Source organism: Thermobia domestica, chromosome 5 (genome assembly GCF_964235325.1).
Source record: "Thermobia domestica chromosome 5, izTheDome1.hap1.1, whole genome shotgun sequence".
In the NCBI taxonomy this organism is placed as follows: Eukaryota; Metazoa; Arthropoda; class Insecta; order Zygentoma; family Lepismatidae; genus Thermobia; species Thermobia domestica.
The window spans coordinates 36,733,609-36,805,697 of NC_137458.1; the positions used below are offsets into that span (position 1 = coordinate 36,733,609).

At 37.6% G+C, this 72,089-nt stretch overlaps 1 protein-coding gene and 1 long non-coding RNA gene across 2 annotated transcripts; both read left to right on the forward strand.

Moving 5' to 3' along the window:
* Nucleotides 1-7,060: 7,060 nt before the first annotated feature.
* LOC145684630 (uncharacterized) lies at nt 7,061-21,724 on the forward strand. Its single transcript, XR_014131341.1, has 2 exons — nt 7,061-7,417; nt 21,392-21,724. It is a non-coding gene; the product is annotated as an uncharacterized LOC145684630 (long non-coding RNA).
* Nucleotides 21,725-37,159: 15,435 nt separating this feature from the next.
* On the forward strand, nt 37,160-40,083 carry LOC145684631 (endoplasmic reticulum lectin 1-like). The gene is made up of 2 exons (XM_081757021.1): nt 37,160-37,319; nt 39,616-40,083. Exons 1-2 carry the CDS (start codon nt 37,209-37,211, stop codon nt 40,066-40,068), a joined length of 564 nt encoding a protein of 187 aa, XP_081613147.1. The 5' UTR covers nt 37,160-37,208; the 3' UTR covers nt 40,069-40,083.
* Nucleotides 40,084-72,089: the final 32,006 nt, after the last annotated feature.

Sequence of the window (72,089 nt, forward strand, 5' to 3'; positions counted from 1 at the left end):
TATTTGAAGAAGACAGTTGCTTACTGACAAGGGAGTGGCTCCACTGAGATCCGAACGAGACAATTGCGTTCGCATTGGATATGTTATAACTAGACGAATCCCGAAGTTATACGTGTCACCGGGCGGGATATCGTGAGTTACAACATATTCAACGAACTTAAAAAGTTCGTTACTGAATTCTCTATGTCTGTGTGTCTATCTGTCCGTCTGTCTGTTATTTGCATTTTTTTCAATTTTGTACACTGCATTAGATAGAGCATCAACTATCAGACAAAATGATTAAATTTTTCGCGTCAATCTAACCGTTCGCAAGATAGTGGTCAAAAAATGACCGATTTACAGAAATTTAAGTAGCCATATATCGGGAACCGTAAGTCATAGAGAGATCATATTGGTGTTGATCAATATCTAAAAGGATGGTAAACATTTTGGTACCAAATAGGAACCGGTAGTCACTGTCCAACTGGCCAGTAGTTTGGCCAATGGCCAGTTGGCCAGTGGCCACCAATTAATATCAGGACAAAAATGTTTAACATTCTATTAGGGATTGATTACCACCAATATCATATCTCTATGGCTTACCGTTCCCGTGATATTGGCCAAAAACATGGCCAATTTCTAGATATTTAAAAAGCCATAGCTAGGAAATTACCTGCTGGAATATTTTGAACCGAGTCATTTATTCGGAAATGATTGGGTAAATGGAAAACTCGGTGAACATGTATCCCATCATTTTCAAGGCCAGACTTTTTTGGGGTAAAAACTTTTTACTAAAAAGTTTGCCCCAGGGTTCCCCGCAGGGCCCCAGACGGGATCCAACTAAAAATTTTCAAATGGCAAGGGGGGTTAAGTAGCACATCGTTTGAAATCTGTTGTAAGATGAAGGAAAATGGAGCAAGTCTCGACTCTCTACGACAACCCTATGCAAAATGGCGGCGGGTCAAAATGAAAACAAAAACTTAATTGAAAAGTCCACGCCACCCGTATAAATCGAAAATGGTGAGACAAATGTAAAAACAAGAAAGGACGTGTGGCATTACGAGATCGAGCTAAAGAGAATTTCACAGTAAAGATCAAGCTGAAGCTCGAATTAGTGAGAAACTTGACTAGTGTGATCCTCATTGAGATTAGCGAAAGCGAGCTCCATTGAGGATAAAGAGCATGAGCCCGAGTGAGTCACGGTTGCAAAATTACCAATTTTACTTCTTTCTTTCTTTCTTTCTTTTCTTTTCTTTTTTTTCCTACTCCAATGCGTAAGGTTTATGAACAGCAGAAGTGCTTGCTAGAAAGACCTTAATTAGCATTGCTTGAATTATCCATAGACTAGGAACTGCTTAGATATCTAATGCAACTTACGTTCGCATTTTAACAATTCAGGTTGTAATTAAAACCTTGAATACTGAGCAGATGAGCACGCAGAATGTTTTGTTTGGGTGTATTTCTAATACGCAATTAATTCTTCATAAACAAATACAACTCTATAGTATCTGAAGCGGCTTGAGTTGGATTGAATGAAAACGTGATCATGTATTCGAACTGCGCAATGTATTGTTAATTATCATGAACTGGAACAATTAGAAAAAAAATGGAAGCGCGACTGATGAGCACCAAACATCAAAATTTCAAAAGGCATGGTCAAAGCTCACACCTCAAAAGCGGCCCATACACGTAAACACATGCCTGAAGAAACAGCCCGACTTGTATGAAAAATGATAAAACCACAGGCAAGTTGATCGTGCATGGCCTCGTTCATTCATGTTGAAAGTTTTCAAAATCTTCTGAAAACATGTTTGATGTTTTTGCCGTTCTGCATGCATGTTTACCGTGTATGGGCTCGTTCATGCAAGGTGGCTGTTTTATATTTAGGTCCGCCAATCACGACAGCGGAAGAAATTACGTGAGTCTCTCCTCCGTCGCATGCCAAGGTCGTGCAGTTGCAGAAAGAAAAAGCACGCGTTTCCTCGTCCTCCACATTTCTCAAACTACTTTCAGTATGTTGGACAGCACGTTGGTACGTGTGTGGGCAAAAAATTCTTTCAAGATGCATGATGAAAGAAACCTTTCATACATGTTGGTAATGCAAGTGCGTGCGTCTATGGCGCGCTAAAGACCAGAAAAAAAAGATTGCCCCATCAACTAACCGTTGTCTTGTCCAAGTCAGTTGCTTCTTTTCATTGTGAAATTTCCTGCAAGTTAATCAGAATGTTGAAAATTTCCTACATTTTGAATTTATTTAGTATGTACTGATCAGTCAGAACATTATGACTACCAACCTACTATCGAGATAATTTCCGTCCAGGCGATATCTGTGTCACCTGCCGACGAATACCTGCTAGTCATTCACGCGTACGGTGCATGTAGTATCAGTGAGAGTGCTGACCGTGTGTAGAATGGGGAATGCGCGCGATCTGAGTTTGACCGAGGGCAGGTTGTAATGGCCCGCAGACTCGGCAGGAGAATTTCGGAAACTGCAGGACTTGTCGGATGTTCGAGGAGTGCTGTGGTGAGTGTCTTCAACAAGTCGCGAAACCAAGGGAAAACGACGTCCAAACGTCGAGGGGTTGGGCGCTCCCACCTCATTACAGATGTCGGACGTCATAGGCTGGGCAGACTGGTAAAACAAGACAGGCAGCAAACTGTGGCAGAGCTAACATCATACTTTATTACTAGGCAAAGTACAAGTGCGTTTGAACACACAGTGCACCGAACACCCCTAACGATGGGAATCCGAAGCCCATGTCCCATCTGTGTGCGAATGTTAACACCACGACATCGGCAACTACGACTGAAATGAACACATGACCATCGTCATTAAACCTTGGCACAATGGCAGAGCGTTGCATTGTCTGATGAATCCCGATACCTTCTTCATCATGACGATGGGAGGATGCGAATCCGTCGTGTTTCAAGAGAACAGTTCTTTGACACCTGTACTGCGGGACGGAGACAAGCTGGCGGTGGCTTAATTATGCTCCGGAAAACATTCACGTGAGTATCCATGTGTCTAGTGAAGCTCGAGCAAGGCACCATGACGGCCAAGGCGTATCACACACTGCTTGCAGACGACGACCATGTTTCCCAACGGGAGTGGCATTTTTCGAAAAGATAATGCACCATATCACAAGGCCAGGATTGTGATGGAGTGGTTCGAGGAACACAGAGGCAAATTCCAAGTGATGTGTTGGCCGCCCAACTGGCCTGATCTGACCTAATCGAACACAAATGGGATGTGATTGAACATGACTTCAGAGCGCATCGCCCTCCCCGGAATTTACGGGAATTAGATGACCTGTGTGCAAGAGCGCCGATCCTGGGGGGCCGAGGGGGCTCCCCCAAAGCTCATGTGAGCCCCCGCATTGTATTTATGAATATACAGTATTTGGCATAATTTGAATACAATTTGAATTAAAATCCTCATATACATGCCTTCTGCATCTGAATGCCCCCCCCCCACATTTACAGAAAAATCAGCGCCCTTGCCTATGTGTACCAATCAACTCTCTCCAGTGACCTTTCAAGGATCATTGCGTCCATGCCAAAACGCGTCGCCATTGTTATCCGTGCCAAAGTTGGACACACTGACAATAAGGTAGGTAGTCATAATATTCTGGCTGATGTGTGCGTATATTTTAACTCGTATATTTTGTCTCGACTCGAATTTCGAGACGTCTCGACTCGAATTCGAGTCGAGTCGAGACAGGGACTGTCGAGTCGAGACAGAAACATATTTTCGAGTCGAGACACGAGTCGAGACAACATTTTCTCGAGACGAGTCGAGACAGGCTTAAATCTCGACTCGACTCGACTCGAATGCATCCCTAGTACCAAGCCAATGAACTGTTTGGTGGAAATTGAATCATAAAACTACATTGTTTATTGCTTCACTTTACTATTTTAAGTGAAGTGAAGTGATTTTAAAAATAGCACAAATGATAAGATATTTCTAAATATATCACATTCACAAACTGCAATCCCCAGTGATTCTCAATCAAATTCCTATCACGACCCCCATTTTATCACATCCTCCTGCCAGCGACCCCCTTATAATTTCTGATTTGTAATAAGCTTGTGTGGTATTTTTTAATATACCCTATACCTATTACGGAGATCTCACGATATCCATCTATTTCTATAACAGTAGAATTCATTTCTTGTATATAGTGGATACAGTAAGAGTAATATATTCCCTACGATGAAAGTGCTGGTTAAAGATAGATAATAAACCTCTTCATTGAAGAGGTCAGGAAAGTAGCTGATCTAAGCCACAACTTCTTGACCAACTAATAGAATTATCGTGCGACAAGTCCTTGCAACTGGGTTTCTGTACGAAGACTTGGATAAGTTCTGTCTAAAGAGGAGAGAAGAATATCCTGGTCTGGTATGTGCTGCTTTAAATGTAATAATTCCGTACACCGTACCTGTGCGAAAATTTTTTTTTCTTCCATGGTAAGCATTAAATCGAAGATACGAAGTCGCTTATCAGTTGATGACTTGATAATGTGCGTCACGAAGACTGAACCAGATATTGCAGCACAAGTGAAATCACACCATGCTCAGTTATCTCATTAGCTTTCAATTTTAATTGTATATCAATATTCAGGTTTTGTTGCATTTGTATTCTTCTGGTATTTCAATATGCAATTTTTATTTGTTTCATACAGTACCTCTTTCATTTAAATTGGTTTTTTTTAGACAACTCTGCATCTGTTGAAAATGTTTAATAGACCTGTTTTTGTTGTTCTTAACAGTTTGTGTAAAACTGAAAAGATACCTATCAAAAAAAAATAATAATAATAATTTCTGGTATTAGATTCTAATTATATTTCTCCCTTCCGCTTATCTTCGCGACGCCCAGGCTGAGAAACCCTGCCTCAGACCAATATAGAATTTTATAACATTTCGTTATTTTTTATACATTCTGTGTATTTAATATGTATACTGTACGAAAATATGAAAAATAATATTTTATAAGGACTTAAGCATGCCTCGCGGCACTCCATAATAGAATTTATAAGGAGAGGCCGCGAGGCATGAAGTTAATACCTCATGTAGTCAGTGGCGGATTTAGCAATATACTGACTAAGCCTCGGATTTAGTCGGCGGCTCAAGGGGGATCGCCAACTCCAGGCTACATACGTGCTCCTTATCAGTGGCGTAACTAGCTTTACTGCAACCTGGATCCATCGATAATCGATTTACTCATGCCCATCCCTGCCCCACGCATTTCAGCTGCTGCGTTATATATATAAAATAGAACCTGTTAAAATAAAGCCTTAAATTGCGTTTCAAGTTTAAATATGGCTAAAAAGTTTCTAGGGGAGAACACCCGTAACCTCGAAACTTTTAAGAGTCATTACAATAAAGCCTAAAATTGCGTTTCTAATTTTCACATTGCCAGAAAATTTTCATGGAGAACTCTCGCACCCCCTCCGAAACCTGGCTACACCGCTCAGTTCAATGACAATTTATGCGTTAGGTTTCACGTTAGTTAAGCTGTTGCCCAAAGATTTGAGTTATGCCTTCCATTGGGCATGAGTACTTTTATTACGCCATTCTTTCATTATCGTTAATAATCGATTTTTCAGCTTTTGCTTCGATTCACAGAAAGTAATATCTAGAAGTGAAATGTAAAATGTTATTGTGCTATCATATGATTTTATACCCTTGTAACACGGAAGTAATTGCACCTGTCTCGCTACTGTTACTCAACTTTGCCTATTGTTGGTAAGACGTAGCTAGGAAGTTGGGAGCACTCAATCGAATCGTTCTGTAGTTCGCCGGCTCTGTCTCGTTGTATTTTGCCTTGCTTGCTTGCTTGCTGCTCTGTGTTGTCTTGCCCTCAGGCAATCAAGAAGGAGGTTTCGAATGTTGTGTTTACCACTACCGAGAAAAAAGAAACAGATATCAGTTATACGAAGGGAACAAAATAAAAAATAATATACTGTATATCCTTTAGAGTTAGTATTGAAGAGAGAGCTAGCACATGAAAAATCACACCAGGAGGTACAAATTGTTTTACCCCTACATCTGGTGCGGGTCGGCCGGGAATGTAAGAAAAACTAAGTCTTCCGCGTTAAACCGGGGCTTTTGGCTACAGTGAGCTCCTGAATTTTTGAAAAATTACCAAAATTTACGTCATAAGGAACAAGAAAAACTAACGGGTTTTGCTGTGGAAGGATGCCCAAAACTAAAAACCGATTCTTAAAACAAGATTTTCGGGGGCTTGAGTCCCATAAGACAAGATTCAAAGTTCGAAAAAGGACCAAAATTTGTCAATAGTTCCAAGAAAATTTCTTTCGCCGTCTTGTTCCTTTCCATGTGCCAATCAACAAAAAACTTCGTAAGACGAAAAACTTATGGGCCAAATCCCCTTAAGACAAGATTGTTTGAAAAATGAGAGAAAAATTACGTCATAAAGTACAAGAAAAAAACATCAAGTTGCAAAGTCATGTGGAAGGATTTCGTAATTTAAATAAAAACTGATGACAAGTTGCAAAGTCATATTTATAATTTCTAATTGTGTCTTCCATATTTCGCATGATCTCATGGGCACGTATACTTTGGCCCTATGTTTAAAATGTCAGTTTACTCTTGCTCTCACCAATAATACTGCCACCTTATCAGTAAGTCTCTCTTGATATCTTACAAAGAGAGTGTGTAGAGAGAAGTTTGCGATGATTTGACTGTATTTACTGTACAGTATGGTTGGAAGGACAAAACATATTGTACTTAAAAATGATATGACTACTACTTAAAAATATTACATGTAAAAAAGATACTTCCTCAGAAGCCTCGGACGAGGACTGATAACTTGGCACGACCTCAGTCGCAAAAAAAAAAAAAAGAAATCGATTTGGAACATCGCATATTATTAGAGGTCTTTACAGGGCAGGCGCGTTAAAATCCGTAACGAGTGAACTCGATAAATACAGCATGAATCTAGTAGGGGTTCAGGAAGTTGGGTGGGAAGCGGTGGCGTCGCCTTATGCAGTTCGCAAGAACACATGAACCACCAAGTATCGTATACGTTGTTGCTCATTAAGAAGAAGAAGAAGGAAAAGTTACAAGTAGCATACTGCTGGTGGCGGAGCCTCCTGTAATTTGAAAAGTAAACATAAAAATTCATTACATCGGACTGTAACCTGATCAAAATTTAATTTTAGATCAAACCTTAGTATTATCTGATTTAGTGTTAAAAACAGGAGGACTCCATCAAAATTTCGTAATAACCCGTTAGGTTGCCACCAAGGAAACGTTTCATATTTAACAGTCTGCCATATTGTGAAAACAGAAATCATGCAGTGACGGGAGTCCGGTTACAAAGAGACTCGACAGCTGAGCTTGTGAATCTCGGATGTGGAAGCTCTTTATATCCGAAATCTGGTACCTGTTTTTAAAAGAATTTGCTGCAATTCAGGTAACCTAATATACTATTTTTAGTCGTCCAAGATTGAAGCTGCCAATCTAAGATGGCGCCTCGTGGGCTACAATAGTAACATCACCATAGTGACGTACTATTATGAGCATTAACTGTGATGATAAAAACCAGCTCGATTAAATATGCAAAGGTTTTATATTACGATGTCTAACTAATTTAGTGTTGCGTCACGCATCTTACGCACTTTCTATACATTTCTCCACTTCTCTATTCTTGTCCTAAAGAATAAAATATAATAATACTTGGTAGTAATAACATGTCAACCTCAACTAAAATTTGTTTCGTTGTTCGTATTCTTATTAGCTATGATTACGGTGAATATTACCGTCACATCTTGGAGACAGTCTTCATCATGTAAACATCTAGAAAAATAGTAGCCTTGTGTGTTCAGCTTTGGTTTGCTGCTCTTCGTATAATAAGACTGACTCATCACTTTGATTAGGTTAATTAATGGTGCTGATCGAAGATATGAATATTTTGACTCTTAGATGTAGGTTGTGATAAACAATTCCTAAAATGCGTTCTCTTGTGATGTCAATATTTAGTCGCTTAGATTTTTTTGTAGTTGCATGTCATTTGTATATAGTCACAAATCGTTATCAAAAGTATTTGTAGTGTATTGTAGTGTATGGCTGGATTAGTATGTGCTACTACTTTGAGATTAATTTATAAAGATGGCAGTTTGTAACAGTGCGTACCGTCAATATACTTAATGCATACCTGATTAGTGGTTAGGTTCGATTGTAGTCATTCATTATTCTGAAACGCATATTACAATAATTGGATCGAATCAGCCCATATCAATTTCATGTCTTATATGTATGTGTAATGTGTTTAGTCAGTCTTAGTAATGTTCCGTAGATGGCTACCTGTTATATTATAACAAACAAAACTCCGATGTGAACGATCTAGCTAAAGGAATGAAAACAAAATATTGTAATGTTTCTAAATGTATTAATTTGTGGAATACAATCGAGTGATACATTCAAAATTTGAATATTATCAGAATTATCATGAAAGTATGGACATACACGAACTGAAATCTTCGATACAATCAGTTATTTCTGCTGAAGCTATTACCATTCTTCGTTGTATTTATGGCTTATAGCATTGATATTGTCTGGAACAATAAAAGTAACTTGTTTAAATTAACCTTATTTATCAAATAAGCGTGCTATTGCATTAATGCATATATATATATATATATATATATATATATATATATATATATATATATATATATATATATATATATATATATATATATATATATATATATATATCTTCACCTATGCGAATACAGAACTATAAAAACAAGATAAATAATTTCTTACAGATCTTACTGCTGGTATACAATTCTAGAAAGAACCTGTAATTAATATATAAATAAATCGCGTTCTGGGTTAAATAACTATCGATATAGATTTTTTCTTTTCTCTTCTATTTCCTTACGGGTTTCTTTAATACAAATTAAGTTGTAAATATTTAAACATTGAGTTTAAGTAACTGCACACAATAAGGTGTGTCATAAAAGTGGCTTAATTCAGCCGGAATAAAAAAAAAACGAATGTTATAAAAGTGGCGACTACATTCATTTTTTTTTTCAATAGCAGTCATTACAAAAGTGACGATCCAATCCAGGATTTGCCTGGTATGTTTTTTATTTTTTATGGCGTGAAAAGTAAGCGTTACAAAGTGGCTATACCAACTGGGATTTGTTCCTTCTGATATTTTGGTTCATTTTAAATAAATAAAGTGTCTTCTTTCTCCTGTTTGTAAGGAGGGAGAGGTACATTACAAACTACAGGGTGCGGCACGTAAAACCGGCCCGTAAAGTGAACACATAAAATGAAATGTAATGTATTGAATATGACTACTCACCTTCACAGCAGGTGATGAAAGTGTCCTCCGCCCACTTCAACACACATGTGAGCACGATTGAGGAGATTCATATATACCCTTGTCAGTTCTTGTGTTGTAATGCTATTGGTGACATCCTGGATCCTGGTCTTGAGTTCTTCAATTGTGTGTGGATTTGTTTCGTATACTCTTCCCTTTAACAGTCCCCATAAGTAAAAGTCACACGTGGATAAGTCTGGTGACCGAGGAGGCCACAAGCCTTTGCTTGATTGTCCTCTCTGGTGTAAACATCTCATGCACAAGGGACAATGATGCAGCTGATGTGTGGCATGTTGCACCGTCCTGCTGAAAGTAACATAATTGACGCTCCTCTTCGGTCAAGTGTGTATAAAACTCCTCCAGGATTCCCATATACACGTCACTGTTCACTGTCGTCTCAAAGAATATGGGCCCAATAACGCGCCTAATAACCAATCTCCTCATCATGCAAGGGTACCTGGTGGATTGCGTGTGGATTTTCTGTCGACCAATACCGGTTGTTTTGAGAATTTACGTACCCAGACAGGTGGAACCACGCCTCGTCACTCATGATGAGCATTAGTGGATCCAAGAAACCACTGGCAACATTGCTCAACAGCCATGAACAGAAATGCACCCTCTTCTGCAGGTCAGGCTCCTTCAGTTCTTGCACAACATTTGTCCGGTACGGTTTTAACTTCTGTCCCCTTAAAACACGTCTGCAACTTCTCTCACTCGCATGAACCTGTTGACTCAATCTCCTGGCTGACTTTCGAGGACTTCTTGTCATTATCTCCTCCACCTGGATCTTTAATTCAGGTGTGCAGACAGATGGTCGTCTGTTCCTGGGAGCATTTTGAACCGATCCTGTACGCCGCCATTTTTCAATCAATTCCTGAATGGTGCTTTTTGCTGGCACAGAACGTCCTGGTAATTTCTCCCGAAACAAATTCTTTGTTTTCACAAAAGATCCAGTGAGAATGAACCCTTCAACAATGGCAACACGCTCGGGTATCGAATACGGCATTATCACACACTGACACTCACCCGGCTTACCACAACGAGGCCTTTTTCTCAACTGGTTTCGACAAGTTTCACTGGCTGCGGCTGCACGTGACTGCTGCAGGTCACGTAAGTCGACCCGACCTCGACACGCCATCTCTTGGTAGGAAGGTAGATTATTTAAGTGTTGCCAAAAACACAATATACCAGAATATTACGACGGGCCGGTTTTACGTGCCGCACTCTGTATAATGTACTGGAGAAGATGATAAACTACTGAGCGTATATTGTTCGCTAAGATAAACGAAACGACCAATGGGGAAGTATTGTGGAAACGATGAATTACCATAAAGAGGATGTCATGATAAGCTGGCGTTAATTTACACTGAAATATGAGATGAGGTAATCTTCCTTCCGTTTCACCGCAGTAACATAAGGGTGTATTGCGGTATCCTTGCTGATATAAACGGTACGGTGTTTGAGCGATACCTAGGTATAACCTAAAGAGTAAACATACGTGTCTCCTTGTCCATCCTTCGGGTGATATCCACTTTTTGATCCTGGGATCTGGGAAGATATTCCAGAAATGTTTACCTTCGCAGTGTCTTGTTTGTTCTTTATAGCGTCTCCATTTTTTGCCTTTGTTGATGTAAGAAACCATGTAAACTTTCCGCTGGAAGAGGAATGTTGATTATCCGATCCTGAAGCGTGCCGGCCTTCGCATACTCATCGACTACAGAGTTGCCAAGTATGCCGAAATGGGCTGGGCAATAGAAAAAGGAGGCGCATTGATCTCGTTCCTTAAGAATCGAGAGTTGTTGTTTAATATTGCTGTGAATCCATGATAAGCGGTTCGAGAGAGCAGCTGAGTGTATACTTTGTAATGCACAAAGGCTATCACTACAGATACCAAAATAACGATATTTATGCTCTATGGCATGTTTTAAGCCTATACGAATAGCCCATAGTTCTGAGTGAAATATAGACATCTGATTCGGTACGCGTTGAATTACAAACTGCGATGTCTGTGGAATGTATATTGCCACTCCGGTATATTCCAAATCACCAAGAGTTCTTTTGGAAGCATCTGTATAGATTAGGATGCGGTGTAAATGATGCTGAGCCATATAATATTCCCATCTCAGCGCTACGCTGCCCGGAGTTAAGAGATTCGTTCATTTGGTAGTGGTGATCGGGAATTCCAGTTCCACGGCTTGGAGAGTGGTAAGGTGCGGTATAAGGTGCGAATAACACGGTAAACGAGGATTGCGATATATAACATGTATCCAACAGCGTAGATTGACATATGCTTGGTATAATCTGGGTGGCTTCTGTCGGTACGGTAAAGAGCCGGTTCTGTTTTGTGTGTATAATAATTCCAGTTTGGGGATGACTGTAGAGGAAGTCATGCCTAGTCTTCTCATTGTGTAACGAGCCGCAGAGTGATCTGTTTGTATTGGAAACTGTATTATGCCTGCAGCTTCCAAGAGAGCATTGATTGGAGCAGATTGAGGTAGCGAGAAAATTGTGCGGAGAGTGAATGCTTGAAGGCGTATAGGAATAGAGCTGGGTCTAGCTGGAATCGGTGACAGAAGGAATCCTCCATAATTGAATATGGCTACGATACATAGAAACTCGGAATAGTGTACCAGTATCCGTCCCCCATTTTTTGTTGCTGACACTTCTTATTATATTGATGTAAGGGTGTATCTTTGCTTGAAGAGTTTCGAAATGGGGCTTCCATGAAAGACGTGAATCAAAAATAATTCCCAGGCTGTGACTGACGGTTCAGTGTATGATTGTCAATGGGCAATCGAATATTTCCCACTTGTCTTTTTCGTGTAAAAACGGTATATGTCGTTTTATTCCAGTTGACCTGCATTCAACTGGACAAGTTCCAGTGTGAGATAAATGTTAGTGCTGCTTGAAGTTTGCTTTTGGCTTCCTGTAGAGACGAGCTACGTACATATACGAGATGATCATCAAAGTAACTAAGAATTCTAACATGTTGTTTCAGTGCAAGGTGAAAGTCAAGCATGTAGATGTTGAATAACAGTGGACTGAGGCATGAACCTTGAGGCAAACCTTGAGATGTGAGGCGTGGAGCAGATATTTTCCCTTGGTATTTTATACTGATTCTTCTATTGACTAGCCAGTTGTGTACGTACCTGATGAACTGTGATGGCAGTTGAGCAGTAGTGAGATGATATACCAATCTGTCTAAATCTATCCGTTCGTAAGCTCTGTCGAAATCCAGTTTAAGCGCAACAACATATTGGCGATGTTGGAATGCTTGCCAAATGTCTAGTAGAAAAGTGGAGAGCGCATCATGAGTAGCCTTACCTTTACGAGCTCCGGTGATTGTGTTTGGAAGGATATTATGGGATCCTGTGTACCATTCAGTTTTCCTCAATACGATTTTTTCCAGTGTTTTGCTAAAGCAGGAAAGCAAAGGGATAGGTCGATAGCTGGTAGCTTGACCTACTGTTTTTTTCTTTTTCAAGAATGGAAGTACTAAATGATGTTTCCAATTCAGTGGTACATGTCCCGTAGACCAAATAGATTGAAAACACTGTAGTAATAGTTGAATACTTGAAGCTGGTAGGTCCTTAAGGTGCTGGTATGTGATTTGATCCACGTCTGGGCTGGTGTGACGTCCTGTTGATAGGGCTTCTGCTAATTCTTCATGGAAGATGGTTGCAATGGCAGGAGATAGAGGTGCAGTAGTAAGGTTCGACAGTAAAGTTTTGCGGGAAGACAAGACAGTCGGAGCCGTTAAATTACAATGAAATTTTTACAGCCAGGTAAGGTTAGGATGTGGCGCATGGTGAGGAGAACGTGTTAACAAGTTAGTCCGTATGAACTTCTAGATAGATGTAGCGCTAGTTCCTTCTTGTAAGGTTTTGCAATATTGTTATGTGTGTGTATTGTTATGAGTTCTACGGCATCTTTGCATGTGTTGTTTTAGTTATGACTGCGCCAATCTAGAGCGAAAATAGGTTTCAGGAATTCGATCTTGGAAGTATTGTTTCTGGGCCGTTTTGCTGTTATTAAGCAGTTTTTGACAATACGTATCCCACCAGGGATATTTGTAACGCCAAGACACCCATTTGCAACTCACCTTCTTAAATCTAACTTAAGTTTTAATTATATCTATATTATTTACCATAAGTAATAATTATATGTATATTATCTTTATATTATTTTTTAAATTGACTTTTTAATCTTTTCAGGACGGGCAGGGATTTCAAGAAAATCGTAGACCTTTACTTTGGCGGTCGTAGCACCCCTCCTAATTTTTCCATGGGTATGAATTATACCTTGTTGGAAAGCTTATGAAACAAAGATTCTAGTAAGATAACCTTTGAGGCTACCGTACCCAACCCGTAGAAGAAGAAGAAGAAAGAAAAAGTTAAAAATTTATTTTTTTCGAAATTTGTGAGAGTCTGGCAACACTGTTTCTAGTCGTACGCTAGAAAAAATATTCTGGCCTGTAGGCCAGACATTGATAATAATTATACCAAAAAAATGAAGGGCAAAGGTACAATAGCTAGGTAAAAAAAAATTCGGAAGATAGAATCTAGGTGAATCATCCTGTTCCTATTTTCCCGAGAAATTTTCGTCTACCCTTACGTTGGCAGACTTGGCGACGCCCCTAAATGTCACACATAAACAAACCATACCTCGTTGGAAACCTTATAGAACAGACATTTCAGCAAAGTAACTTTCGTGTCTCTCGGACCAAATTAGTAAAAGAAGAAGAAGACGAATTTTTTTTTTTCAAAAATACAATTCTTCAGATTTTGTCAGATTCTGGCAACGCTGATATATACCGTACGCAAGCAAAAAAAATCTCAGATTTACGCCAGACACTGGAAACAATGATATCAAAAAATAAAGGGTTTAGATTCAATAGGAATGGAGGGAAAAATTCTGAACACCGAGCCTACGTGAATCATCCTGTATTTTTTCGATAGATTGTGGTATACGCTAACATTGGCAAGTCTGGTGATGCCCCTAATTGTCACAAGCATATCAGCTATACCTCGTTGGAAACCTTATGAGACACCCATTTCAACAGGGTAACTTTCGTGTCTCTCGTACCAAACTAGTAAAAGAAGAAGAAGACGAAAGTCAAAATTTTTGCGAAAACTATTTTTTCCAAATTTGTCCGACTATGGCAACACTGGTATCTGTCGTACGTAAGGAAAAAATTCTTACATTTACGCCAGACATTGGGAACAATGATATTAAAAAATGAATGGTTTAGGTACAATAGGAATGGAGGAAAAAATTCGGAACCCCGAACCTACGTGAATCATCCTGTATTTTGTTCGAGAGATTGTGGTATACGCTAACATTGGCAGGCTTGGCCACGCTCCTAATTGTCACAAACATATCAGCTATACCTCGTTGGAATCCGTATAACACACACATTCCAACAAGGCAAGTTTCGTGTCTCTTGGGCTAAATTAGTAAAAGAAGAAGAAGACGAAAATCAAAGTTTTGGTTGGAAAATCCATTTTTTAAAAATTTGTCGTACTATGGCAACGCTGTTATTTCTCATACGTAAGAAAAAAAATCTCACATTTACGCCAGACATTGGGGACAATGATGTAAAATAATGAATGGTGTAGGTGCAATAGAAGTGGAGGAAAAATTTCGGAGTATCGAATCTGCGTGGATCATCCTGTAATTTTTTCGATAGATTGTGGTATACGCTAATATCGGCAGGCTTGGCCACGCTCCTAATTGTCACAAACATATCAGCTGTACCTCGTTGGAAAGCTTATGGAACAAACATTCCAACAAGATAACTTTCGTGTCTGTCGGGCCAAACTAGTAAAAGAAAAAGAAGACAAAAATGAAAATTTTGGGTGGAAAATCAAGTTTTTCGAAAATTGTCGGACTATGGCAACACTGTTGTTTGTCGTATGCAAGAAAAATAATTCTTACATTTACCCCCGTTATTGTGAACAATTGTGCAAAAAATACACCGTGTAAGTGCAGTAGGAATGCACTTTTACTAATGGCAGAGAATAAACTCGCATTGGTTCACCTAACATTATTCGTCGCAAGATCATTGCTTTTCTTTCCTTTTGCTTCGTCAGGAAGATTTTTTTCTAAAACTAAATAACTTGTCAAAGGAGGGAGTTGAAAGAAATGCATATTTACGACCATTAGGTTCAACTGATAGCTACAGCTGACTTTGACCAGGCTAAAAATAGAACCGTGCGTTCTGAGGTGATAACTGTTTTCCTTTCGCTCTCTCTCTCTCTCTCTCTCTGTGTGTGTGTGTGTGTCCAATAAGTTATCTTGTTGGAATGTCTGTTCTATAAGCTTTCCAACGAGGTATAGCTGATATGTTTTTGACAATTAGGAGCGTGTCCAAGTGTGCTAATGTTAGCTTATACCACTATCTCTCGAAAACATACAGGATGATTCACGTAGGGTCGGCGTTCCGAATTTTTTTCTTCACTCCTATTCCACCTAAGCCCTTCATTTTTCTACATCGTCTTTTCCAGTGTCTGGCGCAAATGTGAGAATTATTTTCCTTGCGTACGACAAATAACAGTGTTGCCATAGTCCGACAAATTTCGAAAAATTTGATTTTCCACCCAAAATTTTGACTTTCGTCTTCTTCTTCTTTTACTGGTTTGGCCCGAGACACACAAAAGTTACATTGTTGGAATGGCTGATCTATAAGGTTTTCAACGAGGTATGGTTTGTGTGTCTGTGATAATTAGGAATGTCGCTAGGGCTGTCAACGTTAGAGTACATTACAGTGGATATTGAATAATATACAGGATGTGTCACGTAGGTGTGGGGTTCTGAATTTCTTTTTCCATTTGTATTGAACCGATGGGTTTGACTTTTGTGTATCATTGTCCCAAATATCTGTCGTAAATGTGAGATTTTTTTTTCTTGCGTACGATGAATAACAATGTTGCCAGAGTTCCTCCAATTTGAAATATGTTTTTTTTGTCTTTACAAGAAAATATACAATAAAAAAAAGGGTAAATTCAATACCCCTCCTATTCACCCCTCTCAAGCCCAAAAGTCATGGACTGGGTATGGCTAGTTAGTATGTTCATTTGTCTCTATGGATGCCATTTTTTATCCTTGTAGCTCCATCAGGGGTTACCTCCCCCCAAATTCTGAAGGGAGAGAGGGAAAACTATAAACACCCAACTTTGCCCCCCTGCCCCTTCACGGCGGGACCCACTACATGAATGATATACACAGGACTAGAAAGTTCCATCCTTTCTGAAGAGATACATACCAAAATCATATCTCTAGGTTAATTAGGAGCTGAGCTAGAGAGGTTTCAATTGCTGGCTCAAGGGTTGAGCCGTTCGTCCTGAAAAGGTTAAACACAATTGAAATATTACGCTCTACGATAATTTCATCCAAGAAACAGACATTTTTACTCCTTTATTCTTTTGATTTTGATAAGTGTGGTAATGTGGACAATTGCTTGTACGGTATCATGATAATTATCATTTGTTATTGAATTTCAGTGAGTGAAAAAGTGCCACTAGATCGGGGGTCAAACCTGGAAACTGAAGAGGGGATCGATATTGGGGAAATCAATTTTATCTGTTGTCCCGTGATACTTTCATAAAGAGTTATCACTATCAATGTGATGAGATTAGAACTTCTTATTGCATGATAACGACGTTATGATGCCATGAGAAGTGACGTTGAAGTATCATTGTCAGAAGTATCTGACTTGGGAATTTCTCATCCAAGAAAGTTGGAACAGAAAGTGCGAATGCTCTTTTTGTTGGATCGATACTCGTTCTACTCGTATACACACTTTACTTGAAACGGTAATATTAGCAATATGTCGTAATTTTGGTGTAAACGGACAAGTTTTGCCAATAGATGTCACTACAGTCTTCTTATCTCTCACATGTATTTTTTACCTTTTATGAAAATTTACAATTTCTCTTACAAATTTCAACCTAGAGACTTCAAATTTTTAGAGAAGGGACTTAATAACTTATCGAAGACAATAATCCGTGACGATTTTTTATTTAGAATTTTCTTCATTGTTGAAACAGTTATATTGTTAAAGGTTTGAATATCCATTTCAACAATCAAGCCATTTCAACAATGAAGAAAATTCTAAATAGAAAATCGGCACGGATTGTTGCCTTCAATAGGTTATGAAGTTCCTTCTCTAAAAATTTGAAGACTCTAGGTTGAAATTTGTAAGAGAAATCGTGAATTTTCGTGAGAGGTAAAAAATACAGGAGAGAAATACGGAGTCTGTAGTGACGTCTATTGGCAGAACTTGTCCCTTTAAACCAACCTTAACAGCTCGAATTAACGACACAAATTTCAATATATCATTCAACAAGTGAAATACACATAGTCGTAAAAAAAAAAAAAATGTTCTTTAATTTTCTTTCTGTCAAAGACTGTTTTTTTAAAATTACTATTTCAATAGTATTTATTACGTTTTTGTTATGCCCAATGTATTGATTTAAAGCTGTATGAATAACTTAGGAGCCAAAAGCTTGCACAGCCCAATATTTCGCATGCTTGTGTGGTAGGCCAAGTTCTATCATCATGCCAGGTTTGATCTCGATAGAATAAGTTCGGTGTATGATTTCTTGCTTACCGCCCATAACTCGGGAACGAAAAGGCTGCCACAACATAACATTTCGCACACTTAAATAGCACTTTAAGGTCTACCATCGTGTGAGTTTTGATTTCAATCGATAAGTTTGGTGTATGACTTTTTGTTTCGGAAAATATAACTCAGAATTTGACCGCCCATATCTTACAAATCAAAACCCTGCAAAACATGGTATTTCACACACTTATATAGCAGGTCAATATCTACCACCATGCTAAGTTCTTTCGGTGGATGACTTTTGATTTGGAATATATGACTCAAAATTTGACCGACCGTAATTCGGAAATCAAAAGCTGACACAATATATTTCATATTCTTTTGTAGCAAGACATTGTCTAACAGCATACCAAGTTTGGTTCTCATCGGATGAGCTCAATTGTGTCCTTCATTTTTCAGGAAAAAATCAAATTAAGGCCGAAAATACATGGACTAAATAAATAACTGTCAGTCAGACACACGGCATATTCCGACGCACACTATATTTTAAATATTCCAAAGCTGTTCATATTACAATTATAGCATCATACGGAGTAGTAAGATGTTCCCGTACCCCGTTGTCTAGTGGCTAGCACCATTCATCCACAGAGTTTCAGGTTCAATTCTCGGTAGGAGAGCCTTGGAATTTGAACGTACGAGGGTGATTATTAGGGTGATTTGAATTGCACTTAAACTATAGGTTAACATTTCGTATAATCTCGGCGCTGAAAGTGACGCAAAACTCTAATCCAATCAACCAGACTAATTTCTTCCATCATTTAGTCGTAGTTTGTCTTGTTTGAAGTCCTGTTGGAAGACAAGTTATAGCCAACGTTTGTTCTATTTCACTTAAGTTAGCACGCGTATATTTTAGGTGTGCAGGATCCCGGTTCGAATCCCGGTAAGGACACTGTGTTACAGTTGCTTGTTCAATTGTTAGTTCTGTCTTATATTGTCTCAGTGCTGAAGCAGAATCCTAATCTGGGCTCATTCGTGGCTAAGCGGTTAGCGTATGCGTCTTTGGCGGGGAAGACCCGGGTTCGATTCCGGCGGGAGCTCATGTGGTTCGGTTTTCACGTTAATCAGTAGATCCACGTCTCATATAGCCTCTCTGCTGAAAAGAGATGTTAAAATCAATTTAACTCAACTCAGGGATCCCAATCTACAGCCACTCTGTCAAAAAAAAAAGTGTTGTGGCTTATTTTCTGTCCCATTCTTTGCTGACATACAAAGGAGAGTGTAAATTTAGAACTCAAATACATTTTATTTGTTAGTCATAGCTTATACAAGGCATTTTGCAAAGTATTCAACAAATATTGCCAGTAGTATTTTTCACATTATAGTACTAATATCAACGAAATTTATAGTGTATTCAGCTGACAGACTTGTAGTTTTTGAACTTGCTGTGCCAACCATGGGAAAACTTGGTTAGGAGGAGATACTAGATGCAAGTTTCCATATTTGAGATATTAATCCTAATTAATACACTTAATAAAATTTACATTTTTTAAAAAACATACTGTGAAAGTACTTTCAGTCCGGGCGATATCTGTTTTCTTCTGTGTTTTTACTAATATTATTTTTGAAATTGCTTGCATGCAATAGAGTGCAGACACTCTGTTTGTTGAGCATGATGTTTTCAGTTATTGGGATGTTTCGAGCGAAAAACCGACTTTCAAAATAGAAAACAGCGAAATGTGTTGGTGCTAGACCACGAGTAAAGTGGTTGAAGCACGATCCGAACTCATACCATACCTTCATGTTGTACTTATGCTGAAATTAAAACATTTCACCAAACTTACGGAACTCACTTTCAATCAATATCGTGTTCTGGACTGAGGAATGGTGTCATATCACAAGTTATCACAATTTTTTTTTTTTTTGAAAGAAGGTCGAACCTCGGTTTCGAACACCATTTGATAGCGCAGTGCATCTCTGAAAATTAATTTAAATTATGACTGTAGTTAAATCTCTAATTCTTGTAGGTAATGTACTTAAATGTTGTTGAAACCAGTTTAAGTTAGTGATTCTTCGTAAGTATGGAGTTCTTCGACAAGTAATTATGAATACTTACACTTACTGCAGGATTAGGAAATAACTCAATTCCTAGCTACACTATACCTCAATTCCTAACTTGATTCTTCCTAGCTACACTTAACAAGTTTCTGAGCCTTTAATAGTTGGGTTTCCACCCCTGTAAATCCTGAATATAATGTCTCTTTACAATTGCAAAACAAACCTTTTGTCTTTTAGTGTGCAATATTTGTGCGAATTCTAATCTTATATAGAAAGTTAACGTATTCTGTCATCAAGTTTAGTAATGCAAGTAAATCAGTTTAAAATATTGATGAAAGACGACTATTTCATGCATATTCACATGTACAGGGTGTCCGGAATGGGACTGACGGTTTTTAAAAATGTATAGTTTTAATATGGTCAGAAATAGAGAAGAAGAAAAATATGCATTTTAAAGGAGAACTCAAAAAGTTTATTTGGTCTTGCTTACAAGTCATTCTAACTTAGTGTAACTCCACGCGAGCTCCATTTGTAACTCTTACAATATGTAGCCTGAACTCAATCTCTCTCCACGTATTCTGTAACATCTGAAGCGTTACTGAAGCAATCGCATTCCTAATACGGTTCTTCAGTTCATCAAGGTTACGCACCTTTTCACTAGAATACACAAGGTGTTTCACATACCTCCACACGTCGAAAGTTTCGTTGAACTTGAACAACACTTTTTGTCTCTGCAAACCACCACACACATTGCGCCTTTTCGACTGCCGACGCCATTTCTGTTTATCTGCGATACTAGCGCCGTCCTCAGTAATTGTTCAAGTATGAAAATTTGCTGAACAAAACTTTTTGAGTTTTCCTTCAATATGAATGTTTTATTTCTTCTGTATCTCCGACCATATTAAAACTATACACTTTTAAAAACCGACAGTGCCATTCCGGACACCCTGTATATAGTTGCAGATATGAGTTGAGTTGATTTTGAAAATGAAAATGAAATGAAATCTTTGAATTTTACGCCCCACGGCTATGCCGGTTAGGCTAAAGGAGACTGTGATAATAAGGAATGAATTAAATGGTGGAATGAAGAAAGTGGGAGGAAACGGGAGAACCTCGAGGAGACCCACGCACACGGTGTTTATCCAGCACAAAGTGAGTTGATTTTGAGTTTAACGTTTCTTTCAGCAGCGAGACCTATGAGACGGGACCTATTGATTAACGTGGAATCCGAACCACATGAGCTTCCACCGGCAATCGAACCCGAGTCTCCCACGTAAAAGCGCGTACACTAACCGCTTAACCTCGAAGGAGCTCTAGTCGTAGATATGAGAAGGTAGGTTTTTAATATATTATTTTGTAAGCTGTGTTAGTGTTAAATACAAAGAATCACCTAAAAACGTTGCTTATGTAATTATTTTGTTGCTTTGTTTCAGGAATTGATTCGTCAGTTGTTTCCTCAGGTAGATTGTGCAGTAAATGTGTTATTTACTTTATAATGTAAATATATTGCAACTGTATAAATATCCCAAATTGTTTTCAACATTTTCTTAAAGAAATCCATTCACCTGTCTTTGGAATGACATTCGATTAACAGTTGAAGCATCTAGCTTGTTTTTAGACCGCTTCTAATTTTATGTTCCGTCTAATTTTCGCCACTTTTTTTTTTTATTATTATTATTTCATTGCTCAGACTGTAGACTTTTGTCTATTACCAGTTTGATGTATTTGTGAGAAGTTTGAATAAATACTGATGCTGGTGAAGAGTATTTCAGCCTGATATAACTAGAAGCACCAATCTTCTTTCTTTCTTTTCTTATAACGTTAATGCAAAATGAATAAAAATACTGCTGATTATCGACTTTTTCCTGAAGAATAATATGTGAATGAAGACAAAAAAGAAATTGTAACACTACAAATACTGTATAAAGTATTCGAATGTAATGCGGGGCAGGGAATTTCAGTAAGTAAGTCTACCTAAAAGCATTTTTTTTTTTTTAATGGAGTTTCATTCGAAGAATAATATACGAATAAAGGGGAAAAAAATGTCGTAAAAGGCAAAAATGATATTGTGGAATGTAGTAGCACAATTCGTTATTATAAGTGAATATTTCCATGAACGGTCCAAGAAACTGCTTGGTGCTTTTCAGGGGTAAAAATTTATTGTGTTTCTAGTACTAAGTAGGATTCGTGAAACAGTGTTTTTCACTTTTTCTCAATATTATAGAAGGTGTATGAAGCCTTTTGACATTCCATGTAGCTCAATGTTTAGATGCTTCCCTTTAAGTACATGGGCGAAAGTTAGATTCTCGCTGCTGGCATACTTTCGGTGTTGACGCACGGTTATGAGACAGTTGTTATATTGCTTGAATTAAGAGGTTGTTAATTCCAATCTAGAAAGTAAGAAAAATGGAACGGAAGCCGATGTGCCAACCATATCACTCAATAAAATATAACATAATATGTCTTTTAATTTTCATGTATTATATCGCTAATTAGTTTTTTTAAAGTAATGTTTTTATTTGTTTATTTAATGAGTGCATGTAAATTGAATATCTTTAAATGATTCTAAGATTTGAATTACACACGCACACACACAAAAAAAAAGAAAGAAAGAAAGAAAGAAAGCCAGGAGAAACGAAAAGAAGATTTAAGATATTTCGATACAATTAGATGTAAATAATGAAATACTTTGTAACATCGTTTCTCAAACTGTTGTAGAAATCTGCCCTTGCAATCTTCTTAAATCAAGCATTAGTCCAAAAACGATATAAAAAATAACATTCAAGTGAATTCAGGGTTCACACAAACCTTGAAAGTTAGGAAGAAAATTAAAATGAATTAGAGAGAATCAGGAAAATTTTTCAAAATATGCTGAAAGTCATAGAAGAGTATTTTTTGAGCTGCCTACAGAAGATACGAACAATCAAGATAGATATAAAAAAATGATTATTTAAGAAAAAAGGCTTCAAAAAGAAAATTATCTTCAGAAATGAAATTTGAAGAGCGTTTAAAAGTGTTAAAGCTTCAAGGTATGAAGAAAAGAACAAATTAAATAAATTAATTTTTAAAAAAATTCAGAAAAGAAAAATAAGTTACCGTTATTGGTTGTAGAGAATTAGAGATAGGCCAAAGTATGTTAATGTTTATATTTTTATGTTTGAGTGTATTGAGAATGCGGAGATATCGTTGGTACTAGTGTTTTATTGTACTCAAAATGCAGGAATTTAGACTCATAATAACTATTTACAATAAAAAAAAATAAGTTTATATTGTATTTGAAAAGGAGAGCGTCGAACGGCCATAGGAGATGAAGAGGCCGATTATAAAAAGATTTTTTTAAAACCTAGCCATAAATGATGATTGATTGGTTGATTCGAAGTTGAACGTTCCTTTGAGCACCGAGGCTATATGAGAGGGTATCTACAGCTTAACGTGGGATCCAAACCACATGAGTTCCCAACCTGTAATGAACTCATGTCCCCTGTTTTGAAGCATAAATAATAGTATTCGCGGTGTCGCAGGTAGTGCTCTCAAACGGGTCGGGTTGACCCGACCCGACCCGTGACCCGACCCGACCCGAGTCGGGTCGGGTCAGCTCGGGTCGGGTTACGGGTCGGGTCGGGTCAGATCAACTCGGGTCGGGTTATCGGGTCGGGTCAGTCGGGTCAGCTCGGGTCGGGTTGTCGGGTCAGGCTACTCGGGTCGGGTTATCGGGTCGGGTCAGTCGGGTCAGCTCGGGTCGGGTTGTCGGGTCGGGTTATTCGGGTCGGGTTGTCGGGTCGGGTCAATCGGGTCAGCTCGGGTCGGGTTGTCGGGTCGGGTTATTCGGGTCGGGTTGTCGGGTCGGGTCAATCGGGTCAGGTCGGGTCGGGTTGTCGGGTCGGGTTATTCGGGTCGGGTTGTCGGGTCGGGTCAGTCGGGTCGGGTTATCGGGTCGGGTCAATCGGGTCGGGTTATCGGGTCGGGTTGTCGGGTCGGGTTATCGGGTCGGGTTGTCGGGTCGGGTTATCGGGTCGGGTTGTCGGGTCGGGTCAGTCGGGTCAGTTCACTTTGGTCAACTGAGTTTAGGTTGAGTTTAAACTCGGCTGGAGTCGAAAGCTGCTGTTTTTCACTAGCTGTCTAATTAAAAATAGCAATTTTCAATTGATTTTATAGAAACCATAAATCTATTTTGAACACTTGCAGCTAGTGTTTTTATGATAAATGCTTATTTTTCTACTTGTGTGTACTTTAATTTTTAAATGTGGAAGATTGATTTTACCAATCGACTGTAATATTAATATCTACGCCAATATGGAGTCTGGATTTAGAAGAAAACTAGAAGTTGTTTAAGCAACGCCAAAAGAGAGATTGGATATGGACGACCAAGGCCAAGCAGGGCCGCGGTGGCTCAGTGGTAGAGAATTCATCTCTGGTGCATGGTGTTCAGTAGCGTAGCTAGAGTTTTTTTCAGGGGGGCAATGAAGGGCCCAAGAGGATTTTGAGGGGGACATCTCCAATATATATATATATATATATATATATATATATATATATATATATATATATATATATATATATATATATATATATATATATATATATATATATATATATGTGTGTGTGTGTGTGTGTATTCAAGGTGAATGTTTCCATCTTTATTGTTCATGAATTTACTCTTTGGAAATAGTGAAAATATAAGAATTTAGTACCTCAAACAACTAGGATTCATTAATGCAATTGATTTCTAATAGAAGTAAATAGTTATTTAATCATGGCGTTTAAAATATGTGTAGCTAGTTGACTTAAATGGAAGCAAATACACTTTTACAGGTAAAGAAAATAACTTATAGGTTTATGCCTCTACTTGAAGAGGATCTTTCTATCCGTGTGGGCAGCAGCAAACATATCCACAACTTGTTAAAGATCTAACGATTTAGCAATTTTCTTCTCAAAATAAAGTAACACTAAATTTTTCAATCTATCATGAGTCATTGAATTGCGTATACAAGTCTTCAATCTTTTCAAAGAAGAGAATGACCTTTCACATGTAGCACTAGAAACTGATATAATCACAGAGATGATACCTAGCTTGTAGGTTTCTAGGAATGCGTTTTTGTAGACACAAAGATGATCAACGAAATTCGTTAAGGAATCAGCTTTCGTTTTCTTCTCGTCTTCATACAACTTAATTGTTAGAGCAACCCACATTATGCTTTATTTCTTGTTTAATTATGCTTTTTTTTAAATTATGCTTTATTGTTAATTTCAATGATTATTTTACATTAATCGTGTATAATGTATATTTATTATACATTAAATATTCTAAATATCTTGATCTATTTATTGATATTTTTTTGCAACTAGTTTCTCTCATATTTAATGAACTTTCTACTTAATTCATTGTAAAGAAATGTGCTTTGCTCGAATATTTTTTTTCTATCATTTGTGTGCGCCTTACAGGTACATATATACAGAAAGGGAAAGTAAAAGATGCCACCAAAAAGTACAGAAAGTGCTTAAGTTCAAAAAGTAAACATAACAATACAGTGACGACGCCAGAGGGGGGCAAGAGGGGCGAGCGACCCCTAGTAGCTACTTCTGCCCCCCTGACTGCCACCTAGACTGCCCCTCCAGACTCGTACAATCTTTAAACATTCTTCACGTAGTATTTTATATCAGTATCATAACCAATCTCATTGACAAATTGTAGTCTACTTTCCATGAATTTACTATGTGGCAGATTAATCCTCAAGCTTTCTTCTTTGAGCGTCTGGGTATGCACGCATATTTCTGTTTTCTAATTTAGCCCCTTTTGAGGTAAATTTTAGTTATACTTCTTTCTTATGATTTTTAATAATTGTGCCTAGCGAACAATAGTAGATTTGGTCGACTTGTTTTCTTCTCATTGTATCAACTTCGATTGGAAACAAAAGAAAGGTAAAACCAGTTACGTAACTTGTTTGTATTTATCCAGGTTTGAAGTTTTCAGTTTCATATTTTGTTTTATTTAAAACTTCTTTTTTCTGAAACATTATTCTCGGCTTCCAATATTCAGAGGATGTGCTTATAACAGCTTAGTTTGCAACTACCAGGGCTTAATTTTTTGAAGGAGATAAAAAGAGTTGTGTTTTCCCTTCCTGCAAATGATAATAATAAAATTATGGAAGAAATTGATTCCCAATAAAATGTATTGTCAGAGTGCTGATCTTTAGTTAGTAATTGGTTTATACTAGTGCTCCTTTACTTATTTTGTTTCAAAGTACTGACGTGACGTCTACCATATTGACTAGGAACTGCTGAAAAATTCGTAGCCCAACCCAGAAGGAGTGCACGTGGATTGGTGAAGTTTTACTTCTTCTTCTCTTCCCCCGAGAGTCAATATACTACCTTGTACAGTGCTCCAGCTTTTGCAGAAAAGTTAAAAAAATCTAGACTTCCTCGCACCACTGTTCGTAGCACTACCCCTATCAGATCTAAAATGGCGTCTTTCAAGTGTTATTTAAGTTTGGGAAATAAGTACACGTAATAGTTACACGGAGCTAAATCTGCGGAATAAGAATGATGATCTAGACATTGAAATCCTAGATTATGCAATGTCAGTTATGTTCGCAGGGGCTTGATGGACAGGTGTATTCTTCTGAAGGAACAGAATTCCTTTCTTTTCATTTTCCGCAGCGTTGAACTTTGAATTTTTCTTTCAGTTTTGTAAGTAATGTATAGATTCTGGATTAAATATCTGACCATTGAGGAGGTAGTTTACCACTCCATACTTATACCAGAAAAATGTTCCAAACAGTTTCTCAACCTACTTCTGTGTCTTGAACTTTTTGGGGCGATGGAGAAATGAGTGCTACTACTCCATTGACTGTTGTTCCGATTCAGGATCATAGTGGTACAACCATATTTCATCTATGGTTACTATTCGTCAGCGAAATTGATCAGCATTACAGTCAAATTGGAAGAAGACTTCTCTTAATGCCGTTACCCTTTTATTCTCCTGACATATATTTTGGGAACCCATTATGCCGAGAACTTGCACATACCCAAGCCATTCTGAATTATGCTACCGACGAGTACCAAAGAAATGCCCAGAATCTCTGACACAAGTTTTGCTGAAAAGGTAAAAACTGAGAAAGCGGGGTGCAGACCTCAGACTATAATAAATATATCGTGAGTTTACTATACACTTTAAAAACTATATAAATAATAGCTTAAATTATTTTTGTCACACAAAAACGGGGGTGGCCTAGGCCCTCCGGCCCCGGGCTATATCCACCACTGGGTGAAATGCTGCAATTTTCAAGAATAATGTCACAAATTGCATCCATGATTCCAGGAAGAGTCACTGCTTTTAATCATCCTGGATGTAAAGCATAATTTGTTGAGAAATTGCTACGTTTATACTAAGCCACTTACTTCTTCACCACTGTATATAACGGAGGAGAGTCCCGTGGTGTTTCACTGATTTCCTAATTAATTTACTTCGGTGACTTTCCTTGGTGGAACAAAAATGTTATAACAGTAAGGATCTGGATGTTCGTGAAATTATCTGTTTGGGCACACATAATCACTTCAGAGGCCTGAGAAACAATAAGAATTTCATTATTAATATGAAAATTTATATTTGTACATACAGAGATATGTTTTTCTAAACTACGGTTTCATTTTTCTACCTAGTACCTACACTCCTTCTGGATTGGACTACGACATTTTCAGCAGCTCCTCGTAAATTCTCTCTCTGGCTATATATATATATATATATATATATATATATATATATATATATATAGAGAGAGAGAGAGAGAGAGAGAGAGAGAGACGTAGCATATAGACGAATGTGTTACTTGTAGCATACGCGAAAGTAATTCAATTTATGTTTAGGCTTCAAAAGTTTCATTGAAAAATATTTCATGTGCAGACGTTACTTATTTGTTAGTTACAAATTTTATTTGAAATAAGTTTAATTTATAATCATATAGATCTAACATAAAAACAGCAACGAAATACACAATGTAATGTAAAATAAGTCAAACGTAATAAATATGTCATTTTTGGTATGGCAAATAGCCCCCTCCCGAAAATGTATCTGCCCCTCCTTTGCCCACCTAAGAACTTAAAGCTGGCGTCGTCACTGTAACAATATAGTATGGAGTTCTTGCATACTTTCATTGTTGGCAGAAAAATTTCTTCTTTTACTTTTTTCTTTTCTCCACATCAAAGGATTTCACCGAAAAGTTTACAGAAATAAAAATAAGCTTTTCATTGTTTGCATTGTTATGTTCTCAATGATTTTGCATTGTAAATATTGGCTTTAAAGATATTAACACAGTATGTTAAACTTTCAGTTAAAGAGAATTTTCCAAGAATTGTGCTATATATTTTAAATTATGCTTTATGCTTTATTTTCTAAAATTATGCTTTTAAAACTAGTTCCCCAATGTGAGTGCATTTTGGTGTTCACCCAGTGTCGTGACCATAGTGCTCTGAAACGGGTCGGGTTGACCCGACCCGACCCGTGACCCGACCCGACCCGACTCGGATCGGGTCAGTTCGGGTCGGGTTACGGGTCGGGTCGGGTCGGGTCAACTCGGGTCGGGTTGTCGGGTCGGGTCAGTCGGGTCAACTCGGGTCGGGTTGTCGGGTCGGGTTATTCGGGTCGGGTTGTCGGGTCGGGTCAATCGGGTCAGCTCGGGTCGGGTTGTCGGGTCGGGTTATTCGGGTCGGGTTGTCGGGTCGGGTCAATCGGGTCAGCTCGGGTCGGGTTGTCGGGTCGGGTTATTCGGGTCGGGTTGTCGGGTCGGGTCAATCGGGTCAGGTCGGGTCGGGTTGTCGGGTCGGGTTATTCGGGTCGGGTTGTCGGGTCGGGTCAACCGGGTCAGCTCGGGTCGGGTTATCGGGTCAGGTCAATCAGATCGGATCACGGTTCGGGTCAGTCGGGTCGGGTCGGGTCATCGGGTCGGGTCAGTCAATTCGGGTCACGGGTCGGGTCGGGTCGGTCTTCAACCCGACCCGACCCGACCCGTTGAGAGCACTAGTCGCAGGTCAGGGTATACACACACTAACGTCCCTTTTATTCTTTTTTTTTAAGGGAGGAGGGGGATCCGCTGTCGTCTTTAATTTTCATATATCTTTTATAGAATAGAATATTTTATTGTCATTGAGCTTTACAAGCAATAGACAACGTCTGAATGAGATATACATGTAGATATAGATATATAAAAAAATAATCATTACATACAGACAATCAGTTATTGGTTAATATTATAATGAACAACCTAATAATATTTGAAATAAAGTGACACTGCAAATTAGGACACAATGTCTTGACATTCACTAAACTCTTGAATCGAGTAAAATGGATTCGTTATTAACCAATTATATAACTTTTTCTTATAGACCTTAAATGGCAGCTGCTGTATGGAGGATGTTAGTTTATTAAACAGCTAGTGAACGGTCAGCGGCGTGCCGTCAAGGGGAATAGGGGACTAGGCTAGTCCCCTGGCATTTTAATTTAAAGTATTTTGTGATAAATATATACCTAAAAATTCTTTATATTTCTCTATTTTCGTAAAATAACACTGTTTCAATTGTTATTACACAAGTTTAGTCAGCGCCCGTGTGCTGGGTGCGACAGCGAAGTGGAGATCGGAAACGCCCGGATTTTAATCGGCTTTTCTCGGGGAAGGGAACAGGGTCCATCCAGCAAAATATATGCCACATTGACTTGATCCCTAGTCTTCCCTTGCAAGCGCTGCTATCGGCTGAAGGAATTCCACTTGCTTTCTTTCGCTTAGCAATAGCTGAACCCTTATTGGCTCAACGCGTGGGTGTGTGAGGGTGTGAGCTTTAGTTCGCATTTTTGCCACGGCTCAAGACATTTTGGCAGCACAATAGTCCTCATATGTTGTCTAAGCTCTAAGCACGGGCGTTCTGTCGTAAGCGAATTCAATGCTCGTTTGCTTTTTACAGTTAATAGTTTTAACGCAATTAAAGTTACAGTATTAATCTTGACACTGTAAGAGAGCTAGTAAGTGTGAACATTTTAGATTATCAATATATTTTGAAATTGGCTCGAAGAGTAAAGTATGGAAGGGGACTCGTCTGAGAAATCGAGTCCCTTGCAGCAAAGCGATGGCGCAAGCAGTGGTATTACTTCAATTGGTACAGGGGACGGTAGGGGTGGGGATCGGCCATTTCAGTGTTATATTATGGACCAATTATTCATGGCATCATTTGGAATTTTTTAGTTTTCAAGGAAAGCAACAAATAATAACCAATGGTAGACCAATTTCAAGTATTTCCATTGACAGAAATGAAACAGGCCCGCAACCAGAGGAGGGCTACAGGAGCCTGACACCCCTAAACTTTTCGTGGCCCCTCTGTACCTCAATACAAGAAACACAATTTAGATATATATAAGAGAATTTTTAATGACTTGGCCCCCCCCACATATTCATGCCCCCCCAAACCTCTGTGGCTGGTTTCGGGTCTGAAATGAAAGATTATATACATAATATCAAAACGGATTATTTTGCTTCTTCAAAATAGTTAACTGCATGTGAGGCAAGAAACAAGCAGTGTTGCTGGCCTTATATTCTGTTCCACAGAGAAAAGGACATGAAAAATGATGATGGTTTTTGTGATGAACAATTTTCACAAAGCCAAGTTGCGCCACGAAAAGTGTTATTCACACGTGTCCACAATAACTAAATTGAAAACTTTCGGGAGAGCTAGAATTGATTTTCAATTGAGTGAGCAAAGAAGGTTAGATGTTTTAAAGCATAATGCAGAAGTTGATTCAAATCGAGAACTAATGAAACGATTGATTTATTTTTCTTGTTTTATGGCTCAAGAAAAGTTATCATTTAGAGGACATAACGAACAGGAAGAGTCTGTCAATTAGGGAAACTATATTGAATTAATTCAGTTACTTTCTAATTACGACACTAAATTGACTTGTAATCTTCACAGCACGGGAGTGTTTAAAGGAACATCAAACAGGATTCAAACTTATGTTACTAAATGTGTTGCATGACGTAATTTTGGCTAAAATTGTCAGAAATTAACAATACTCTTTTTACAGCAATAATGTTGGACAAAACTACGGACATTGTAAAGAACTTTCAATCGTCTTCGTACGTGAAGGACGGCAATATTCATGAAAAATTTATTTCTTTTGCAATAATGATCGCACTGCGACTGTTCTAAGTGAGCATGTTTTCCAAGTTCTCTCTCGCTTTGATTGTGAGTAAAAGCTTGTAGCACAAGGCTAGATGGAGCTGCCACGTTTTCTAGACATTTAAACAGTTTACAACAGTGTTGCCACAATCCTCGCTCTGGAGTGGGCTGAAAAATAGTACCAAATTGAAACAAAAAGGGCTAAATTTATTATTTTATACCAGTGTAATACAGGGCTCAATAGCACGAAACTAAAGAGGTCAAGTTCTAGGTCACTCCCCCCTCTTCCAAGAGTCCAAATCAAGAAAGTGCTCTTTTTAAAAATTATTTTTAAAAACATGCAAATAGGACCCAGTGGCGTAACAATGGCCTTTGGCGCCCCTAAGCAAAATACCTAGTAGTACCCCCTCACCCATTTAATAGACCAATGTATGACCATCTGTAACTTACGCGTATGCACCACATCCCACATTTGACTAGCTTTGGGCAGTGTTGCCAACATGAGATTTTTCTTTCCGCTAAAACAGGGCTAAACATTCGCTAACTGCAAAAAAAAAAAAAAAAAAAAAAAAAAGTTATCACGTCTACAAAAATACTGTAAGTAATATTGCAATCGGTATTTAAGAAGATCAGCTAATTATTACTCTCCGATAATGTTGAGATAGGTCAGTATCGTCCTCATCCATTTAACACTACGTCATCTCAGTCAACATCAGGAGCGGACGAAGGCAAAATTTTCACCCTGCCAATGAGTCTTTGCCCCCCCTCCCCACCTAGTCCTAGCCTATATTTTACATTTTATTACAGTGATGTTAGAAAATAAGTTCGAAAATTTATTTTGAGGTGCTCGTTTGGGCGCCCCTGATGTTAGCGTCCCGGGCAGTTGCCCGGTTTGCCCAACCTTTGATGCTTGGAGAATATGTCGTTATTTTTGAAAGCCTGTTGCGCAGGGGAATTTTATTTATAGTTATAGTACTCACGCCGAGTCGTGAAGCTTGACCTAGATCTACCGATCTCACCACCCAATAGAACGCGAGGGTGTGTTCCGGTCGTCAACCCCCACCCATCAGATTTTGCCAGTGTCTTCTTTCGCGCTACACGGAAAACATCTCCCGAGAGTACAGTGTTATCGGATTGGTGTCAAGTTCCGTTTTGTTAATTGTTTTTAGTTGCGTTATATTTTCGTTGTTACTATTTGTGCTATTGTTACCATTTTAGAATAGTTGTTACAGTAGTTATTGTTGTGCAGTGTTATTATTGGTAATTTTTAAATGCTATATATATATATATATATATATATATATATATATATATATATATATATATATACTCGTTTATTATGTCTTCAAAGTTTGGCAACATTGTTGATGAATTTCAACTGTTTGATGTTTCCCCAAGTGTGCGCTCGGGAAGCGACTCCATGAATTGTACCGAAGTTTCCCGATGTGTTGGAGCTCAAGCAAAATATTTCTATGATTGGTTTAGAGCCCAAGCTTCACGACTCAGTGCGAGTACTATAGTAAGCTCAGTGCATGTAATAGGACTGGTATCGTATTAATACGGTAATAATTAATTACCAGGAGGATTAATTTCTTAATCATACAGTGCTGTAACCTCGACGAGTTTACAGTAATGCCAATAATTTGATACGCAAATGTAATAAACTGCGAGAGGGAGGGGGAAGGAACTTTTATTCTTGCTATGTTTGAAAATGAAGACCAGGAAAACTTGGGGCTTATTTATATAATTTGTTTCTTTTTTATTAAAAACCTGGGGCTCCACCTAATATACCGAAACGTCCTGCGCCTGTAGGCAATGCCTACCCTGCCTACCCTATTGCTACGCCACTGGGAGAACCCCAAACAACCGTGGAAATAGATGAAACTCTTCTCGCACGTAGGGAGTAGGACAGAGGCCGCAAATTAAAAGAGAAAACAGTTGTCGTCTTCGGTATGTATTGTAAGGAAACCAAACGCGCCTCTATTTCAAAGTGACCAATAAACCAAAACGGTATTATGGCCACACATGAAAATATATATAAAACGAGAAACAAATCAATCATCTCCGAGTTCGCTCCTCATGACATCACACAGTATGAGTAACGTGAGATGTAGGAAAAACCTTACTGACACTTTTGAAAACGTGACAAGTAGTTGTTAAATGGTGCTGAATTGGGTAGAATTATACCAACTTTTTCACAAAAGGGGCTGAAAATGTCAGCGTGGTACCAACGGGCTCATGAATGAGAAAAAGGGCTGAATTTGGTACAATTGTACCAAGTGTGGCAACAGTGGTTTACAATCTTTTAAGAAAAGGTGTCCCAGTGCACTCTCCATATACTGCTATGCTCACAGACTCAATCTCGTTGTTCCACAGTCTGTTAATCACATCAAGGATTTTTTTTTTTTTTTTTTTTAAAGAATAAGTGGCATTCCAATTTTATTTTCACATTCATCGAAATGCTGTAACGCGCTTGCTGAATCAAAAGTAACTAAGCGATTTCCAACGGTTGCCAATATAACATGGAATTACAAATCCAGAATTGTAAATGCAGTGAATGAAAATCAAATATAGCTCTTACGGTGCTTTGAAGACATTGCAGAAGATTCAGATAATTGGGACACCGAAGCTTTCATAACTGGAAAAGGCTATGTGTAATCATTGAAGGGTTACGATTTTGCATTTCTATTAAAAGTTTTCAGTCATATTTTTATGGGCACAGACATACAGACAGACAATATTCTTCAAAGTAAAACCTTGGATGTGAAATGTTTCATCGAAAAAGTACAAGAAACGATATCTCACCTTAGAAATGCAAGAAACGATTTTGAAGAGACTTATAGAAAAGTAGAATTAGATGATAACGGGAACCTTCTAATAAAAGACGTAAAGTAGATGACTCAACAGATACAAAAATTAAATATGTGCATCTCTACCATGACATTATTGATACTGTGATTGGACAAATGGAGATGAGATTTCAAGATCACAGTGAGTTGCAATTTCTTGAGCTGTTATATTTAAAGAAATTTCAGTGCTTCAAATCTCGATTTCCTGATTGCTTGTTTTTTACCCTTAAATCAAGTTACAGATTTTTTTTTTTTTTAATTTTAACAATTTGTGGAGTGAATTAATATCAGTTTACAGACTCTCAGATTTTTCAAACAAAACTGTGACTGAAATTATCCATTTCTTGAAAGAAAGAGGCTTGGTAGAAGAAGCGTTTACAGAAACATACACCGTATAAATTGAGTTTAGTGTCAACAATACCACTCAGAACCTCCACTGTACAGCGCACATTCTCTTCGAACCTAGTCCCCTATGAGAAAAGTCACCGCACACCACTGTGAACGGTATATCAATTTTCTTACACAATCTAGTATTATATGTATGTACTTCATCCCTGAGTGTCATATTTGCCAGGTTTTGCTTAGTGTAAAGTAGCACTTGATAAATATATACATTAACTACTGTCATTATCTTAAGCCTGATAAATAGTGATTTACAGTGTTCTTTATCATGTGTTCCAACAATCCTGATGGCTTTCTTTTGCAAAACTAGAACATCATGTGCTTGGCTACTGTTACCCCAAAGCAAAATCCCATATCCAATTATGCTGTGAAAAAATGCAAAATATGAATTCCTCAGATACTCATAGGGAACTATATCTTTCAATTTTCTTAACAGAAAGAGCACTCGGGAGAGCTTTGTACATACATATTTGACATGTTGTTCCCAGGTTAGTTGGCTGTCTATACGTATACCAAGAAATTTAACCTCAAATACATCATAGTTTCCTCTATCATTGCAGTGATTGAGACTAAAGGTTACTTTTTTTTATGTTTTATCTTGATTTAGCACAAAACCATTTCTTTTAAACCAGTTCGCTGCCTCTCTTAATGCAGCTTGAGCTTCTATATAAACTTCTTCAAAGCTTGTATTTATGTTAAGTAGGGTAGTGTGATCCGCGTGTGGAATTGATGTGGTATTAGTATTTAAAGGCAAATCATTTATCATTATTAAAAATAGTACCGGACCCAGAACAGAACCCTGCGGTACCCCATATTTCACTTCTAACATGTAAGATGTTTGAATGCATGTTGTTAACACTGACTATCTGTTTACGTTCATTTAAATAGGATTTTACAAAGTTTGAACTGCTACTATGGAATCCGCAATACACCAACTTATCACATAGGATTTTATGATCTACACAATCAAATGCTTTACTTAAATCGCAGAATGTAGCTAGAGCAAAACCCTTATTTTCAGAAACTTCATATATGTTTTTCGTTAGTGATTCTACTGCATCAGTTGTGGATTTCCCAGACCTGAATCCAAATTGAGCTTCTAGAATTATATTTTGCTCAGTCATATATTTATATAGCTGATTTTTAACAATAGTTTCCATAATTTTAGAAAAAAATGGAATAAGAGATATTGGACGGTAATTAGACGAACACGATCGATCTCCCGTTTTGTATATAGGAACAACTTTCGCTATTTTAAGCGCTTTAGGAAAAATTCCTTGAGAAAAACATTTATTGAAGCATATTGCAAGGGGTTGCGCAATGTGATTAATGATAGCTTTTATAAGGTTGCTCGATATGTCAAATATATCCTTACTGTCAGAAGTTTTCATTTTTTTTTTTTTACTACTTTTATGACATCATCAGGGCTAACATGGTTAATAACAAAAGAACTATTAAATGGACTATGTTGACTTAAATACTGATACATATTTACATTAGTATCTGCATTGTTTTTCTTGATTTCCTCTACGGAAGTAACAAAATACGTGTTAAGAGTATCAGGCGACAGCGTAACATTATTGTTGTTATTATTATTACTATTGCTTACCTTGTTGATTATCTTCCATGCAGTTTTGCATTTATTTGATGATAATTCAATGCAATTTTCATTGTATGTTGCTTTCGCTACCTTTATTCCAGAACTGCATTACTTTACTCAGACACGATGTTGTCCACCACAAACTTACCAGGCCGGGGATCGAACCAGGGACCCCTCACACCAAGGATATGTGACCCCTCTACGACTGAGCCACCGTGCCCCATGTTCTGTTTTAAAGGCTATGTTGTCCGCAGATATCATTATACGTCTTTCATTTATCTTAATGTGATTGCAGAGTGGTTCTGAAAGAATAGTTAGTATTTTGGTAGGTATTATTCGATTGTTCAGAGTAATAAAAGTTCATACAAACCCACGTCCAATTCTTTATAATTTGGTCAAGCAGTTGTTTTAAAATGGTACGCAGACAGGAGAATTGTTTTTATCTTTTTTCTTTGCAAATTTGTAAGTTAGTATTGCCGTCGTGAAGTAGGGTTTTGCAGCTAAAGATACATAGTCACTCTAAAAATGTGCATTCATTTAAACTCTTAAGCTTAGTGACATGTAGATTTCGAAATCCTACTTTACCTGAAGTCACGTGGAAAGGAGTCTCTTTTCCTCGAATGCTTCAGAGAGTGCATCCGTTGAGACATATCACCAGTTCTGGTTTAAGCATTGTATTGGGCACGATTATTGTGTTTGGCATGTATCTCTGTGCCTTTTACTATGGTCCTTTCTCAATCAATACATTCCCATTTATTCGTATTTTAAAAATGTCGAAGTTTGCTTTAAGTAAGTTTAGAATCCAATTGATAGTCAATAACTTTTGCTGTCTTCTCTTTATATCCTACGCGTAATAAAATTCACGAAAGAGCGTAAAAGACTTTAGTCATTGTTGAAGACATATGATTAATTTAAAAAATCATATTGCGTGTGATTTACTATTCAGCTATGTTTGGAATAGTTGCAGTGTTGCCGAAGTACAATTAGGGAAAATCGCAGCGTTTCACTTTTCGCGCGAAAATTGTAATGTTTGTAACTCTGTTTTTTCATAATTCGCTGCCTGGATAACATACCAAGTATTTTCCAAATATTTTATTTTGCTACGAAAAGATTGAGGTTAAAATAGACGGAGTGTAAAAACAATTAAAATGTTATTAACTTTGAAAAAAATATATTTCCTTTTTTTTCTCGTAGCAGGAAGGAGAGGCCCGAGTGAGAGTGGAAATTCATCCCGTGGAGATGATTGTTGATCAAGATGACATGTCACAGCAAAAGGGTACAGAGGAACCACGTGGTACAGATTCTTCCCTTGTGGTTGATTTCCTTAAAGGGCGACATTGCTTGAGTGGGGTAAGATGTAGCTTAATTTTCCAGTTCCTACTACACTGTTGTCGAACTCAGTAGGGGGGATATGTAAAATGGTAGGGACTCACTATAGTATAGACGGTTCCGTTTTCTTATAATCTCTTTCTAAAAATGTCGTCAGCCTTTGAAAGGAAAAGAATACTTGAGCAGAATTAGTTAGTTTCGATTTAGAGTTCCTTCCAGCAACAAGGCTGTATGAGATGTAGAAGCTGAATTACAAAGCTCCTGCCCGCGTCAAAGGCACGTACGCTATTACCGCGAAGGAGCACCACTTAATGAGAAGCTCAGGATTGTCAAACAGATGAAGCCCAGAGATATTTATCTACATTTGAGAATAGATGAGAGAAAAATAATCTTCCTCTTAACGTCTCACAATTATGCTTCGTATGCCAGAGAGAGACATAAGTGAATCATAATGAAAAGATGTCTGGATTTTAAAAAGTTAAGAGAAAACTAATAAATTTCAATAGAAACCTACTCACACTATGTTACCTATTCAAGTTCGTATGACCTGAGATCAAAGTGGCGATTCTTGATACGAGGTTGGTGTAAACGTTTCTGTTTAATTTGGATTATTTTAAATATGCATGCATGATGCTTGCTATTTTGTTTATTGTTATGGTTATTTTAGGCATCTATTTAATTTTGCCACCGTGTTCCATATCTGCACCATAATTTAAAGGTTAACTACGACTAACTTTTTCTGCACAATTTTAAAATGTAACAAAATAATTTCTCGGAAGATATACAAAATCCTGCGTCTAAAAAGTATTGAGCCTTTTATGCACTAAATGGTGTTAGTGTCCCAAATCGCACGATATATGAGTCACATCGGGTCAGGCCTAACGTCGTTTGATAGCTGACATTAAAGCAGGTAGATGTGCCGAAAGTGTAGGAATTCTTATACTCAGACGTAAGGTATTGTGCCGCGAAGATAAAGCGAACTTTCCGCAAAACTACGCTACATTTTACAATTTGATTTCGGCCAAGTCGCAAATGCTGAGCAGGCCCGTGGAGATGTTTGGGCAGTTTATATACATACGTTATCAAAATGAACAACCAAAAGATGGTTCAGTAGCTTTCGTTTTGAAAATTTTTATGTCCAAGTTGCTGCTTGCAGTGAGCGACCAATGACGGCAAAAGTGGATGATATTCTGGCAGAAGTCGATCAAAACTGGATTAAGCAGTCGTGACACCACCAATGATCTGAACATCCATCACCAAGCAGTGTTAAATCATTTGGAGAAAGCTGGATACAGAAAGAAGCTCGATGTTTAGTGCCACATAATCTGACTGAAAAACATTTACGCGATAACACTTCTATCTGCTAATCTCTTGAAACGTAACGAACTCAAGCCATTTCTGAAGCGAGTGAAGAAAAATGGATAACCTACGACGACAATGTACAAAAAAAACTTGGGTGAAGCGAGAAGCTTCACAGTCTGTGGCAAAACCCACACTGATGCGCAGGAAACTTCGATTGGAAGGTCATTATGCATCACTGAAGTTGCTGCCACCGGGCAAATCATTAGACTCAGGCCTGTACTATCGCCAATTAGTGCGAGTGCACCATTAAAAAAATTAAAAAGGACAGAACGGGTCAACGCAGAGAGTGTCGTATACCACACTATCAACGTCATCTTTAATGACCCGTCAGAAATTGAGATATTTTAGCTGAGAGATTCTAATATATCCATCGTATAGTTCGGACCTGGTACCCTCAGAGTGTCATAGATTTCGGTTTCTTCAGAATGCGATGGAATTAGAATTTTGGATACTGTTTATTTATATATAATTTATTGTGTTTTATTGAATGATTGAAACACAATAAATCAGGAATTGAATTTGTTGTAACAGGAACCGACTGAGTCTCGCCCCAACCCAGAAGGACCTTAGCTAACACACTTGGCACATCGTCGCTTCAACTTCTCTAACCCCAAAAGAGTTTTCTTCTGGTCTGCAAGAAACTGTTCTGCAGCTGCTATAACCGTTACCAGTGTTAAATTTCTGTACATTCAGATTTTTTGAAGTCTAGGGAAGGGATAATAATCAGAGGGCGCAAGGTCCTGACGAGTAAGGTGGGTGAGATTTTTATTGTTCTTACTGATGTCATTTTGAACAGGAGCGCGTAAATTTGCTGTTATATTTACAGTGTAATTTAAATTTTGGTAATAATAGCAGGTTAAGCGATTTTTGTCAACTTATTTTCAAGGCTTATGAAGTAAGTCACTCAACAGGATAAAAGAAATTAATGCTTATATATATATTCGATTTTTCACAGGGGTCTGGATGGTGGAAATATGAATTCTGCTACGGGAAGAGCGTAAACCAATACCATGAAGAAAAGGATGGTACTCGAACAGTGGTCAATTTAGGAAACTTTGATTTGAAGAATCATATTGAATGGCTGGATAAAAACCCTCATAAAAAGCCTAAAGCCTTCCCACAGAGGAAGCATGTGTCTCACTTCTATTCCGATGGGACAGTCTGTGACAAAACGAATCGACCAAGACATGTGGAAGTGAAGCTGAAATGTCTGGAGAATTCTAGTTCTAGCGCTGTGGCTCTGTACTTGCTTGAACCAAAAATTTGTGAATATATCTTAGGTGTTGAGTCTCCTATTATATGCAACTTATTGGATAAAGTGGATGAACATGGGTTAGTTTGTGATACATTTCTAGATCTCGAAGACGTTACTATTTCAGAGGAAGAAGAAGTGTTTCAAATGAGGTGATCGACGGTTGAAAAATTTCACTACAGCTTAGGTTTTACAATAATACAGTGAAACCTGTCTATGTTGGCCACCATCGGTTCCATCGAAAAGTGGCCAACTTAGACAGGTGGACAACTTTACAGAAAATAAGTGGGATTTGTGTATTTTTAGCATAGGATTTCTAGTATTACTTGATTGTAAAATTTTAATAAACAGTAGCAGGACAGCTACTTATAAATAATGTATATAGAGTAATCATAAAAATTTACAGTACTAGAAAATATTACTATAGTATGAAAGAGCGCCGATTTCTCTGTAAATTTGGGGGGGCCCATTCAGATGCAGAAGGTATATATATGAAGATTTTAAGACAGATTGCACTCAAATTATACCAAATATTGTATACTCATAAATAAAATAGGGGCCACATGAGCTTTGGGGGGTCCGGGCCCCCTCGTCCCGCCAGGATCGGCGCTCTTGATAGTATGTTTAATATATGTGCATACCTTTCTCTTCCTGAAAACTAGTCTGGTACATTGGATTATTCGGATTGAAAACATACTAACACAAACAACCATGAAATAGAAGTGTATATACGCAGTTTATTGAAATTGATATTATAGCACACTGAATTATTCAGATTGAAAACAAGAAAAGCTAAGTTATAAATTGAGAAATTCATATGCAATTTATGAGACTTATTTTCAGTTGTTACTGAATGGTGGTTCATTCTAGACATATTTGCTTTATTCTTTTTGGCAGATATGCACATTCTCAAAAACTCCGCTATCTTTTGACAAGCCGACAGGTGCCAATAGTTGACAATTCAGATGGTTAGTTTTAACCTTGAGAATTTTTCGGAATTACTAAAGCTCCCCACTGATGAGAGGGGTTGATATAGCTAATGGTTTTACCAAAACAGACAGGGTAAACAAATACGTACACAGGCACGTAGCCAAGGGGGGTCCGAGGGGTCCGGACTCCCCTTCGAGACCAGAAATGAAAAAATTAAGGAAGGATAAAACAAAATGAAATGACAAAAAGAAGGATCAGCGTTAAAAATTAAAAAGAAAACTACAAGAAGCTTTTGCTTACTCTTTCTTATGAGGAGATTTGTATTACTTGCAATATGGTGGCGAGGTAAGCGAGGTATTCTGGAAGTCAGAGAATTTGAAATTTCAAGAAAAGTTATGGGATTCTCAGAATTCCTGCTACTAGTCAGGGAGATTTCAAGCTTTCGAAAGCATAGTGCCGTTGTGTAACAGCGTGGATATTTTTAATCATAACTTTTCGTCATCGCATCCTTGCAGTATCAAATATGTTATTTCAAGGACAATTTTCTGTTGCTCCTTTAACCTGTCATTTGGAATCGACAGTAGTTGACGGAATAATAAAAACAAAAAATTATGTTGAAAGAAAGTTCTGTTAGCATTTGATTCAACAGAGAAAGGAACGCATATATTGTAAAACTAGTTGAATATACACATGCTTCGCACAGGGGCTGTATTTGGAAGTCAACGCCTGTGGGAGTATCACCATTGATCTCAGCGACCGCGAAAACTATGGATTTGATACTAATATCGGTCGTTTTGGGCTTTTTTTTTTTTTTTTTTTTTTTTTTACATGTCTCGGTATCCACCCCCGCTGACTCCCGGCCCGCATGCTTGCAAGTCATCGCTAATGGAAGTATCACCATTGATTTCAGCGACCGCGAAAACTATGGATTTGAACTAATATTGGTGATTTTGGATTACTTTTATGTCTTTTTATCTCACCCCCCTCCGGTGACCCCGGCCCGGAGCCGAATAGCGTGAATTTAGAAGTTAATGCAACTGGAGTTCCACCATTGATTTCAGCGACCGCGAAAATATGAATTCGACACTAATAGCTCAAGTGGTAGAGCGTTGGCTTCGCATTCGGGAGGTTGTGGCTTCGAATCCCGCTGCCTACCATCCTGACTGAGGTTTTCCAGGGTTTCCCTCAGTCCTACCAGGCAAATGCCGGGATGGCACCTACTAAACAGGCCCTGGCCGATACCTTTCCAAATCGTTTCCATTGTTAATGTTGTTGGATATTCAATGTAAAATGGCCTCTGAGCTGTATCTGGTGATTGTTAAATAAATATCGGTCATTTTCTACTACTTTTACATGTCCTGGTAAACGCCCCCCTGAGACTCCCTCGTTCGAATTTCGACAAAAACGTGTAACTCTGGTCTGGAACCTGGACCAAGGTATTCGTGACTAAAATTTGGTAACTCTCGGTCAATTTGTCTGGTTCCCAAGCCGGTTCCGGTAAACGCCCCCCTGAGACCCCACTGTTTCGAAATTTGAAAAAAAAAAACGCTTCGTCTTGATCTGGGGCCTGAGCCAAGGTACCCCTGACCAAAATTTGGTAACTCTCGGTCCACTCGTCTGGTCCCCAGGCCGCACACAGACAGACAGACAGACAAACACACAAACAAACTTTATTTTATTTATATTAGAAGATAGTTTACAAGACAGTATTCAGTATGTACTTTTTATAATAATTGAGGTCATAACGAAAGGTAAATTGTTATGTTTGAATAAACAGGAGAAGGACATAAATATTGCAAAAATTTTTTCAATACTTTTTTTTTTATTATTATTTTGCTCGAAATTTCTTCATAGTTTGTTATTAAAATACTTGCCATAATATCCTAATTTTATTGTCCTAACAAACCAATATATGTTGATAGTAAATTAGTTTAGATGATCGAGCTCCTGGGCCTTGAGAATTTAATGTCACCCCCCCCCCCGTTACGAAATCCTGGCTAAACGAACCAATATATGTTCCAGTAAAATAGTTTAGAGTGATCGAGCCCCTTTTGTGATGACCACAGTATTTCATGCCACGGACCCCCCCCCCTCCTTCACGAAATCCTGGCTACGTGCCTGACGTACAAGCATTTCCTGAATTCCTGTACGTGCTTTTTCTTATTCACATCTCCCTTCACCACCCCTTTATGAGGGTAGTGTTCTGACCATTGACCTCCAAGAACAAATCGTACGAATCTATGCTTCTTTGTGTCCAGTCACAAATACACAACATCTGCCTCTCATATGGGAATTCGAAAGAGTTAAGAAAAATAACAAAACTGTATTTTTCGTGGTCAAGATACGCAGGAAAAATTTATCATTATCATCATAGGGTAAACATTGCTTCAATGTGGCCAACTTCCAAGATAGACAGGTGGCCAACTTCCAAGATAGACAGGTGGCCAACTTATAGAGTAGTAACTAACGAATGTCTTATGGAAAATGCAGGTTCAAGACGAACTAGGCCAAGATAAGCAGGTGGCCAAGTTGACAGGTTTCACTGTGTGTTTGAGTGTGTGATATTCTACTTCAAAAAACAAATCACGACGGTGGTGGGTGAAAAACTGTAAAGTTTTCGCAATGGAAGTAAGACGTTCATGAATAAAATATTTATAATTATCGTTCAATGTAAGCTCAACAATTGAGCAAACCGTTCAGATATAATTGTTTGATTGGTGTTAATTTGGTACTATTATGCGCAGTATGATATCTGTAAATATTGGGTGCTATTCTGAATTATGTTTTTGAGAACGTAATTAAAAGTAATTGCATTTGTTTAATAAAAAATGAGCTCAAAATATGTAATTTATTTATTTCGTTATTTTCAAATTTTAATATCTGAATAATTCATATTTATAAATGTTGGTAGAAAGAAGTTCTCATATATCCACATTTTTCTCAATCTTTCTCTCTCATTGACACATTTACTCAGCTGACTTCTGAATGAATATCTGTGAAGATCAAATTTAAGGAGCTATGTAACTCGAAAATTCACAATACCTAATGTCATACAGATCATAAAATGTCTAAGATGGTCGAGACAACGCCGCTTCAGTGTTACCATACACGGCAAGCGAAATTACACACACCTTCCGTCCAAATTGCACAATTTTACAAACTGGAAAACAGAGCACACAAAATTGCACAATACATTACAACCTATATATATGTATATTATGTCTGATGATGTACTCCCATGCGCAAAAAAAAAAAAAAAAAAAAAAAAAAATTGCGCGTATACTGTAACTCAAGATTTTTCTCAATTATTTAATTTTCCTTATGTTTATGGGTAAAATTCAGTTATTAGTATGTGAAGATAATAGAAAGCAATCCATCTAAGGAGATATTTCCAAAAAATATAATAAAATAATAAAAATATAAGGCAAAAAACAAAATTATGTTCGGTTTTGTATATACTGGCAATAATGTTTTCGAGGGAATTTTTGGAGTAGCACAGCACGATTGTAGAGGGAATTACAGAATTGGTAACAGAACAGTTGAATCAAGGAACAGGAAAGTGGAGTAAAATATTGCATTTATTGGCTTAAATCTAGGGTGTAAATTGTCTGCCAAATATAAATTAGCTTCTGTAACCAAGATGTTGTTTATATAAACAAAGAGAAAAACGGTTGTCTTAAGTTTGGAAGTGACATGCTCTATAGCCATGAGCATTTATTTCTTAAGAAAAAGATAGGTAATAAAAGAAAGTCTGTGTGGTGAAGTGGGTAGAGTGACGGACTAGTAATTCTTATACTGTTTTGACCCCAGATCGAATCTCATCCGATCCTGTTCATTTTTTTTACGAAATATTATAGAAGTGTATAATTTGTATGTTAATAAAAACTGAAACAATACAATAAAGAAATAACTTTTTGTTTTCTCTGATGACGTATTTATTTAGAATTAGTATACTATTAGTAATAGCCATTGCTTTCAGTTTATGCTGTTATATAGCTTCTTTTATCATCCTCTTTTCTTGAAAAAAAAACAAACAAAAAACAAATTTGTCTCCAATAAAGTATGAAAAATATATATAGACAGAAACAGACATCTTAGTATCAAACGTGATTTATCGTGATGAGATAAACAAGTTTCCCGTTATTAAAAAAGAAAACTATAGAAAATCATTGAATTTGGTCTTTAGGTTTTTAGCATGCTATATATATTCTTTATAAGACTATACTTTATAAGGCAAGATGTGCGATCATACCAGGGTTTGCCCAAGTGGGCCCAGCCCGAAAAAACTCGGTGGGTTTTTTCGGGTTGGACCCACCTGAAAAAACTCACTTTAAAACCCACCTGGGTTTTTGACTAATTTGTTAGTATATTATTGATACAACTAAGGTGATCACATTGTAAGTGATTTTTATCACATTTTAGACTTTCCTTGGGTGGATTAAAGGCTTTCACGTTAAGGTATACAACAACATTCAACGTAAGACCTTTATAAAGATCTGAATGCACTGAATGAATTTATATAAAAAAAACTTACCTTAGCCTGCGATAGTTATAGAACAAATTAATGTATGAATTATGCTTATAACCTATTTAAAGTAAAATAAGCAATTTTGTACTTTAGAAAATATTTTCCGTGAAAAGTATGCTCGTCGACTTGGCGACACCAAGGGACATTATCACTCATACGTTTGACGGGTTTAAGGTCATAGGTGCCGTGTTAATAGTACATATGTAAATACATTAGTAAAGCCATTAGCATTATTTCTCACCTTTTATGTAACACACAAGGTTCTTTAACTAAAATTTGGTTTTCCAACAATAACAGTTTAATTCAATCATTTGTTGCTACTCTTGAAATAAGAATTCTGTAGAATCAAAACCAGCAATAGCGTAAAAATTCTTGTCAAATTTAAGAAGCTTAATGCTCGGGGTTCCGAAGACTATGTAACGCTTGCTATTTCAAGTGCTGAATTCAAATTTCCGTACCAGTGAAAATTTTGATGTACACGCCGTGAAAGAAGTGCTCGGGAAATTCCCAAATTAAACGCAGAAGAATCGGAAATGAATACTTCAACAATAAAACTATTTATTTTACGCTTTTAAGCCTGCCATACGGGTCCCGCTTTTGAGCCCGAGTATCCCGCGTCCCCGTAAATTTAGTCGGGACAGGGAAATGTCCCGTATTTTAACTCTGTTCCATTTCTGCTATCAATATCAGCTTATTCGAAAAGTGAAAAGCAAAAAATTCTGACATTGGCTGGGAATCCTCTAATTAGTGAATGAACAGTGCGCTGTTGCATGTAACAGTTTCGAGGAAGTTATAACACCACCCTGTCCGACTTGATAGCGAGCGAAATTTGCAAAACTACTTTTTCCATTGCACTTGACAAACTCGGATATTCTTCGGAACATCAAAAAAAAAATAAATAAATAAATAAAAAAAATAAAAATAAAAATAAAATTAATAAAATAAAATAAAATAAAAATAAATAAATAAAATAATAAAAAAACATGGCTTTGAGTGTTTCTACATTTACAAACACAGGGAAGATGACTAACTTTTTCTTCAGCAACACATTAGATAAGTTAACAATAATTATAATCTTTTTCAGAGGCTAGGGGCACAGAATTGTGGTTCGGTCCAGGTCTTAGAAAAATGTAAATCTGGTCCTGACAATTACACACGACACAAGGAGAAAAATCAGCTTTTCATCAGATTAACCCTTATCCGGGCAAGACATTTTTGTAACGTAAACGGGCAACCGGGGCCTGTGAGGCCCAGTATATATTTTAAGTGCAGAATACACAAAATCAATGCCTATTGTCACTTACTGTTTAGACTAGTCTAGAATGTACCGGTATATATTTTTGTCAAGTAGCGAAACTTCGTGTCACGCTTTTGTAAGCCAAGCAGAATAGCAAATCCGGTCCAGACATTTTTGTAACGTAAACGGGCAACCGGGGCCTGTCAGGCCCAGTATATATTTTAAGTGCAGAACACTCAAAATTCAATGTCTGTTGCCGCATACTGTTCCGACTAAAGGTTACAATTGTCACGTGTTCAATATATAATTATGTGACAATTTGATCTAATATTTGACAGGAATTTCACTAAAGTTATACGGGGCCTCCTAGGCCCCGGTTGCCCGGTTACGTCAGGAAAAGATTTTCAAATTAAAAAAAAAAAAAAAAAACATTAGCTTTACCAACTCGATATGTTCATGATTTTAACTTCGACGAAAGATAGAAGAATTCATTATTTTATGTCTTCGAAATATGTATGGTTATTGAGAAATTTTAGAAAAATGAAGCTACTGGGCCTGGGAGGCCCCGGTTGCCCGGATAAGGGTTAAACTGACGAACGTAATTTTGACAGATACAGCCATGTAAATAAATATTGCTAAATGCGCGAAAAATATTGAAAGTAGATTGTACCACTGATTTAAATAATTTGCATATTGTTTTCCTCTAAAGCATTTTTATGGCACATCTGAAGTTTTTAGGCATCTTCAGTCTATACAATTAATTGCAGGTACGAACAGAGAAAAGCAGCTGCTGCTTAGTGAACTTTCGCCTATTGAAAATAAATAAATAAATAAATAAAAAGAAATCTTTTAGTTTTAGTCTCACGGTTATGCGTGCCATGCTCAAGGTGACGGTGATGATGAGAAATGATTGAAATGACGGAAAGAAGAAAGTAGGAGGAAACGTGAGAATCCCGAGAAAACCCCCACACAAGGTGTTTGTCCACCACAAAGCTCAATTGGCGCGAGCTGGGATCGAACTAGGAACCCCATGCACTAGAGGTGAACGCTCTACCACTGAGCCACCGCGGCCTATTATACTTTGTCCATAACCAGACTACAGTTCCTTGCATTGTGTTGGAAAGTTGAGGAAGGGAGGGATCTGAGGTGTCCCGTATTCTCAAAACCCGATTAAACCCGAAAAAAAAAAAACAATTAAACCTGAAAATATGGCAGGTTTATTTACGCTGGAAGATATTAATTTCATATAAGACATTTTAAAACATTTATTTATTTAATACAACATGAATTGTATCTTTGTTTTAAATTAATAGACACCTTTTGGTATTCATATTTGGTGAACGTCAGTCAGGCTTCTGGATGACTTGGTCTACATTTGTTCGTTTGTCTGCCGAGCTCCTTCATGGCTACGCGGTTAGTGTACGCGTCTTCTGCGTGGGACCTGGGTTTACTTCCCGGAGGGAGCTCATGTGGTCCGGATTCCACGTTAATCAGTAGGTCCCGTCTCATATAGCCTCACTGCTGAAAGGGACGTTAAACACAAAGTCAACTCAACTCATTTGTCTGCCTCTACCACACACAATACAGGGTACAACTTTCGGCCTTTTAAGTTAAAATTTTCAAAATACAAGCACGAGACACACTAAATTTCTTGTATAGATTTTGGTGCCATACCAACGTAAAATTTCAAAATGGCGGCCATTATTTCAAAACAGCGAGTATCCACGCTAGGAAGCGCAATTTTCAGCCTTTTAAGTTGAAATTTTTGACGGTGGAAGCACAAGATATGTTAAATTTGCTGTATAGATTTTCTCAGCGATTGAATGTAAAATTTCAAAATGGCGGCAATTTTTTTCAAAACAGCAGTAAGTAGAAAATTGTTGCAAGTTGTGACAATGACAATCTTGAAATATAAATCACATTTTAACACTTTTACCCCAAAGACATTGAAATATTTCGAAAAAACCCGGTTAAACCCGAAAAACCCAATTAAACCCGAAAATACCCGAAAAACCCATATGGGCCCAGGTGGGTTGGGCTTTTTCAAAAAAGCCCGGGTTTTTTCAAACCCTGGATCATACCCACAAATTTAGCTAGTGGGTGAAAGATGTTTTCGGCACAAATATTTTACAGGTCTAGGTGCATGAAACACCAATACGCCATGGTCTTGACCTTCGTTTATTTCACATTATTATCCGACATATCATAGCAGGTAAAAAGCAGCATCAATTGGCAAGAAAAACTGCAAGTTGTGGTCTTAGTGTGTTTTGGATGCTCCGGACTCGATCGCCTAGCACGCCCGTCTATACCTTGACTCATACGCCTATCATTCAGTGCAGGCACATATCCAGCTTTACTTTTCGGAGGGGGCCCGACACGAAAGGTCGTAAGCACGTAATTCTAATGTTTCAAAAATATCAATAATAATAATAATAATAATAATAATAATAATAATAATAATAATAATAATAATAATAATAATAATAATAATAATAATAATAATGCAACAGTTCTGTATTTCTCTTAAACATTTCTTACTTTTCATTTATGAACCGGTCAAACTGCATTCTAACACAAACGAAATCAAAAAAAATATTTTCATTTATGAACCGGTCAAACTGCATTCTAACACAAACGAAATCAAAAAATATTTTCTAGAGACATGTAAGGAAAACTGTCTGCTACGTATATCACATAACAAAAATAGCAAATGGCAATGAGTGTATCGTTCTAATACAGTAATGTTATAAACAGAACGGAAACGAAATTGTAATCCCATTTAAAAGTGTTCTTTAATTCCACCTGGTATCAATGGCATTACGGTATATTCTTACAAGTAACACTTCCCAAGTGTAACACTCCGATGTTGATAAAATTTGACAGGCAGATACTACACATAAAATAAACGAATACATGTTTTTTTTTTATTTTCTGCGGAAAAACGGTTTTAGGGGGCAAAAGCCCTCACCCAAAATTTTGAAAGTTAACGCCCGAAAGACAAAAAAAAAAAAAAAAAAAAAAAAAGTGGACCAAAGTGAACGAAATTGTGCATAGATATGGCAGACGTAAAATGAAGGAATACGTGTTTTGTATTTTCCTGGAAAAACGGTTAGGTGGGGCACAGACCCCTCCAAACCTTTGATCATGAAATATCAAAAGTGCTAGTAACAATATGTCTGATGTGTGTAAAGGACGAAGAATTCCAACGACACTTTGTGTATGGACAATACGCAAAAACTAAACGAATACCTGTTTTTTTATTTTCTGCGGAAAAATGGTTTTAGGGGACAAAAGCCCCCATCCAAAATTTTGAAAGTTGACGCCCGAAAGACAAGAAGAAGTGAACCGAAATGAATGAACTTGTGCAAAGATATTGCAGACGAAAAACGAGGGAATACGGGTTTCGTATTTTCCTGAAAAAGAAAGAAAAGAAAAGAAAAACGTTTGGGTGGGACACAGACCCCTCCAAAACTTTGATCGTGAAATATCAAAAGTGCTAATAATAGTATGTCAGAAGTGCTTAAAGGATATGAAGAATTTGAACGACACATTGTGTAGGGACAATACGCAAAAAAACAAACGAATACGGGTTTATTTTCTGCGAAAAAATGGTTTTAGGGGGCAGAATTCCCCACCCAAAATTTTGAAATCGTGCATAGATATTCTAGACGTAAATTGACGTAATTGTGTTTCGTATTTTCCTGAAAAAAAAAGCGGTTGAGTGGGGAACGGACCTTCTAAGCTGTTGATTACGAAATATTAAAAGTGCGAATAAGTATACGTCAGAAGTTCCTAAAGAGTATGGAGAATTGCAACGAAACTTCGTATAGGGACAATTTGCAAAACAATAAATGAAATGCGTTTTAATTTGTACGACAAAACAGTGTTGGGGCCTAGAGCCCCTCCAAAAAAAAGTAAATATTACCGTAAAACTGCAGGAAGGAATGGACCGAAGCAAATAAATTGTGTGTAGATATTGTATAGACTGTATGTAAAATAAGGACTTTCGTGTTTTTAAGATGTCCCTATCAATTTTGGCACATCAACAACAAACAGGAAATTAATCGGCACGTGTTTTTGTTTATGCGGAAAAACATTATAAGGGTTAAAGTTGCCTCGTGATATACTACAAAATACGCTAACTGTTTGTGCTTGTTGTTGATCTGCCAAATTTGAATAAATCTGATGGAGACGCTTGTGAAACACGAGAGGCTTTATTTTTCATATCCAATATCTACAGACAATTTCATTCGCTTCGGTCCTCTCCTTCCGACACTCAACGCCTCGGTCCACTCAACAGTTTTTTTTTTCTTTTCAGGAAAATACGAAGCACGTATTCCCTCATCTTACCTCTACAACATTTGTGAACAATTTCATTCAGTTCGGTCCATTTCTTCTTGCCTTTCTTGCGTCCAATTTCAAAATTCTGGGTGGGACCTTTTGCCCCCTAAAACAGTTTTTTCGCAGGAAATAAAAAAGCCGTATTTGTTTATTTTTTGCTTATTGTACTAACACAAAGTTTTGTTCCAATTCTTCGTGTAAATTTAGGCACTTCTGGCATACTGTTATTAGCACTTTTGATATTTCATGATCAAAGGTTTGGAGGGGTCTGTGCCCCACCTAGCCGGTTTTTCCAGGAAAATACAAAACACGTATTTCCTAATTTTATGTCCGCAATATCTGTTCACAATTTCGTTCACTTTGGTCCACTTGTTTTTGCCTTTCGGGCGTCAACTTTCAAAATTTTGGGTGAGGGCTTTTGCCCCCTAAAACCGTTTTTCAGCAAAAAATAAAGAAGCACTTATTTGTTTATTTTATATGTAGTATCTACCTGCCAAATTTTATCAAAATCGGAGTGTTACACTTGGGAAGTGTTACTTGTTAGAATTATAACAACAACGCATTGTCCACAGTTTGGACACTGACTCAAAGTAATCTGACATAAAAGAACCTCAAGAGGGAAAAAGTAGGTTTATTAAAAAGTGCTTGAGATTTGGTAAGGGACAGCTTCCAGGACCTCACGCTGGATACGTCACTGAGTCAATGCATTGTATTTGTTTCTTGCAAAACATGATAATTAGATGCGTAATATGTAAAATTATATCATAGTTTGACTTTTAATAGGTCTTTCCTTAATACATCCATATTATCCGGCGTTCTGCCTGCCTGTTTCATGTCGGATAAGCGAAACTCTACTGTATTTTCAAAGATAGCATATACACAGGAGCTAGAGGTCTGCACGGGCCGGAATTTTTAGAACGGACCCGGCCCGTCCCCTTTAATTTATAATCTATAGGCATTAGCGGATTAAGGGCGGAGCCAATAGAGCCCAGGCTTCGGGGCCCCAAGCTCAGGGGGCTCTTTAAAATCCCTCTGTTTAATACTAAAACATAGTAATCAACTTATTATATTATAGGCTTCAGACCGATGCTATTTTTTTTCCCGCTCGTTACGCTCGCGGTATCGCTAGATTTAAGTCTTTCTATCAGCAGCATTTACCTGTTAATAATGAATGCAATTATTTAATTGTTAATAATGAATTTAACTAAACTAATTATTCTAAACTTGGAGCACATTCAAATATTACAGCATAGTTCTCAGTAGTTCCATAAGCCTATGAGGCTGTGGAAGGCAGAAAAGAAAATTTATGCACTGGAACTATTCTTAACATAGGGCCCCCTTAAAACAGTCGGTTCTAGGTCCCCAAAAGCCTTAATCCGCCCCTGTCTATAAGCAATATTTCACGAAAAGCTGGTATTTTTTAACAAATGTATTCATAAAGTAGTCCCTTTCTCCTTTAAGTAATTTCAGAGCCCACGGTGTTTAAGTGGTAGAGCGTTCACCTCTGGTGCATGGAGTCCTTGGTTCGATCTATGCTCGTGCCAAGTGAACCTTGTGCTGGACAAACACTGTGCGTGGGTTTTCTCGAGGTTCTCCCGTTTTATCCCACTTTCTTCACTCGATCATTTCATTCATTTCTTATCATCACTGTCTCCTTTAGCCTATCCGGCATAATCGTGGGACGTAAAACTTAAAGATTTCATTTCAAATCATTTCAATCAAAAAACAGTTGCAGGAAGTATATAATTTCGAATAAAACAAACCAATACTATATACAATTCTGAGTATATTATTCTTTTATGAAATTCTCGCGAACCTTATTTCTAAATCGAAGGGTAAGAAGACTAAATTCACTCTCTTATTATTATAGATCCATTTCAATTGAAGCAGTTGGAATAGTTGAAAAAAAAAAAACATACCCTATATTCCAGTGTGCCACAATCGGTATAACGCGGCACACTGGTGTGTCCAGCAAAGTGAACTGTGTGACGAAAACTTTTTCCTATTATTTGCAAGAATATTTGTCGAGCTTCTTTTATTTATTATGATTATTATTATTATTATTATTATTATTATTATTATTATTATTATTATTATTATTATCAACGATTCTTCCATGGATCAGCTGTCTGTATACGGTTAAGCAACCACAAGTATCACATTGAGGGAATGAGTATAATTATTTACTTTAATAGTAATACAAAATCTATTTGCTTGTATATTCTACCGGGAATAACTGCATCCGTCTAGAAAGCTAGGACTAACAACAAAGGGATCCGAAGTTGTGACCACACACCGCCCCAAATCGTGAGTGCCACAAGTTCCCTTCTACGTCTTAGCACAATAAGGGCTGTTGCGTTCAGGGAGAGAGAGAAACAACTTAATTCCATTGCAGTTATATGCTTATTAAATGTTAACTTATATTTATAAATTATGTAAGTGATCGTATCGTTTTCTGTTTATTATTATTATTATTATTATTATTATTATTATTATTATTATTATTAATAATAATAATAATAATAATAATTCTTATTATTATACATTTCTTATTACGTTGATTGCCATGTGTATGGAATTCCATACACACGGCTCTCCTGTGCAGTAGAGCGTGATTATTTTCCATACGCAAACAATGTAGATATTCCAAGTTTGTTGTGTTCGTTCTATAGCTGTGTATGTAATTAGATACATATGGCGTAGAAATCAAAATTTAATGTCCATGCCACGTATATGCAAAACCATACACAAAGACATTTATGAACAAAGACATTGAGTTTGAGTTTAACGTCTCGCTCAACAACGAAGCTATATGAGACGTCGGTCTACTGATTAACGTGGACTCCGAAGCACGCGAGCTCTCGCCGGGAATCGAAGCCGGGTCTTCCACGCCAAAGGGGCGTACGCTAACCGCTTAGCTACTAAGGATCTCATGAACAGAGACATTTAAAACAAAGGCGAAAACAAAGATGTGTGAGGTGATTTTGAGTTTAGCGTCCCTTTCAGCAGCGAGGCTATATGAGACGTGGACCTACTGATTAACGTAGAATCCGAACCACATGAGCTCCCGCCGGACGAAAACAAAGGCCTTTGGAATTGACAATAATCGTTTGGACATTTCAGTCGCACCTACCTAATATTAACAACATTTCTACGATAATTTCGTAACATTGTATTATTTCTTTTGTTGATTAGCTTGGTTAGGCTTATTTAAACACTTTTTTCTTTGCACCAACGTGTCACATCTCTTGGATGAAAATACACTAGCTCTCACTGGAAATCAAATCCAGAACCAATGCACTTGAACCATTTGACCACAACAAGGCACATTTAAAAAGAAGTTTCGATTTTGTTCGGAAAATTGTGATTAGGTGTAACATTAAAAATATATATTTAAGAAAGTATACGGAGCAAACGCACTGTACTTTCTCGCTCGAATTTTTTACACTGACTTATGTTAGGCTGTAACTATTATTGAAACATTTATTTGGGAAATTGCGAATAAAATAATGTTTTGGAAAACTTTGCTAGAAGAAACTTCAGGCCCAAAAATGAAGTACCCATTAGTCATATTTTCGTTAGAAATAACTTGATCCATATATTAGAATTATTAAGGATATAATTGTATGTGAACTATAAGCAAAAGCGTCTGAATATTTTCTGAGAAAATCATGAAAAAAGTCACCCCCAAGAATAAATTATCCCTTGTGGATCTTTTCAGGACAAACGAGCTATGCTATATTGTTAGTGTTTTCGTAAAACATTTATTTATGAAATACGAACACAATCGCCTGAGTCGTTTTTGAGAAAATCGCAGGGTAAAACTTACTGTCAAAAGTAATATACCATTTCTAGTTTTTCCGGATGAGGGAATTATACCATATAGCTAGGTTATTTATGTCACATGTATTTATAAAATATGAACAACAAACATCTCCTGAGTGTTTTTTAGGAAGGTCATCGGGAAAAGCTTACCCCCAAAGGTAAACTCTTCTATCTGTAATTTTGACAGTATATCGAGTAATTTTTAAGCAAATCGTCGGGAAAAAATTCACTGTCAAAGTATATCTTTTGGATTTTTCTTTTCGGAACAAGCGAGTTATACCATATTGTAAGATTATTACAGAAAATATTTTACTGAAATTAGAACAAATTTGTCAGTTATTACCAAGAAAATTGTCCAAAAAAATTCAACCCTTGAGAAAACCACTTCTTCTGTATGTTATCGGAATAAACGATTTATGCTGTATGTTAGTTTATTAATGAAACATTTCTTTACGAAATATGAACAAAATTGCCTGAGGCGTTAATGGGAAAACTATCGGGGTAAAGCTCACCCTAAGATTAAGCTACTCCTTCGAACGAGTTGTTTGTTAGGTTATTAATGATACGTTTATTTATGAAATGTGGTTGAGAAAATTCTGCAAAAAGAACGCATACCATACAGTAAATTACACCATATATATTTTTGCAGAAAAATTATTCATATGCGGTGGAGATTCGTTAATAAAATATATATTTATAAAAAGTAAATAAAATCGTCACAGCTTTTTTTACTTGAGAAAATTGAATTGTTTTAAATTTTAATCCTTCAGTAAATTACCCTTACTTTTAAATGTCGAAGGACATAAAATTCGAAAGATAGTATGTTATTAAAACGTTATGTCTAGAATTCGGTCCAGATACGTTGAACAGTATGGGCTCTATTTGAGTGCGTGTAAAAGCGTGACGAACCGAGAGACGAATAGATGGAAAGATATCGAAAAATCATTTTTCCGATATGTAGGAGCCATGTAACTTGAATTCATTGAAATCTGGTATTCGGTTTTTATAACTATAACCACACTTTCTTCTTTCGTCGCTCGAATGTGAAAACGAATAGGCCTACACCGACACGTAATGTGATAATTTGTAATCCCAAAAATTTAATTTGTTATGTTTAATGTGTAATCACGCTAGAAAAAGAAGCTTATGCATGTTAGATCATTTTATTATCAGTTTTTCACGCTACTGTATAATTCGTCGGAAGCATTAGTGTTATTCACAAAGAGAGCTGTAAAATTTAGTTTTGTTTAAAGAAAGCATTCTTGACTTTTTTTTTACACAGACTTGCATTTGTTGCACTTGTTGATATGAAACAAAAGGAGAGAGAGAGAGAGAGAGAGAGAGAGTCAATACTCTAAAAAGGAACACACACAGAGAGAAACACTAGAACAGACAACGAGCTATGGCTGTGATTGTGTTCGTTACGCTGTGTGTAAAGCTGCAGGTCGCGCTTGTTTTGTTTTTTACAGACACACTCGCAGTGAGTTGAAGTTTGAAGTTACTTCTGCTGTGTTTAAAAAAACGGACAGGGAATGATTAAGCATACCATACCATAAACTAAAAACAATCGCTATTAGTAATAAATAGTAAGCTAATTCTAAATAAATACGTCATCAGAGGAAACAAAAAGTTATTTCTTTATTGTATTGTTTCGGTTCTTATTAACATAAAAATTATACCCTTTCTACAATGTTTTGTAAAGAAAAAAAAATTGAACAGGATCGGATAGGATTCGATCTTGGGTCAAAACAGTATAAGAATTACTAATCCGTCACTCTGCCCACTTCACCACACAGACTTTCTTTTATTACCTACCTTTTTCTTAAGAAATAAATGCTCATGGCTATAGAGCATGTCACTTCCAAACTTAAGACAACCGTTTTTCTCTTTGTTTATATAAACAACATCTTGGTTACAGAAGCTAATTTATATTTGGCAGACAATTTCCACCCTAGATTTAAGCCAATAAATGCAATATTTTACTCCACTTTCCTGTTCCTTGATTCAACTGTTCTGTTACCAATTCTGTAATTCCCTCTACAATCGTGCTGTGCTACTCCAAAAATTCCCTCGAAAACATTATTGCCAGTATACACAAAACCGAACATAATTTTGTTTTTTTGCTTATGTTTTTATTATTTTATTATATTTTTTGGAAATATCTCCTTAGATGGATTGCTTTCTATTATCTCCACATACTAATAACTGAATTTTACCCATAAACATAAGGAAAATGAAATAATTGCGAAAAATCGTGAGTTAGAGTATACGCGCAATTTTTTTTGCGCATGGGAGTACATGCCTATACGTACATGGACCAGTCGTTGTTCAAAAATTTAGCGTTTGATTTATTATTATTATTATTATTATTATTATTATTATTATTATTATTATTATTATTATTATTATTATTATTATTATTATTATTATTATTATTATAGCAAAATCGAGACCTTCCTGCCCATTGTTACAGAAAGAGTATTGAATCTATGATTTAACTTCTCTCTTTTTTTCTATTTTTATCCTTTGTTCAATAAGAGACCTCCCATCCTTCTCGTTCACTCTGTCGTTTATCTGCTTGAAAAATATAATTTTCCTGACTGGTACTGAGAAGACAAAAAAGACTTCTTACCCCCGTCCTCCTCATGTTTTGGTCAACATCGAGGGTCAACATTCATTCATATTGCTTGGCTTGAACAAAGAGTCTTTGCTTGGAGATGTGGGCTAAAGAGACCTTGTCACTTTACAAGAACTTGTAGCTGTCATATAAAAAATCTCGAAACCCAATTTTTCTATTTACTGTGTACATAGTACAACTTCTTGAAAGCAAGAAAGGTATTTCCACCTATGCAACACTGCACTCTAGTGCACAAACAGTGAACCTCCTCATTAAAAACGTGTATTTTGGCGCACTCTCTCCCTGTCCAAAAGAATCCGTTATTTCGGAAGCGGTGGAACTGGTTTTTCCTTTATGTCAGCGGGAGGGCGATAGCAGGTAGCAAGCTAGACGTCGCAGAAAGTTGCACACTGTTCAACTCCTTGCAAGATGGAAAAATGTTTTATGACCATTTCAAGACTATCTGTACATGGTGAAATATGGTAGGATTTCAAGATTTTTTTTATAACAGCTACAAGTTCTTCTAACGTGGCAACCCCCTTTAACGGTCGTGACACCCGCTTCTGATAAACGGGGAGTGAAGTACCAAGGAAACAAGATTTGTTTTATTGCGACGCCCTGGAGTCAGACGTTGGCAATCGTAGTTTTTGAAAGGCAATGTTCAGAAAAAATAGAAATAATGAATATTTGAATGAAAAAAGTTCGCAAAAATCATCAATGATAATTTTGAATTGACCAAAGTGCACACAAAATGCACACAGATTGGGATTACACACAAAATGCACACACAGGGAAAAATTGCACACATTTTGTGTAATTACACACACATTGGCAACGCTGCGCCGCTTGCATGAGGAACTCCCATGCGCAATAAAAATTGCGCGTATACTGTAACTCACGATTTTTCGCATTTATTCCATTTTCGTTACGTTTATGGGTAAAATTCAATTATTAGTATCTAGAGATAATAGAAAGCAATCCATCTAAGCAGATATTTCCAAAAAATATAATAAAATAAAAATATAAGCTAAAAACAAAATTGTGCTCGGTTTTGTGTATACTGGCAATCATGATTTCTAGGGATTTTTTCAGTAGCAGAGCACGATTCCGGAGGGAATTCATTAGGGAAGTCGAGGAGTTGGATCGAGGAACTGGATAGTGGAGTAAAATGTTGCATTTATTGGTTAAAACCTAGTGTGTAGATTGTCTGCCAAATATAAATTAGCTTTTGTAACCAAGATGTCGTACGGAAATATAGAAACAAAGAGGAAATCTCCTGTCTTGAGGTTGGAAGTAACATGCGCTATGGATATTAGCATTTATTTGTTAAGAAAAAGAGGCCAAACAAAGAGTAGTTTCTGTGGTTAGGTGAATAGTGTGGTGGATTAGTAGTTCTTACACTATTTTGACACAAGATCGAATCCCATCCCATCCTTTTTTTTACAAATTATAATTTTCATGTTAATAAGAACCGAATCAATATAATAAGGACATAACTTATTGATAATTTGCAGTAATGACGTATTTATCCAGTATTAGTGTACTATTGGTAAGAGCTAGTGTTTTCAGTTCATGCTGTTGTATAGCTTCTCTTATCCTGTTTCCTTGGGAAAAGAACAATTTTGTCTCCAACAAAGTGTGAAGGATATATACGGACAGAAAAATACATTTTAGTACCAAACGTGATTTATCGTGATGAAATGGACTAGTTTGCCATTATTTTTAAAAAGAAAAAAAAACTAAGTAAATTATTGAAGTTGGCTTTTTAGCTTTTAGCTAAAAAATATTTTTTTTCTTTATAAGACTATACTTTATAAGGCAAGGTGTGTGATCATACCCACAAATTTAGCTAGGGAGTGAAAGATAATTGTTTATACAAACATTTTACAGATTTAAGTGCGTGATACACAAATACACCATGGTCTCGCTTATCTGACCTTCCTTTGTTCCACATACCGTATGATCCGACATATCATTGCAGATAGCACCAATCGGCAAGAAGAACTGCAAATTGTGGTCTTAATCTATTTTTCATGCTCTGGAATCTATCGCCTAGCGCGCCCGTCTACACCTTGCCTCATATGTCTATCATTCAGTACAGACACGTATCCAGGTTCGGAGGAAGCCCAACACGAATCCTCGTAAGCACGTAATTCTAATGTTTTAAAAAAATATCAATAATAATAATAATAATAATAATAATAATAATAATAATAATAATAATAATAATAATAATAATAATAATAATGCAACAGTTCTGTATTTCTCTTAAACTTTTTCCTACTTTTCACTTATAAACCGGTTTACTTTGGAAACTGCATAATAGCACAAACAAAATGAAACATATTTTCGAGAGAAATGTAACTAAAGAAAACTGTCTGCTACGTATATCACATAACAAAAATAGCAAGAAGACATTGAGTGTATCGTTCTAATTATTCAAGTTAAAAACAGAACGGGAACGAAATGTTAATCCTATTTAAAACTGTTCTTGAATTCCACCTGGTATTATGGTATATTCTTAGAATTATAAGAAGACAACAGCACATTGCCCAAAATTTGGACACTGACTCCAAGTAAACCGATATAAAAGAACCTCAAAAGGGTAAAAGCAAGTTTATTAAAAAGTGCTTGAGTTTCGGAGGGGGACAGCCCTCAGGCCCTCACGCTGGATACGTCCCTGATTCAGTGCAGTGCATTTATTTGTTATAAAACATGATTATTAGATGCGTAATATGTAAAATTATATCATAAGTTTTACTTCTAATAGCTCTTTTCTTAACACATTCATATTATCCGGCGTTCTGCCTGCCTGTGTATGTCGGATAAGCGAAACTCTACCGTATTTCCAAAGCTAGCATATACATGAACTAGAATTGTATCGTCCTAGAACAGATAATAGTGTGAAATGCTTATATTAAAAGGTTGGAATAAAAAAAAAACATAAGTACTGTTTTGGTAGCGTGAGAAAAAATTAAAACAATTCAATATATTTCCTAGGTATCAGATTATCATCTTATTGTGTCGATGTGTATTCTTTTTTAAACATAGTTTTAAAAGTCATACCGTTCGCAATGTTTCTAAGGAAATCGAAAGAAAAACTCCTATGTGCCTCTTGTGGCAAAGTGGCTTAAGTGCATGGTCCGAAACCTATTCCCACGTTAAGGTATAGATAGAGTTCCCATATTTCAAAAATGCAAATCCGGGATGCTACTAAATTACGAGAATCTTTGAAATGCTTAAAATTGAAAGAAGAGTTGAATACTAATTTACTTTCCTCCATTAGATAGAGTTGTTCAAGTATTACGTTATCACATTTTTATTCATTTCACTAGACCTTCTTCCAAGGGCGCAGATTTCTCTGTAAATTTCGGGGGGGGGGGCACTCAAATGCAGAAGATATACATATGAGGATTTTAAGACAAATTGCACTGAAATTAAGCCAAATATTGTATATTCATAAAAACAAAGGAGGCCCACGTGAGCTTTGGGGGCCCGCCCCCCAGGATCGGCGCCCTTGCCTTCTTCCTAGTTAAGCAAACGTAAGTAGATGATTTACTCTCTCCCCCTGGTAAGCAAAATTGTGTTTTTTTCCCCTTCAAGATCTGTTGTGTTTCGTGAGATAACAGCTTCAATTTCCTGATTACTTAACAATCTAAATGAATGTTTTCACTTAGAGCCATCCCGTCAAGTCGCGTTGCCTAGGATTAAAATAAATTAAGGGACAATAATGAAGATGAGACTTCCATATCAAACATGAAGGGACATGTGGATCGGAGATCTTTCTTTGTTCGAACTTTGATTTTTTCAAATCCATGATGGGAAAATATTATGAGTACAATTTTCGAAAGTAACAGTATACGATCGTAAAAATATCTTACAAAACGATGCAAAACGATAAACGCGATGGTTTATTGCAAAATACTTTGATACAAAGAATAAATTACAAGTAATAAACTTGTTACTTTTCCTGAAGAGTCTAAGTCTTGAATGAGACGGAGGGTGCCGAGCGTAGTGCTTCGAACGATTGCCTCTCTTGTTCTACCTTCCCGTGGGGCAGCCTTAATACGACTTGATCCTAAACGGATTATTCAGAAGTCGAAGTCGGAAGATGTTCCCCATTTTTGCAAAACACTCTTGGTCGATTACAATCTGCCTCACTTGTGAGGGCACAACCCCATACCATAAGCATCGGTGGACCACCGTTAGGCAACTAGCGACATGTACCCAAAAATTGGCGGTCCCGCAGCGACGATCGGCGGTGGTCCCACTTCCGTTTTGAAAATTATACCACCAGTGGCAGAGAAGCGACGGAACGCCAACGAACCACAAAATTATTCCCCTCAAATACGTTAAATCGCCTATACGCGTAATTTGTTTTCATTAAGGCGAGTCTAAAAACATTTTTAAAAAAGTAAAAAAAAAGTGCCCTGAGCTGGGCGCGAACCAGCAACCTTAGGGTTACTAGTTGCGTGTACTTCCGAATTCGCCACGGAGGCAATTAGGAGGACACAGCTTGTAGAGTGATAAATCGTTGACGTCTTTCTAATCAGAGTGCTCCTTTCACCGTGTATCTTTGACGATAACTATTTGGAATCAGATCAAATACTCTCGCCATATAATTTTATAACAAAATGGCAAGCGTCTATTTACTTTTTTCATAGTTTTCCCATATTCACTTGGTAGTGATCAGCGACAGTTGCCATCTAAATTCATACAATTATACGCACCCATCCCAAGATTTTTTACTTCATGATGTAAAGGCAGGAGTTACTCTTGACCCCCGGAGCTCAAGTATTGTCCTTATAATAAAAATTCGTCAGGGAAAAATAATTTATAATAATAACCGCATGCATATGACTGCACTGAAAAAAAAATTCCTAGGATTTAATGACGAGCACTCCTTAAATCTGCATCTCACGTCCTTAAATACGTAGAAAACGAGGATAATGATAAATCTGGAGTGAACTACATTATCGAGAATGTATTGTGTAAACTGATGAGTTACACTGCCTGGCAGTAGTAGTGAAAAGTGACTTATTACGTCATCCTGACGTTATGGAGTGGCGTCAGTCACGTCATTTATGCCAGCATGTACTCCGGGTCCTTCCTTTTCTGAGCGTAAGTACGGCAGGTAAGTAAGACACCTACGTGTGTAGTATCTTTATTGTAGTATACCTCCTGCCTATCAGGACGAATACCTTGTACTGTACAACAAGACGTTACGTACACCGTGTACTGGAGTGACCTACAGCAGGCAGATGTATTAGAAGGAAAGGATGGATGCTACACCATTATCGTAATGTAATTGAATGGAACTTTCTCCTGCTTAGCCTTACGTCGCATACGTCTTGAAATGAAAATGAAATGAAATCTTTAAGTTTTACGTCCCACGATTATGCCGGTTAGGCTAAAGGAGACGGTGATTATGAGAGATGAGTGAAATGGTGGAATGAAGAAAGTGGGAGGAAACGGGAGAACCCCGAGAAAACCCACGCACACGGTGTTTGTCCACCACAAAGTTCACTTGACGGGGGCTGGGATCGAACCCGGAACCCCAAGCACCAGAGGTGAACGCTCTACCAATGAGCCACCGCGCCCCCCTCGCTTACGTCTTGTATGTAAGAGTACTACTATTGTCAAGAGAGAGATTCCTGTGGTGACCTCTTGCCCAGCAGGATCAGAAATCTTCCTTTTCAGGACGTTCCAAGAGGAAGGAATGTATGATACGTATACATGTTCAATGAATGTTGTGGCCTCCTGCTGGTCCGTAGTACAGTACATTCTGGACGCCGTATGCAGTATTCAAAGCAGTGTGTAACAACATGTATGTAAAATATGAACGAGGTTTCCCACGGACTTTCCGTACGTGCAGTACGTACTAACAGTAGGATGCATCATGCAAAGCAGGCTACAAAAACTTGCCTATAATGAATTGTGCAAAATAAGTACACACAAAAAAGGAAGATTTATCGAAAGAGTTAACAGCATTACAGCTTTGCATTAGCTATTCCAAATTACTTTTGGGCGCAGGGTAACTTAGTGGTGGAGCTTCCACCCAGTGGCGGCGCTGCAGGGGGCAAAGAGGGGAGACCACCATCCCAATATTTTCCCGCCCCATCTTCCTCCCCCAATTTGTGTGTGCAACCGATTAATAATAATAATAATAATAATAATAATAATAATAATAATAATATGTACAACCGATAATAATAACATTCAAAGCAAAACAAGTGTGATTGCCTCTCCTCCCCTCTTGCCCCCATACTACACTGCTCCAGAAAACTTAAGCAACTCTAAGAGGCAGAAAATAAAACGACACGATCACTGCACCAAGTATAATGAACAAACAGACGGTCCAGATGCACAATGCAACACAAGTGAAGACGAACAATACAGTTAGGATGTACAGAGTGACCAAAAATTTCAGCACAACGATACCTCAACAGGTGAAGCTGGATTGTGCGAGGGCATAGGCAGTCACTATGGCGTGTGACCACCACGAACAGCTATACAGGCACGACATCTGGCCTCCATGCTGCACTCCTCGAGGAGAGCTGTTTGCAGGTCAGGGAGAGTGCGTACTGGTGGACTGCGCTGCGCTATTCGCCGCCCAAGAGCATCCCACACATGCTCGACTGGATTCAAGTCCGGCGAATATGCAGGCCATGCAATACGCGTAATGCCTCCGCTCTCCAGATACTTGGACACAAGATATGCACAATGTGGGCGAGCATTGTCATCCATGAACAGGAAGTCTGGGTCAAATGCTCCGCGGAAATTGCGCACATGTGTATTGAGAATTTCATCCTGGTACCGCTGTGCTGTCAAAGTGCCATGTTGCACAATATGGAGGTCCATTTTCCCATCCAGCATAATTCCACCCCACACCATAATGGAACCACCCCCATAGGACGGCCGTTCAGCAATGAAGTTTGGATGATAGCGTGTTCCTGGCTCTCTCTACACTAATGTCCGACCAGAATCTGACGACAGGCTGAATCTCGACACATCGGAGAACATGACACGCGCCCACTAGTTTTCCCCCCATGCAACATGTTCTGACACCATGTGTAACGCGCACGTTTGTGCTCCAGTTTCAATGGCACACACAGCACAGGCCTTCTTGCATACATTCCTGCTCTATTGAGCCGCCGACGAACAGTTTCACGACTCACGCGTTGTCCTGTAGCCTGAAACAACTCATTGGCCAGTTGACAACATAAAGCTTGACGGTTACGTTTGGCAGACATTGTGAGAAATCGGTCATCGACGGCTGACGTCTTCTTCGGACGGCCTTTTCCATGACGTCTACTGACTTCACCTTTAGTTTGAAAGCGACTCCACAGCCTCTACACAACACTTTTGTTCACGTTGAATTCCTGCGCCACTTGCACTTGCGATCGGCCCAATTCCAACCGCCCAATCATTCGCCCGCGGTCAAAGTCACTCAAATGTCGTCTACCAGTCATTGCAAGGTGTGTACCGCACACAAGAACCACTAACTCAATGCTTGGAGCCTCGGACACTACTGGGCTGTGGTGTATGCCTCATGGCATAATGTGTTCACCGCGCTTGTAACGGTGCTGCTTATGCGATAGAGTGGGTGCTCGCCTTGCCTGTGTGTCTCTGTGTATGTGCATGCCACTAACCAGTGTTGAATTTGCCCCACACGTCACTTATACCACGTTCTCTCGGGTTGCTTAAGTTTTGTGGAGCAGTGTATTACAAGCCTAGGGCCCCTACTGCTTTCACCTCTGGTATGTGGGGATCTGTGGTTCGATTGTCGTTCGCGCGAAGTGGGCTTTGTAGTAGACAAAAGGTTTGTGTTTTCTCGGGATTCTTCCGTTTCCTCCCATTTCTTCATTGCGCCATTTTATTTACTCTCTTCATCATCGTCTCCCTTAGCCTACACAGCAAATTCGTATGACGTAAAACTCAAAGATTTCATTTTTCCCAAACTACTTTCTGCAAAATAGATTTCATTTTTCCCAAACTACTTTCTGCAAAATAGAAAGCAATATTACCTTTTCCGATACCAGAGAAAGAAAAAATTAAATCTTTAGTTTAACGTTCCACAATTATCTTTTTAGGATAAAAGAGACTATGGTAATGGCAAGTGAATGATAGAGTTAGTAGAATGAGAGGTGGGACGTCATTGAAGAAAACTGAGAAAACCCACGAACACGGTGTTTGTTCACCACAAAGCCCATTTTCGCGAGCCTGGATCGAACCAGAGGTGAACGCTCTACCATTGAACTACCGCGATCTCCGTGGGATTACCAACATAAACCTCTAATTAAAAAAGTTATTGATTGTATTGTTCTGCCGCTTACCCATTGCATTAACCAATGTCTGACGCAGGGAATCTTCCCCGAAGTTTTAAAAGTATCACGAGTTGTACCTGTATATAAAAAGGGACCCGAGAATTGTCCATCTAGTTATCTACCAATTTCTCTGGTACCAGTCTTCTCAAAAATTCTTGAAACTGTGATACATATGCAGTTATGTGATTATCTTGATAAGTATAACGTAATTATAGTGATTCACAGTTTGGTTTTGTAAAGGGTAGATATACTGTTGGAGCGATTGATTCGTTATTAAAGAAGGTTATTAGAGGGTTCGAAAAGGATTTTGTTCAGGCAACATTTTGCGATTTAAGCAAAGCCTTTCATTGTGTTGAACACACAATTCTCCTTAAAAAATTAGAGTACTACGGTATCAAGGGTTTAAGTTTTAGATTATTCAAATCTTACTTAGAAAACCGTAAACAAATTGTTTTTGTAAATAACAATAAATCTGGTATTGCATCAGTTAAATACGGAGTATCCCAAGGTTCAGTACTTGGGCCACTTCTATTTTTACTAATGATAAATGATCTACCTTACTTTTTATCTGCTTACTCTATACTATATGCTGACGATACGACCTTCCTAAATACTAGTCCTGATCTTAGTAGACTTAATTCTATAACTGAAAATACATGGGATCAGGTTGTGATTTGGTTTAAGGCTAATGGTTTTTTACTTAACGAGAATAAAACTCAAAATATGACTTTTTGTCTAAAAGAAGTGCCTGCTGAGAATAACTCAACATGTGTGAAGTTCCTAGTTATATATATTGACAACAAGTTATCGTGGGAACAGCATATTAATTATATTTCTGGAAGACTCTCAAGAGTAATATATCTGCTAAAACAACTAAAAAATCATGTTCCTGATAACTATGTCAGATCGGCTTACTTTGCTTTTTTTCAGAGTATAATTTTGTATAGTATATTATTTTGGGGTAACAATTATCATGTAAATAGTATTCTTTTAATACAGAAAAAGGCCAGTGTTGTGGAGTAACGTAACGCAAGTAACGCGTTACTTGTAACGCGTTACTTTTTAAGTAACGTTTCCTAGTAACGCGTTACATTTTTTCCAAAGTAACTGTAACGGTAACGCGTTACGAATTTTTAAGTAACGTACCTAGTTTGCGTTACTTTTTTCGCGTTACATTTCGGATGAGTAACTACAATATATGTATATTTTTTTTCGGAAACAAATGTTTCTTTCCTGTAATGGAATTTCTCAGAATGAAACAATCGAGCATGAACTACGTATGTCAGTGACCGACAGTCACAGACACACAGAGAAACAGATAAGTTCGTAGTACCACTTGCTGTTTTTTGAAGATGAGGACAGCCTTAGGGAAATCACGTGTACTGATTGCAAGCACCTGGAAGATTTTGTCGTAGATTTTGACAGCTCCAAATCAATACATTCAGTGAGTAAACTGTGAATTCAATGATACCGGTACTCTATTTTACTTTGATTGGTGTTGTTTTTATAATGAATGAATGAAAATATGAAAATATTTTTACCGTTCGAACATTTGAAAGAATACTTTTTTCTTAAGAGCTGAGGATGATGGTGGACAGAATTTAAAAGTAAAGTGTCTGAAGTGCCCCGGCGGAAAATATTTATCAAAAACTAGGGTACCATAATTAACGATTTACAGTAAGGGGTTAATATGAATAAACTGTGTTTTGATGAGCAGGCCTACTTTATTCCTAGAAAATAGTTTGTTGATGGATGTAATATTGGAGTTCTTTCAGATCAGTTTGCTTATCCTAGAGTCCCGTTCATTATAGAGTAGTGTAATGTTCCTCTATATTCTTTATTTTTAATTTTACATAACAACATTGTTATTATTATATAATTAGTTTAGCAGAATAATAATAAGCAACCATTTTTTCTAACGCATAGGGATGAACACGAGTCAAACTAAAACTCGCCTCGACTCGAAGTCAAGTCGAGTTTCGAGTCAAGTCAAGGGTAATATCCTCGAGTCGAGTTCCGAGCCGATTCAGTTTTTCGCGTCGAGTTTCGAGTCCAGTCGAGTTTGATAAATGGCTCGTTCGTTTTCAGTCGTCTTGAAATCATGGCCTGATTACACTGGAAAACGAAAGCCATGGAATACTTTAAGTGTTGCTCACGAGAGGGGACACTGCTCGCATCTCGTCTCGTCTCGATAACGAGACCACAAGAGATTTTTTATAACAAGCTCAGCTCGGCTCGGCTCAACTGAGAAGATGGCTCGAGCCGGCTCACTTGGGGTGAACCATCGGCTCGAGCTGGCTTGGTAGGGATGAGCCATTTGCTCGGTTCGGCTCAACTAAGCCGAGGGCTCTAGCCGAGTGGGTTGGGTAAGCTGTTGACTCGGCTCACTTTTCGGTTCGGGTCGATAGTGAACGAGCTGTGAACCGAGCTGCTCGAGTAATTGACAATTCTAAACCCGGGCCGAGCAGTTTTGAAGATATTTGGCCAGTGCCTATAACTTTTAACAGTGTTTGGCTCGAGCCCGAATACTCAACCTAGACCCTCAACACAAATTCAGAATCTCGTGAACAATGTCCTTGACTCCTAGACTTCACGACTACCGAGGTTGGCAATCAACTAGTTTTTAGTATTCAAATACAAACCGCCTATCTTTCTTTTTATATAAAGTATTGTTATAATTAATAATAATAATAATAATAATAATAATAATAATAATAATAATAATAATAATAATAATAATAATAATAATAATAATAATAATAGCGGTAGTAATAGTACTACGGAAAATTGAAGTGATAATTTTTTCCCACATTTTTAAAGTTTCGGACCTAAAAGTAACGCGTTACTTTCGAAGTAAAGTAACGGTTACTTTTTGGGGGCAAGGAACGCGTTACTAACGCGTTACATTTTAAGAGAAAGTAAAGTAACTTGTAACGCGTTACATTTTTACAAGTAACTTACCCAACACTGAAAAAGGCCATCAGAATTATTTCAAACGTAGACAAATTAGCTCATTGCAGACCTTTGTTTATCAATCTTAAAATTATGACAATAATCAATCTATACATTTACACAGTACTCCTCTATATAAAAAGTAATCACAAAAATTTACAACTCAGGGAAGACATCCACTCGTATAATACTAGAAGCAGTAAATTCATAAATGTCCCATACCAACGACTGTCCAAATCATTAAATAGTTATGAGACAATTGGAATAAAACTGTATAACAAGTTGCCTGCATCACTAAAAGAGGAACATATACATAGATTTAAAAGTAAGTTATACAATTGGTTAGTTGCAACGCCCTTTTATTCTTTACAGGAGTATTTTACGCGTGTCAAGTTAGACCAACCACCAACACCAAAATGACCGGAACATATCTCAGAATTATGGGCTATTTATGGGCTAATTAGTTGCTCTAATCCCAATTTTTGGGCTCCTACTGTTTAGCGGGAAATCGGATTCAAAGTGGGCGAGTCCAGCTTGATATCAAGCTAGAACCCCCCATATTGTTAGAATGGTCCGATCAAAAAAATTCAAACGCCAGAATTATGGGCTATTTATGGGCTAATTAGTTGCTCTAATCCCAATTTTTGGGCTCCTACTGTTTAGCGGGAAATCGGACTCAAAGTGGGCGAGTCCAGCTTGATATCAAGCTAGAACCCCCCATATTGTTAGAATGGTCCGATCGAAAAAATTCAAACGCCAGAATTATGGGCTATTTATGGGCTAATTAGTTGCTCTAATCCCAATTTTTGGGCTCCTACTGTTTAGCGGGAAATCAGATTCAAAATGGGCGAGTCCAGCTTGATATCAAGCTGGAACCCCCCATATGGTTAGAATGGTCCGATCGAAAAAATTCAAACGCCAGAATTATGGGCTATTTATGAGCTAATTAGTTGATCTAATCCCAATTTTTGGGCTCCTACTGTTTAGCGGGAAATCGGACTCAAAGTGGGCGAGTCCAGCTTGATATCAAGCTAGAACCCCCCATATTCTTAGAATGGCCCGATCGAAAAAATTCAAACGCCAGAATTATGGGTTATTTATGGGCTAATTAGTTGCTCTAATCCCAAACTTTGGGCTCCTACTGTTTAGCGGGAAATCGGATTCAAAGTGGGCGAGTCCAGCTTGATATCAAGCTAGAACCCCCCATATGGTTAAAATGGTCCGATCGAAAAAATTCAAACGCCAGAATTATGGGCTATTTATGGGCTAATTAGTTGCTCTAACCCCGATTTTTGGGCTCCTACTGTTTAGCGGGAAATCGGATTCAAAATGAGCGAGTCTAGCATGATATCAAGCTAGAAGCCCCCATACGGTTACGGTTAGAATGACCCGATCGAAAAAATTCAAACGCCAGAATCATGGGCTATTTATGGGCTAATTAGTTGCTCTAATCTCAATTTGTAAGGCTCCTACCGTTCGGCGGGAAATCAGATTCAAAATGAGCAAGTCTAGCTTGATATCAAACTAGAACCCCCCATACGGTTACGGTTACAATGATCCGATCGAAAAAATTCAAACGCCAGAATTATGGGCTATTTATGGGCTAATTAGTTGCTTTAATCCCAATTTTTGGGCTCCTACTGTTTAGCGGGAAATCGGATTCAAAATACGCGAGTCTAGCTTGATATGAAGCTAGAATCTCCCATACGGTTACGGTTAGAATGGTTCGATCGAAAAAATTCAAACGCCAGAATTATGGTCTGTTTATGGTCTACTTATTTGCTCTAATCCCAATTTTGGGCTCCTATTGTTTAGTGGGAAATCGGATTCAAAGTGGGCGAGTCTAACTTGATATCAACCTAGAACACCCAATATGGTTACGGTTAGAATGGTACGATCAAAAAAATTCAAACGCCAGAATCATGGGCTATTTATGGGCTAATTAATTGCTCTAATCCCAATTTTTGGGCTCCTACTGTTTAGCGGGAAATCGGATTCAAAATAGACGAGTCTAGCTTGATATCAAGCTAGAACCCTCCATACGGTTACGATTAGAATAATCCGATAGAAAAAATTCAAACGTCAGAATCATGGGCTATTTATGAGCTAATTAGTTGCTCTAATCCCAATTTTTGGGCTCCTACTGCTTATCGGGAAATCGGATTCAATGTAGGTGAGTCTAGCTTGATATCAAGCTAGAACCTGCCATACGGTTACGGTTAGAATGGTCCGATCGAAAAAATTCAAACGACAGAATTATTGACTACTTATTTACTTTAATCCCAATTTTTGGGCTCCTATTGTTTAGTAGGAAATCAAATTTAAAATGGGGGAGTCTAACTTGATATCAAGTTAGAACCCCCAATATGGTTACGGTTAAAATGGTCCGATCGAAAAAATTCAAACGCCAGAATTATGGGATATTTTTTGGGCTAATTAGTTGCTTTAATCCCAATTTTTGGGCTTCTACTGTTTAGCGGGAAATCGAATTCAAAATGGGCGAGTCTAGCTTGGTACCAAACTAGAACCCCCCATGCGGTTAATGTGATCGGATCGAAAATATTCAAACACCAGAAATATGGGCTATTTATGGGCTAATTAGTTGCTCTAATCCCAATTTTTGGGTTCCTACTGTTTAGTGGGAAATCGGATTCAATATAGACGAGTCTAGCTTGATATCAAGCTAGAACCTGTCACGCGGTTACGGTTAGAATGGTCCGATCGAAAAAATTCAAACGACAAAATTATGGGATAACTATGGACTACTTATTTACTTTAATCCCAAATTTTGGGCTCCTATTGTTTAGTAGGAAATCGGATTTAAAACGGGGGAGTCTAACTTGATATCAAGCTAGAACCCCCAATATGGTTACGGTTAAAATGGTCCGATCGAAAAAATTCAAATGCCAGAATTATGGGATATTTTTTGGGCTAATTAGTTGCTCTAATCCCAATTTTTGGACTTCTACTTTTTACCGGGAAATCGGATTCAAAATGAGCGAGTCTAGCTTGATATCAAGGTAGAACAATCAATATGGTTACGGTTAGAATGGTACGATCAAAAAAATTCAAACGCCAGAATTATGGGCTATTAATGGGCTAATTAGTTGTTCTATTCCTAATTTTTGCGCTCCTACTGGTTAGCGGGAAATCGGATTCAAAATGGGCGGGTCCAGCTTGATATCAAGCTAGAACCCCCCATATGGTTAGAATGGTCCGATCGAAAAAAATTCAAAACGCCAGAATTATGGGCTATTTATGGGCTAATTAGTTGCTCTAATCCCAATTTTTGGGCTCCTACTGTTTAGCGGGAAATCAGATTCAAAATGGGCGAGTCCAGCTTGATATCAAGCTAGAACCCCCCATATTGTTAGAATGGTCCGATCGAAAAGATTCAAACGCCAGAATTATGGGGTATTT

Coding starts and splice junctions, on each gene's coding strand:
- LOC145684631 (XM_081757021.1), top strand. CDS start 37,209: ATGATTGTTGATCAAGATGACATGTCACAGCAAAAGGGTACAGAGGAA. Junction 37,320..39,615: donor GGCGACATTGCTTGAGTGGG/GTAAGATGTAGC, acceptor GATTTTTCACAG/GGGTCTGGATGGTGGAAATA.